General features: G+C 38.2%; 1 protein-coding gene across 1 annotated transcript; it reads left to right on the top strand.

Moving 5' to 3' along the window:
• The first annotated feature begins 43787 nt into the window (after positions 1-43787).
• LOC149235354 (uncharacterized) lies at positions 43788-46073 on the top strand. Its single transcript, XM_089368527.1, has one exon. The coding sequence runs from the start codon at positions 43788-43790 to the stop codon at positions 46071-46073; it is 2286 nt and encodes a 761-aa protein (XP_089224653.1).
• The last annotated feature ends 26016 nt before the right edge of the window (positions 46074-72089 follow it).

Here is a 72089-nt window from a genome sequence, read left to right as displayed (position 1 = left end):
AAGTTTTTCAACTTCTGCCTTGATGGCAGCGGCTTTCTTGGGGTGCACCTGCCGTAGTCGTTGTCGTACCGGTTTGACATCTGGATACATCTTAATTTCGTGTTCAACTATGCTCAAGTCAATTCCTGGCATTTCATCATACGAACAAGCAAATACATCTCTGAATTCGCGAAAAAGAACGTTATATATTTCCAGTTCTAAAAGAGAACAAGATTTACCAACATGAATATTTTCTACAACATCTATTTTGGTCGAGATATTTATGGCAATAGTCTCTTCAATATTAGACAAGTTTCGCTCGGAATCCACCGTGTTTACAGTATTTGATAGAAAATCAAAAACTGAGGGATGATGAAGGTCACTAGGAGTATCTTCTTTGTAATTCAGAAGATGGGAACGATGGTGGTAATCTTCCTATGGTGCCCCGTCAATCATCATTGACTGAACAATTCCTTCATCTGTATAATGTACTTGCGACCAAGGATCTTGAGGGGTACCATATTCCTTAGACCTATCTATCCAAATGCTTGATGAGCATTGATTTGGGTTTGCCTCCCATGCCGAAAACATTGATTGCTACAAGATTTCTATTGGGCTTGGAGGCAATACCTGCAGATGATCCATTTTAATATCGTTTTCAGAGATCTTTTGAATAGAAGATATCATATTGCAAGTTCCCACTATTGCCACTTCCGCCAGATTGATTGGAGGCGGTAGGGCAAAAGTCCCCATCAATATAGGGTCTTTTAGTAGGCCTACTATGATATTTTGAAGCGAGTGAGGGCTTCCGTGGAGCATCAAAATGCTTCCTGTAACTTGTGAACTGTTGGGGAGAAATTTATGTTGGTCGACGATTGTAATTCTTCCTTGAAAGGGGAACACAATCTTCTTGAAATAGGTTGACACAACAGCTTCCATAGCATATATCCAGGGCCTTCCCAGTAGGATGTTGTAATCGAGGTTTCTGTCAATTACTTCAAGATCTATTTCTACTGTTTTGCCCCCCAGTTCGACTTGCAAGTTACTTAAAATCCCGTATGGGGTGTATGTTCGTCCATCAAATGCTTTTAATGTTGTCGAAGATCGCGACAAGGGTGGAGATCCTAAATTTTTCTAGCAACTCATCGACATAATACATGTAGATGCCCCCTCATCAATAATTGTTCGATGAACAATTTTGTTGAGGGCTTTCACTTGAATAAGGAAAGCTAGTTGAGCTGGTAACTGAGGGTCATATCCTTTGTGATTAAAGGACACAAGATTGGAATCCGTTGGGTCAATCCCACCTATCGCTGATAATAAAGCCTACTTTTGAGAGGGGCAATTTTACAGTACCTCAAGTGTCGACATAGCGGATGGCAATTGGGCCAGATCCTCCACTATATTATAATGTTGTGCTGCTCTGGCACGAGGATTAAATGTCGATTTGTGTACTACTCCCTTTGGCGGCTTTATCATTAGTTCAGGAATGATGGGTGGCACAACTTCGGTCGAAGTTGTTGTCGAACTACTGGGTTGATCATTGTCCTTGTTGTCTGACAGCTTTGGATTCCCATAATCTTTATTCCTTGTTGATATCAAAGCATCGTTTTGCTGCTTTGAAACTGACAACATTAGCACTTGGGACGGGGAAGCATTGTCACTAGCAACCAGATTTGTTCCTGGATTTGGAAACGGATCAGTCAATACTGCCGAGGTTTTTGAATTCTTGAAGAATTTTCTAAGCTCAGCTTTATATGGACACTCTCTTGTCCAATGATCCTCATCACATATTAGGCATGGACGATTTGGTTTCCTATCTCCAGAAGGGTTTGCAGAAGATTTTTTAGGGGACGACTCCTCTTGTTTCTTCTTCTTCCCTTTCTTTTTCTTCTTACCTCTTGGTTGCTTGGTTTCTTTACCTTTGTCAGTCGATACGGCATTTACTTCCAAGGCGAGAATTTCTTCATTTGCATTTTGACCTGAAACCGTACGAGCTTTCTTCGACTTAGCCTTTACGGTTTTCGTGCTAGTCATTCCTATCATGCCGTCCCCGACATGAGAGTCTTTGTTTGATTTAGGAGATGGAGGAAGGGAAAATTCCGGTCTAGGAGCATCAAGGATTTTATCATAGAGCGTGCCAGACTAAGTATAGATTAAGTCTAAATATTACACACGAGCAATTACTTGCTCTTCAGTGATGACTCCTCCCTTTGCCACATCTTCCGTAATATAAGGTAACAATGACTTAATAAACCATTTAGCCAACAGCTGATCAGTAACATATGTTTTTACCATTCTACGACGATGTCGCCACTCATGAATATGATCGGATATGTGAGTGGCCGTCGTTTTCTTGAAATTGGTAAGAAGCTCTGTTCCCGTTTCGTACCTTATGGGTAGCTGAAAATGGGTTAAAAAGGTTGTGGCTAGGGTGCTGAAGTTATCAAACGAAGCTCTAGGCAATTCGATATACCAATTTGTTGCCGGACCAGTTAACATTCGCTGAAAAAGGAAAAGCCTGATCGAATCATCATTTAGAGTGTTAAATGAACACCACAGGTGAAAGGTCATCACATGATTCAATAGGTCTTCACCCGAATTTTAATTAAATTTAGGAATATCTGACGGAAGTTTATGAGGAATCGCTGGCCACCAAGGGGCGTAAGCGATTGGATCATTTGTTAGCCAGTTTAGATCTAGTAACTCTAAAGTTGCCACGAAGGGCAACTGTTGATTCAGGTTCGGCGAAGCGTACCCAGGATAAGATGGGATTGCCTGAGCAGTGGGTCTTTGCATACCAGCATAGTGCATTTGATGTTGATAACTTTGATAAGGTTGATGGGCATAACCATTATGAAATGGTTGATGCTGTCCGTTTTGAATATACGGTTGCCCATTACTTGCAAGACTTGGTGCTCAGATCCTTGGTAAACTTGTTGGAATTGTGGTTGTTGATATTGCACTAGCCATGGTTGTGAGACCATGTGTTGTTGCCCAATACTGGCTGTTTGACCGAGATGAGGGGTAATGGTACCCATTTGAGCCTGGGTCATTCCAGTTAAGGAGCCACTAACCGATGATTGTGGTGGCGTTGCAGGGACAAGGGGTTGTTAGATTGCAGCCTGAGAGACTTGAGGTTGGCATACAATAGGTAACACGTGTACTTACGACACTGTCACAATAGCCGGTGTAGTGGGGATATTTGACATAGGCATACTTTGTTGCATTGAGTATACAACTCTTGGTTGTTGAGGCAGTATTGGTATCCAACCACTAGATGTAATTCCAGCATAACCTAAATTCTGTTGCAAACTCTCGTATGTTTGACCTCCCGGAGGCGACAATGAAAAGGCATATTGCCCTCCATACGGCGGTAATTCGGTGCTTAAGGGAATTATTTACCTTTGAGGACCGGACTGCCCAAATTGACATTGCGAAGGATCAATTTGCTGACTCAACATAAGAGATTCCAGATATTATTCCGGATGAACAAACGGGAACAGACCATACTATTGAAATAGCCCCTAGATGGATCCCATCCAGTGATTGAGAGCTAGTTGCGACAGATGGTACACCGACGAACATTGTCAGAGTAGCAGCAGGAAGTTCTTCCGCTACTGTGTTAGATGACATAGTCCTAGATGTCGACGGTTGTTCAGACATATCTAGTCTATCCAAAAGGTTTCCTAACGATTCTACAGGAACTTCCGATAACGGGAGACTAATTTCTAACGAAGAAGGATATAGAGTGACCCCTACTCCAAATTGCAATGGAGTACTAGATGGTGGATCCTCCACAATCTCTTCTATAGCAATCAAACAAGGTGGAAGAGGTAGACCATCAGGTCCATAAAATATTTCCAGTGCCGAAGAAGGTATAGATTCTACAGCGACTGATGTTTGGGGAACAACACCTTTCGAATCAGCTATGGATGGAGCCGGTTTAGGTATAGAAGTGTTTACCCTCACACTAGGATCAGTTCTACTGTCCTCTTGTGGCTGCGGAACTTCTTCTGTAAAGGCAGGGGTACCAGAAATGTTTGGAGTAACCGGAGTCTCCGAGGGTGTCGGAACACTTGTTCCAACCCGACCAGGGGACTTTGAGCCGGTTAAACGAGTTCGCTTTGTCCGGAATAGTTTTGATTCTGGGGACAAAGATGGTTGACTCGTAAGTCTCTGCGAACGACGGGGTTTTAATTAACTTTCTTCCACGATTGTGGATTACTCAATCAATTAAAAATAAAGGGGAAAATGTTTTCAAATTAAATGAATTTTAGAAGCTTTGACACAACTTGTTTTTTCAATTTTTAAGAGTCGAGAAAAAACAAAAGATGACTCTAGTTGCCTTCGATTTTTAATGAGCCTAAAGTGACAAGTGCTCAGATGGACGTTTTCCTTTGAGTCTGAAAAGGAGCAAAAGAGACTACTCTGGAAATCTAGACAGAAGGATTACCAAACCAATCGCAAAACTGCAGAATACTTTTTACGGTACGGCAGTCAATCTTCCCGAATGCTGTGTTCAGTGCATTACGATAGATAGGGCGGCAGACATGGCTTCCTATGGATAAAGGATATAGCCTATTGTGGTCTCCCAATATATACTCGACGGTACATGGGAGCTCAAGTTCGTACTGGCACTTGTCGTCTCAAAGAGGAGGAATCACCCAACCAACAATGAAAGCGACAGTTACCAGGCTTTACGACGCCAGAATACGTCTCTAGCCTAGACTTCTAGATGTTGTGCGTTAGGTTCCAAAGAATTTTTAGGTTCATTAAATTTATTTTACAGTTGATCTTTCTTAAGAAATTTTCCTTTCAGGTTCACTGCGTGATGTAGATGTACAATTCCTAAAATGCAATCTAAGATGATAAACAATCGTTTAATATTCTTTTTACAATGAAAATCCTAGCTACTAAAGAAAGAGAGATGATATTCTTTCAACATAGAGCAGAGAGCACAAGATACACTATCCTAAATCAAACCAACAAGCAGTCTAAATGCAAATTCACATGCAAGTATTTGTTTTCAGCTTTCTTAATGTGTGAATGACAAGAAGAATGCTAAGTACAAATCTAAATTATCTTTTCAAAGCGACAGTACTAACAAATTTCTCTTCAAAAACGAAAGGAAGATAATGACGACACTTTACTATTTTGAATTGAAAACTACTTTCGACACTTGAAAAACTACTAATTCAAATTAAATACAAGAGTAACTGTATAATTGACCATCAGGAACAATATAATTCTTTTCTTTGACTAAAAACGACACTTGCGACACTTTCAAATCAAAAGACGACAGTTCGACTATGCTACTACTTTGTAAAAGAGAACTGAAAATGGCGGAAAATACATAAAAAATTCACAGTTCTTTGCACAATGGAGGTGGAAAGATGGAAAGAAAGGGGGTTTCGACAGTGGTATACTGATCACAGACAGAAAAACTCCTGAATAGAGCTGAAGAGAGTGAACATAGAAACCAAAATCTAAGAGCAGAAGAGGTCTTGTCTGATCAGCGCACCTGTAACATAGGGAAAGTGCGATGCAGCGCACCTACTGTACACGGGAAGTGCGATGCATCCAGATTCCCAGGAGTAAAAGGTGCGATGGTCTAGGGATGAGACTTCAACTGGGGTCTAGGTCACCGTTTGTAGTTCAGTTCAAGGATTTAGGCCGGGCAAGTGATGTACAGTAAATAGAAATCACAGGGGCTGATCTAATGAGGTTACTAGAGCCACCATTAGGGAAATTAGAAAGTTTTCAAATCGATTGTTCAGTTTATAAACAAAACCTGGAGATAGACTGAAGCAGCATTGATCTACTTTGCACTTACATAGCAAATGCAGTTCGAAGGCTAGCTGGCTTGACTTCAAGCTCCTTCTGTAAGTTTATAAAACAAACAAATATAGACAAGCAAACAATCTATTCGCTCCCCAGTGGAGTCACCATTTTTTTATCAGGAAATCTAGTGTCCACTCGGAGCTTCTAGTCCCACTAAGATTGGTAGTTATCTTAGAAACAAACAAACTAAAACTACTTTCGTTTTCCTTTATGAGAAGTAGATAAGAGTGGAATGAAGGACACCAACCTCAGTCTTGTGCTTGGTTCCTTGCTCGATTCCTCTCCCTTCTGACAGATCCTTGCCGCTTCTCCTTCGTCTACCCAACTTCAAAGAGCACCTGTGGAATCAAAGTAGCATAATACTATCGAAGAACAGAGATCTACAATCATAAACAATATAGGACCAGATATATATTGAACACACAACTGCATATATCATCAAACATACAAGAATGTGGAGGAAAACTTGAATAGCTTTATTAATATCAAGAATAGCAAAGAGGATTACAACCAATTGTTCTGACCCAGCTTCATCCTCCAGCATGAAAGCCCTTCTTTCACCTCATGAAAAGCTTAGATCACCCAACACTATGATGTTCCAACAATAAACCAATAGTACTTCCTTACAAGATACAAAATTCCAGCCTCTGGATCTCTAGGATGAGGGATCCATATATAGATGATTGCAGGGGGGTGAGTCAGCTTCTAGGATTTTGATTAGTGTGCTCTCTCTGATAGTTCTTGATTCCACTTGGAGATTGATGATCTCTTACTCATCCCTGGGTGAATTCAGAGAGGCAAGTGTCACAGGAGAAGTTGGTGGAAGATTCCATGATCATCCACCTCGCAAACTATCTCTGCCATTTGTCCACTCTTGCCCATCGCACCCCATAGAAGGGCTTTTCAGTATGCATCGCACCTCCCGTGTGCATTAGGTGGGATGCATCGCACTTTGACCATGGAGCAGGTGAGATGGTCTAGTTTTGACCAGTTTTGAGCAATTTTTCATGGAGAACTTCTGGAGATGATGTAATCAGCTGACCTTATTCTTTTAGGGTATGGAACAACACTTTTAGGGACTTAGGAGCCCTTGGTTTATGGACATGTTTGATTGGGGTTGCAGTGCCCAAAAATGTCTATAACAGACATGATGAGCGCACCTATAAAAGCTATGAACTGATGATGGATAGGATTCCCACCTATAGAGTTCAGGTCAAAACGCAGCCCCTTGACCAGACTGCAGGAGTAGCGCGAATCGGATTTCAAGGGTGCGGATGAGGCCGAGGTGGAGGAGGACCTAGAAGAGGTCACAGAAAACTGATATGTTACAATTGCGGAGGGCCAGGACATTATTCCCGTGATTGTACGAATCTAACGCATCCATCACGCTTGTACTATACATTATTTGATCATGAGACGGAGGATTGTCCCACACTGATCGCGAGACTATGCGACAAGGGAGCGCTCCAACCTCCCCCGACTTAGAACCTACAAATGATGAGGTCTAAGCCACGCGAGGAGGACCCTAACATCAACATTGTGCTCCAAAGTGGGATAATGACTAGGGATGATAAAGGAAAGCAGCCTAAAGATTGTACATAGGTTCGCAAGGCTCCGACGAAAGAACCAGAGTTTGATTTGGAGTGCACTAAGGAAACCTTCATGGAATCTAGGAAGAGCTTCGTTGATGCCTCCACTTCAGGAAGAAAAGACAGATCGGAGCTGGAAATGGACCCATCAATGCTCACGAAATTCCTAGAAACATGCATGAAGCTACTGCACGACAGCAAGGCTGTAAAGGGATTGCAAGAACTCATAAATAGATGCACTAGGACTACGCCAAGAGAACCCCGCGTATACTGGAAGATTGGAAAGCATGCGACAAGGACGGGAAGAGAAATGAGACTAACCACATAGATTGGGGAATATGAGATGGACCAAGTGATTCTGGATTTAGGATCTGACATGAACGTTCTACTGAAGCAGACATGGGAGCACATGGGAAGGCCTACGCTACAATGGTCTCCTATCCAACTACGAATGGTGAACCAAAAAAATATCCAACCTATGGGAAGATTGCAGGGAATCATCGTGGATATTGAAGGAGAAAGCGCGCTAGCATATTTTGAAGTGATAAATATTGTGGATGACAGTAATCCCTACCCTGCGCTATTAGGAATAGATTGAGCCACTGACATGAACAGGGTGATAAATCTGAAGAAGCACAAGATGATTTTTGAGAAAAAAGCTCTACGCATAATCGTACCTTTGGACCCTGCAGAAGGATCGCACTACATGGAGCCATTACGCAACTATGAAATTGACGATGGCTTAGACTACATCTACATGATAACTACGTGAGAGCAAGACTGGGTAAATCCTACCGCAGATGAATGGATCTCATGCGAGCGCGGAAGCTCCTATACATCATATTCTAATGAAGAGATAGAGCGATGATAGAACTAGTTACACAAGGTAATCACGCTGAACTACAACATGATGACAAGATCGATGCACTGCGTATCAATGAAAGTAAGGGATCTGCCTACATATGATGGGTTAAGCGAGGTAGATGCCTTCTTGAATGGATTTGAAAGAGATGTTTTAGAACAACAACATTTCAAAGCTTTGAAATGGGTACTACACACTATGCCTACGAGGTGGTGGGGTACGCACCAAGGAAGCTTTGAGGATTGACACAAATGCAGGAGAATGATGTGCATGTGTTTTGGGAAACCTCAGATGCGTCTAAAAAATAAGTATGACAGACAGAATGATCCGTGTGCGCATCTGTCCAGATGGGTACAGGCATATGCTAAACAACCTGCTCAAATGCACATGGACTTCACGTTCAGAAACACGGTCAATAAGCAGGTGTTGGCAAGGCAATTGTGTGAACGGTCCTGCCAGTTAGGATGACAAAGTGTGGAAATAATGAGTGCGCAGAAGGCTACCCACGCAGAAGCCTTTACCGAAGTATGCGAAGCACTGAACAGGGTATATAATGCGCAACAGAGTGATTGGGACCTACGCTTACCAGTAGTTATATGGGCTTATAGGACAACGTGTAAGAAATTGGAAGGTCAGACACTTTCTGGGTTGGCCTATGGAGCAAACGTTGTAGTTCCAATCAAGTACAGTATTCCTAGTTTGCGCATAGCAGCACCGGTGGATATGATGGTTTGCGAAGCCTTGGAAGAAGGAATAGCATAGCTGAATGAAGACTAACACTTGGGACCTGAGGACGAAATCCGACAAGGTGATCTTAGGCTCCAAGAACTCATGAAGGAAATGGTACAGTTAAGGGAGAAAAGTGCTCTGGTGGAAGTGGAAGTCAAGAAGCTTGAGGAAGAAATAAAGAAGGATTTTCTCGATAAGGAAACCGGGATGATAAAATAGGGTGCACACGATTACGTTGACGAATTTGGAGGCTACCGCCGATAGTTGATAGGCCTGATGCCTTGGATTGGACCACATATTACTAAAGGAATCACCCATGGTGGCGCAATGCCGATGGTAAAGTACGCGACGCAGATAGTAAAAATAAAAGGAGATTTTCTCTAGGAAAAGTGATGGATGACCCGTTGGAACCCTATACAAGTGGCGCGGCCACTTGACTAGCCATGGGAAGTACAGTCTTAGCACTTTCGACAGTTGAAAGGAGGCGCGAGACTATAAACTACTCTTCCTAAGAGTTGTGTGATGTCGAGGGTGCGCGTAGAAGCAAAGTGTCACAAGGTCCACGACAACGCAAGGGGGGATGCGCTGCCGCGTGGGTTCGCTGGAAAGTGACTGTTGTAGTCACTATTCACGATGTGATGCTTGACTTGAGACCAAATGGAGCGGGCGGTAGGCATTTAAGATGAGATTTATGGGCATAATTTGGGAAAATCTGCCGCCAAGGGACCATTAATGGATTCGATTTGGGGGGAATGGTCAAATTCAAATTCAAAAGGTGCTATAAAATACAAAGGGCTTCCCAGCAAACAACACTTGGTCATTTTCGAATTAAGCTGTCGAGTGCCCTGAGTATTCCAAGCCGAGATCTGTTTGTCCTGTGCAAGCGTTATTTGAGCCCCTGAGTGAGCGGTTGAGAGATTTTGGGATGAACAAGATGGCAACACCTGTAGAAGCCAGGGAAATCATAGAGATGACTGCCGAAGAAGACGTGCATGCCATGACTATAGAAGATGCCCCTGAGAGCGATGAGATTATGGCTGAAATCCCTAAATCACCGCGCACACCATGACTGAAGAAAGATAAACAGCCAATGATTCTGGTACATGTGTCTCCCTGAAACCCGTTGCGAACTAGATTAACTATGGAGGAAAAAGGTAAAGCAGTTAACCTGGAAACCAATGAGGAGGAAGAAGACCTTGAGGACCTCATAATTGAAGAATATGAGGATGAGGGTATGGAGGAATAAACTGAGGGCACGGTCCCTTTAACTAAGCTTCCCACATATGTCCCTCCATAGAAGGGGAAGGCAAAGGTGCCCAAAGACATCGATGAGAGCAAGAGCTCTCTGCAGACTCCGCTCCTCCCGGACGATATCATCTTTGAAGGAATGCACTTGGGAAGGGTGCCAAGCTTAAAATTCGAAGACTGGGATCTCGCTGACCATGAGAAATTCCCTCACCTAGCAACCGAACACCTCATGAAGCCAAAGAAACACATTGCGATGGGATTCATAGAGTTGGAGCCCCCCAAGTGGTTACGCGGAGTCGAAAAGGTAGGGTTGTTGAACCTGCTCTGGGTGCCGCATTACCATCGCACCCCAGTGACTATCTTCCTCATCAGGCAATTGCTCTGCCTGGTGCATGGTGGGTGTTTGTGGTTGGAGGAACCCATCCCTATCACAGACCACCTAATCAACTGAGTTACTCGACTCCCGTGTAAAGGTGAAAACCCCGCAAACATTTCGGAGGGGAAGAGCAATGATTTGGCCATCGCAGAGGCCATGAGAAAGAAATACAAGCCGGAAAAGAAGAAGAGGGGATATGTGATCTCCAGTATCAACAACAAAGCAGTCAGAGTGGCGACTCAGATACTGGCGGGTAAGGTCATGCAAAGTGCCACGCAGACGAGGTACCTGCGCTAATGGTGGCACTTGCTGAACAATGCGTAGAAGGGGTCCAATTTAACTAGTCCGAATTATTGTGCAAGGAGTTCCTGGAAAATTTCTGTGAGGCATGAGGAACAAGGCAAAGCTTTCAACTATGCATGGTTTCTACTGTCCATAGTGCTGGTGGCTGGGGAATTGTCGGAGGATAGCCAGTTCCCCACAATTGCAAGGGATCTCCCGGAGGCCACGAAGTACACTTCGATGTGGGCCACTAAGGACGTGAACAGGATCTGCGATAGCAAAATATTCTAGGTGTTCATGGAGATGAACATCAGAATGGGGATTAACCGCAAGCCGCGGTTATCACTCACTGTCTACAATAGCCTACAAAGTTTTGCAAAATTTAAAGCGGACTTTCATCACATCTACCTCAGGGCGCACAAGGACCCTGCAAAGAAGTGGAACAAACTGCCTTATATAGCCATAGATGATGTGATCTTCAATGTGCTTAAGACATGGCTGCTAGAGTGGCGCGCTCCGGACATCTCTACACTAGAAAATATGCTGTGTAGAAGAATAAGGAGGAAGCAAAACTGCATTTGGCGTAGTTGGCGGAAAAGAGAAGGAAAGAAGCAGCAATAGTAAAAGCGCAAGAGGGATGGGACACTGCATAGACAGTAGCAGAACAGAAAAAGGCCACAATAGCAGCAGCATAGAAGGCATCAAAGACGACACGCGAGGGCCAGAAGTCACCTTCACCTGAGCAGGAGAAAGAGATGGAAACAGAGAAAGAGGAGGGCGGCACGGACCCACAAACAACGTCAACACAATTGAAGTGCCAACACCCGAGCGAGCGGACAGGGCCGCATAAGAAGGTAAAAGTGTCCAAGTTGTCTATCAACCTGATCACCCTTACTGAGGGGGATCTGCATGATATAGGAGAGACGGTGCACGACATCAGCACAGAGGCCCTCCAGAACTTTGCGAAGGAGAATCAAATTTTGTTGGGGGCCCTCCGAGCACAGATTCAGGAGTTGCAGGTGCGCACTCCTCAGGATGGTACCCTTTCGACCAACCTCGCAATAGGAATAGTCGTAGTCGAGGAAATGTTGTGCGCTTGTACAACCAACACAATAGTGCTACCAGAAGGGGCACTAGTTACAGCAAATGAGGTTAATCGGCCTACAGTTAGTACACTGAAGGGGATAGGGATTAACATGGTTGTGATCCTGTCGGGAGACACTCTATGTTCTGTAGAATGGGATTACTCTAGAACTGCGGGCTAGGGAGATGTCTAGTCAATTTAACGTCTTAAATTGCTCTACATAAATTATCAATCCGGGTATCGTAAATTGATGATGTGTGGTGCACCATATGTGCTTAGTTAACCTTTTTCTTACTTCGTTGTTTTATAGATTTTATTTTGTTTTGGGGTTTTGTTTTTGTTGGTTTTCTAAAGTGTTTAATGCAAATGGAAATCCTATTCTAAGGTCTTAAGAATACTTTTAAAGGACAAGTATGGATAAAGATTTCAAGACAAGGCCTATGTCCCTAATGGTAACTTACAAAACTTAGCACTTCAAAAGAACTTAAAACATGTTATTGATGGAATTAGTATTTAAACAAAAGTGTAAATATACAGCTAGTTCAATCAAAATAAAATGCAATAACCAAACAATGAGCTAGTGACTATGAGACCCAGTATCCTTGCTGCTTCAGCAGAAGGATAAGATGATTCTATCATGTCATTAGTCATTAAAAGGCTATGTGCATCACTAATATACAATCAAAATAGAATGCAACAACCAAACAATGAGCTAGTGACTATGAGACCCAGTATCCTTGCTGCTTCAACAGAAGGACAAGATGATTCTATCATGTCATTAGTCATTAAAATGCTATGTGCATCACTAATATACAATCAACCGGTTGAACACACTTGCATGAATTAAAATTGCATGAATGAAAAATCTAATCTATCAAACTTGAAAGCAATCAAATAACATAATGAAATCAAAGCAAAATTGAACACACTTGCATGAATTAAAATTGCATGAATGAAAAATCTAATCTAGCAAACTTGAAATCAATCAAATAACATAATGAAATCAAAGCAATATTTACAAAATGAAATCTACTCTACCTTACATTCTACAAAGCAATATTTACAAAATGAAATCTACTCTACCTTACATTTTAATATGCTCCATGACATCTACTTCACATCTCCTTCCATGTTGAGAACATCAAAGCTTTATTCAAATTCTTCAAAAATACAAAGTACAACAAAGTTCTCCAAAGCTTTCAAAAGCCATCAAGGAAGAACTACAAACTTAAGAACTAGAGACTAAAAAGCTTAAGCTAAATAGACTAACTAATGAAGGAGAGAGATCTCCTATTTATACAAAAGATGAGAAGCCATCTCATTAATGAGAGTCGATGAATCTCTCCCTCTACCTCTAGAGTCCTAATCAAAATAGGAACTGATAAGACACATGTCTTCTTAGAGTTACAATACAATTAGGAGATGTGACACATATCCTCATGATCCCATGATTCCTTCCAACCAAATTCGAATTTGGCCTTAGAGTGCCACATAAGGGTCTTCTAGAAGTCTCCTTTCAACCTACACATGTCAACAAACTCAACCCATTTGTTAGGTATAAGCATATGCACATTATTTTCTAATTTTTAACCACAAATTCACTTAAAAGACTTAGAATTAATAAAGATTGGAAAAACATAAATGTGGCCCAATGATAATGAAAGTGGGATGAATGTGGTGACATAGTAGTGAAATAGAGGTGAAATGAAGGTGATATAATGGACATAATAGTGAAAGTGTAATGACATTTTCAAGACTCAACATACCCCCCAACTGAAGCAATTGCATGTCCTATGCAATATATATTACATTAACTCTTTGATCCTTGAGCTTTGGCTTAACTTTGCATGATATCATTTGATAACTTCATATTTCTGCAAACTGTTTTACTTGAATTGCAACATGGTTGGTTCTTGTGTTACAACCATTTTTTTTTTTTGTTGCCTTCTACTTTGATCTTTGAACTTTGCATAATGATATTTTGATTATTGTTGCAAAGTATACCTTTATTGGATTGCATGATGGTTGGTTCTTGTGTGACAACCATGATTTTGTTTGTATCCAATTTATCCTTTAAGCACTCTTTCAAAAGCCATTGTATGCTCATAATAGCAATGTAATAATTAATATATGTTGGAAGTATGTGAGCTCCTGAATATGATATGGACATGGCAAGATATGAATATGAATGTATTCCCCCCCCAACTGATGGTATTGGCAATTTTATGAAATGAGGAAGAGAAATGTTTTTCCAACAATTATCATTCTAGCTTTTTATAGAATTCTATGGTTAAAAGTTAGAAAATGACGTACCTTCACTTACCCTTTGGAATGGATGAGTTGTATGTGTAGTGGCTGAAAATTTCTGATCATATTCTTCTTCAAGTGGCTGAACAAGAAGAGTCATGGATAGAGAGATAAGATGACTTTTTATTTCTTCTACTAAATCTTGCTGAATCTGCTCCAAAATGCTGAAAATAATAGTCTTCATGTCTTCAAAACTCATTGGCACAATTCCTACTATGTGAAAAGATGTTCTGATGTCGAACATAGTAGGAAACTGTTGGCTTAGTGGCCATTAATGGATGCCACTAGTCAACACGAGAACTCTCACCATTGATGACAATGAGAGTCAAGATGCCCAAACACATCTTGCTAGGTACGAATGAATTTGCCGAAGTCGAGTCACCTAGAAGATCTTGACGAACAAGGGACATTAATGTATTCCCATTGTTTGTCAGCATGAGGACTTGCCATTAAGGCATGCAAGCCTCAAGGTGTTTTTACAAAGAAATTAGACTCAAAGGACTATGGACTCAATAATTTGCATTGAAGCAGGGCTTATTTGCGGAATGAAAATGACAAGGAATGGAAGATGAAAATGGAAAATGGCAATGGAGAACAGAAATAGTAATGGGCAATAAGCATATGAATGAGCCTCTTGCTTTTATTTGTGGGTTATGAATGGACAAAAAGAGATGGAAAGTGTATGTGAATGTAAATGGAAAATATGGAGGAAAATGAGATGAATGGTTTATTATGAAGTATGGATGTGATGGATGGATGTGATGGAGACAATAGTATCTGAAAGTTTTTCAAGTGTTTGGATCTGATTTTGCATCAGCATATTTCCTCTTTGTTGCTGATCATCCTCTTATGAAACAAATTGGTCTCCTAGAGAGACACCATTCTCTTGTAGTCATTTGTCCTTCCTCCTGGAACCTGCAAAAAAAACTAATACTTCTTCTGCAATGGAATGTAAGATTATCAAATGAGAGAGGTGATCAATCTCTCTAGTTATGATTTTTACACACAAAACAAAGAATTTGTATTAATGAAACAAGTTTTCAAAGGAAAAATCAAAAGAATTTATACCTGCTTTGGAATGGGTGCCCAAGTTGAATGTTGCTTCTTTTCAGCAATTTATTTCATTATTTGCCATTTCAAACTCTAATGATGGATTTCTCATTGTGTAGATCTTGTTGAGATCTTTCCAACGATATTTAAATCATCAAAATCTGATTTTGCATGAGAAAGATAGGCTGATTTGAACAATGAGGTTTTTCTGGCTACGGAATTAGACTTTAGCTGTGAAATGTGCACGGTTCTGTAGCTACAATCTTGGATACAAAGTTAGCCATTCATTTTTCATCATCAATCCAAAATTAATCAATACCTTCAGAAAAGTGAGCAAATAACTTATTCATTTCATTGATTCAAAATTATTATTTTTTCTTGACATGCAGCGACTTAGTGTGGCGACTCAGTGATAACACACAATTTGACTTCCTTTTGACCGGGGTCTTTTTCATCAAATTTGACCAAATGAATAGGACACCATCCATGTACTGACATTCCCCCAGCTACCCATGTGGCTTGTTTTGCTTGATGACACCTGCAACCTAGAGTTTAACAAAACAGCTGCGGAAAGTTAAGCCAGCTGCGGAAAGTTGAGCCAGCTGCGGAAAGTTAAGCTAGCTGCAGAAAGTTGAATCAGCTGCGGAAAGTGGCTGAAACAGTCAACCATTAGACACATATCCCTGACTTCCCCTTTTATCTAGCTAAAGAAAGTTCAAGTCCAAGTGTGTTCAACTGATTTAGCTCTCCCAATGAGCCCCATCAATTTATTTATTTATTTTTTTTTTTTTATTTTTTTTCAGTTAGACTTCAAGATTTCAGGAAAAGCATTGCATATGCAAGAAGCCACAAAGCAAACATAGACAACACTGCTATGTAATGTTAATTGAATTAGTGGTGTTTGCCACTGGGTTTGTGCAACAAGTCATGTCCCTTCAGAATAGTGTGGCATTGCGAAAGGGGCATAGATTCAACATTTACCCTCAAATTAATGAACCTTTTGAGACAACATGGTACAAAAATCTGATACTTGTGAAATATAGGATCAGACTCATTTATAGGGAGTGACTAGTAGTATTCCCTCACCAATCCTTGATACCTTGAAAGAATCAAGGGACATGACTGAGCAGGGTGTGAAGTAAACACAGTCTTAGCTTCTGTTATTTCAAACAGCACTTTAAATTTTCAATTTACATCATATCCAATCGAAACTCGTTTCCTTGGGCAAAAGCAACCCAATAAGACCTTCATTAAGATATGGAGTAATTGCCAGCATTGTGCATGCCTCCACGGAACAAGGAAGAATAAAGAGTATTCGTGACCAAATAGAATTTCCCTCAGATATTTTAACAACTCCAGCGCATTCTCTTTGCTTCAAATATGTGATAAATTCTTGAAATCCTTTACTATTGTCATCTCCCATTGATGGAACCAACCGACAAACTACCCTCTTGCTTGACGGAGTTTTATGGACACGTCATTGTTGTGAAGAGCCGTATGTAATTGGTTCACGAAATGGAGTTAGACAGTGCCGTATTCAATTCAGATTGTTGTTAAACAGGTGTTGGATTGCAAACGGGTGGCATAAGGGCAGAAGACCTAGTGGAAAAGGGTGGAAGACGTGGTAGAGGTAGAGTAGGTGCCAGCACAGAGCCAAATTAAATCACTGTCCGCTCATTTAATTGAAAATTTCGTTTTTTTTCACGCGGCAGTCAAAAATGCGCTCCAAAGAACCGCAAATTTCTCCCAAACCGTCACTAATATCTTCAAACAGTTTCTGGGTTATCTAATTGACCCAGCTGGTGAAAAAACCCATGTTTTAGTTTCTTCAAATTCACCTCCATTTGGTCAAATCGTGCTCTTGAAGTTAGACGTTTTTCTGTGTTTTACGTTTTTCTTGAGTTGCTGCTTTTCGGCTGTGAAATTGATTTCGGAGAGAAAAATTGTTTTGAGACGTACTCATAGCATATGAATTTTGATAAGCTTGTTCCATTATTGAAATTCTATTTTCATGAAGAATTTCAGATGGTTGTGGTTTCAGGAATATCAAAGCTACTCCGAGCTATAAAACTGGCCATGGTTGAAGGACAAGCGCAGGGACGTAATCAACTCTCTGTTTCTGACTGATAATGTAGCTATCCAAGGGTGAAATCAACTTCAGAAATCTACCAGTAAATGATGAATTCCTCCTACATGAATCAACCTCCAAAAATGCACGATTCAGTCCTTAAACAAGGAGCTCAATCCACCTGAAATAAATTTCAGCGTCTAGAAAGAAATGTTGAGGCCCCTTGATGGAGTTAATATGGTTTCTACAAATTTTTATTCACCTCCTCATTATTACCTAATCGTTTAACATTCAATCCCTTGGTTTTTTTTTTTTTTCACATATACAGTGCATTTTTTATGTTGCAGGTTTATTTCAGGCCAAAGCTTGAACAGGGAGGCAGATTTTCTTGTTGAAGCCACAATGAAAAGCTAGGATTGTTTTTCTCTTTTCTTCTTCTCTGAAATTGTAAAATTTTATAAAAAGGATTAATGATTTTTAATTTCAGGCAGCAAATACTTCAAGAAAAACATGTTAAAAACAGGACTTTGACTGAGGTCTTAGGTTGGTTTTTCATTGATCTGAGCTGGGTGACTAGGATAGGATCCATGTCGGGACGATTCTGGAGATGCCTATGTGGTCAGTTTTTTCATTGGACGCTTGTAACCTGCTAAACCTTGAAACAGCTGCGAAATTCTCAACTAGCTGCGGAATCAGGGCAGTTTCCGCAGCTAAGTTGCAAAACCTTATTAGAACAGGATACAGTGTTTTGAAGACCACTACAAACCATAACCAGACAATTTTGGACAATTTGAACCTATCAAAGCAGTTGAGTTTCATTTTTTCATTTTTTTTTTTTTTTGAATCAATTGAAATGATGAAGTTTATTTTGTCTCCTCCTTTTTTTTTTTCTTTTCTTTTTTACATAACAATTCTTTTTCTGATCCTCCAGATCACACAAAGTGCAAGAGGAGAGCATACTCAAGAATTATTAATTTTTTTTTCTTTTTTTTACATAACAATCCTTTTTCTGATCCTCCAGATCACACAAAGTGCAGGAGGAGAGCATACTAGAGAATTGTTAATTTTTTTTTTAGATGTAAGAAATAAGGTCTCCTAATTACACTTCCCCGGCAACTGCGCCAAAATGTCTAGTCAATTTAACGTCTTAAATTGCTCTACATAAATTATCAATCCGGGTATCGTAAACTGATGAAGTGTGGTGCACCATATGTGCTTAGTTAACCTTTTTCTTACTTCGTTGTTTTATAGATTTTATTTTGTTTTGGGGTTTTGTTTTTGTTGGTTTTCTAAAGTGTTTAATGCAAATGGAAATCCTATTCTAAGGTCTTAAGAATACTTTTAAAGGACAAGTATGGATAAAGATTTCAAGACAAGGCCTATGTCCCTAATGGTAACTTCCAAAACTTAGCACTTCAAAATAACTTAAAACATGTTATTGATGGAATTAGTATTTAAACAAAAGTGTAAATATACAGCTAGTTCAATCAAAATAAAATGCAATAACCAAACAATGAGCTAGTGACTATGAGACCCAGTATCCTTGCTGCTTCAGCAGAAGGATAAGATGATTCTATCATGTCATTAGTCATTAAAAGGCTATGTGCATCACTAATATACAATCAAAATAGAATGCAACAACCAAACAATGAGCTAGTGACTATGAGACCCAGTATCCTTGCTGCTTCAGCAGAAGGACAAGATGATTCTATCATGTCATTAGTCATTAAAAGGCTATGTGCATCACTAATCTACAATCAACCGGTTGAACACACTTGCATGAATTAAAATTGCATGAATGAAAAATTTAATCTATCAAACTTGAAAGCAATCAAATAACATAATGAAATCAAAGCAAAATTGAACACACTTGCATGAATTAAAATTGCATGAATGAAAAATCTAATCTAGCAAACTTGAAATCAATCAAATAACATAATGAAATCAAAGCAATATTTACAAAATGAAATCTACTCTACCTTACATTCTACAAAGCAATATTTACAAAATGAAATCTACTCTACCTTACATTCTAATATGCTCCATGACATCTACTTCACATCTCCTTCCATGTTGAGAACATCAAAGCTTTATTCAAATTCTTCAAAAGTACAAGGTACAACAAAGTTCTCCAAAGCTTTCAAAAGCCATCAAGGAAGAACTACAAACTTAAGAACTAGGGACTAAAAAGCTTAAGCTAAATAGACTAACTAATGAAGGAGAGAGATCTCCTATTTATACAAAAGATGAGAAGCCATCTCATTAATGAAAGTCCATGAATCTCTCCCTCTACCTCTAGAGTCCTAATCAAAATAGGAACTGATAAGACACATGTCTTCTTAGAGTTACAATACAATTAGGAGATGTGACACATATCCTCATGATCCCATGATTCTTTCCAACCAAATTCGAATTTGGCCTTAGAGTGCCACATAAGGGTCTTCTAGAAGTCTCCTTTCAACCTACACATGTCAACAAACTCAACCCATTTGTTAGGTATAAGCATATGCACATTATTTTCTAATTTTTAACCACAAATTCACTTAAAAGACTTAGAATTAATAAAGATTGGAAAAACATAAATGTGGCCCAATGATAATGAAAGTGGGATGAATGTGGTGACATAGTAGTGAAATAGAGGTGAAATGGAGGTGATATAATGGACATAATAGTGAAAGTGTAATGACATTTTCAAGACTCAACAGGAGAGCCGTGCGTTGCAAGTGCTGAGTGAGTAGAAGATCAACATGGAGAAGTTGAGCTTGCAGGGCGACGAGGTCGTGTCTCAGAACAAGCAGATGGTGCACGTACTGGAAGAAGCCTACCATATGGTCCCTGAGATGGCCATCCCAGCAGAAGCACCAACAGAGGTGCACATCCAAATATTAGCAGCAGGGGTGCATGAGGCGCGAGAAGAAATGACTAAAGTTCAGCTAGAGTTTAACCTTCAGATCGCAGAGCTACGGTTGAAGGTGAAACCTTCAACTCCTCCAAAGGTAAGGGAACAGCATGCCAATTCCATTACATCAGGGCTGGAGGAGGTCAGCATTGTAGTAAGAGACTGCACCAGAACATTAGAAGAATCATTTGAGGTCCTCACAAATCTGCAGGAGGACCTGAACATACAGCACTTGGAAATAGAGGCACGTGAGCTACAGTAGCAGTATGACAACATCAAAGGGATCGTACAGACGATAGCCCTCACTCAGAGGCTCGCGCGAATGCAATAGGCCAAATCTCTTAAAGAGAAAGTAGACATAGCGCGACACAAAGAAGCAGTTTTGAAGGCGTGTGTTCAGCCTTGGATTGATGAGGCCTTTGTAATCACAGCAACAATTGAAGCCAAACTCACACAGATGCAGGAACAGATGCAGGGGAGCCGTTTCGACACCGCGGTCTCAGAACAACGAGTACAAGAGATTCAACAGGTAGCCGCTTAGTGCACTGCCGACCTTGCAGTAGTTCGAGTAGAGTTGGGAGGTCTCCGCACGAAGATCTCCGCACCGACAGAGTTTGTCACGCCCCCAAGCTGGCGGTAGTCTTTCAACCGCTCTTAGCGAGGTGCGGCACCACCGAACACTTTCTTTTCACCAATACTTATGTTCGTGGACTACGCCTAACCACTTACTCCTACTTAGTTTGTGTATCACAACCAAGTATTATTATGTTTATCCTTTATACCAATGAACACCCATACACATTCATTATCATCAGCAATTATAAATGAAGAACACAATTGCACAGTATAAAGGGAGGGGCAACTCCCTGAACAATGAGTCTACCTGATAATATATTATACAATCTTTTACAACAGTTACAAAGCTTTACAAGTATACTTGGAAACCCCAAGTTTCATACTTAGCCAAATTTACAATCTTCGGCAAACTCGGTTGCCCAGCTCGTCGACGCCTCCACACGGTCGTCGCACGACTCACCAACCCTTCGTTCACCTCGTTGCACGATCGTGTTGTTTGCCCAACTTGGGCGCGCCTCCAAGTCGCCACACACGGGCGCCTCTAACCGAGACACACCTCCGTTCACAATCTCAACACTTCACCAAGTCACCGTGCACACTTGCACGACGGGCGGGCGCTCACCCGAGTCACCCAAGAACCTCTGGCAAGTCATCGCGCAAATTGGGTGCCACACCCACCGTGCATGCCCTCACCCAACCGTTGAGCGCTCCTGCCCACGCCCTTCAGCCACAACCGAGTCAAGCGAGTCTTCTTCATGCAGCCCTGCCCAAGAACAGGCGCATCTCTAACCTGCGCCTCTTCTCCTTAGTTCTGTGCACTAGACATGTACCTTACTCCCTTTTGAGCGAAGATGTTGAGTGATGATTGCTTGCCAAATGAGCTCCACACTTCACTTGTATATACGGGTGGCAGGGCGAGTTGGCTCACCCAGCTGACTCATCCTCCACGCCTTACGCACCCCCACTTTCCACAACTATGTCGTCGGCTTTGTGTCTAAGTATGGGTCGACCTCCATAATGTTTATCCCATGCTCCCACGTGTATAAGTCCATCTCGCCCTCCTCATATGCGTAACACATCTCCATCGCATAACCAAGGGAGCTCGCACTTCAACCGAACGTTGTTCGTTCAGCTCTGCCCGCACGCGCACTGTTCCACCCACGCGCCCTCCATCGGTCGCGGTCGCACATCACCTGGTGGGCGGGTCAAGGACTGCAGGTCCTTATAGAGTGACTCGAGGGTGAGTCACAATGTTTGTGTTGGGGGCCTATTGGGCATGAGATCCCCCCAAGGCAAGTTTTTGGATTAAAGCCCAAGTTTTGACTAAGTCCATTGTAAAGACTCCGCGATTTGAGGGCGCGGAGCGCGAAGCTATAATAGAGTCATAGGGTTGTCCGCCCTTACTTTTGTAAATGTAGTGTCGGTTTGAGAGATCTACCCATGGTCTGCGGACCATGGGATTGTATAAATAGAGCGAGGTTCTAAGTGTAAAACATAATCTAATGGATTGATGATCATGGAATAGGAGCATAGTAGAGGATCTGAAGTGTAAAGTCTAGTTTTGGGTCGTAAAGTAGGAGAAGGCTCTGCGACTGAATGCGCAGAGGCCTAGTAGTCCACAGCTGAGTGTGTGGACCCCTGCAGCTGAGTGTGCACGGCAGGTCAAGTCTGTAATCGTGGGAAGCATTAATAAAGAGAAGTTTTACCATATTTCTGTGTATCTTTTCCTGTTTTATGCATTGAAGTATATCGGATATGAATTTCAAGTTCAGTGTTTATTTACTGCGCGAACTTACATAAATGTGCTGAATAAATATAATATAAGGTATCTGTTTATGCGAAGATAACTAATTGTTATAAGAAGATAAGTAAGATTCGCGGTGTGACTTGGGGAAAGAGTGCAGATCGCTGCTCCAGCAGCGCGAAAGCCCCATAGCCCCTGGTTAGGGCTGCACAAAGGTGAATATAATAGGGCGCGAAGACCTCGCAGGCTAGGGAAGTGCGCAGAGTAACCTGCACAAAGGTATTCATAGTTGGAATAAATCAACCCCTCAGACATATCAAGGGTGCGAAAACCTGGTTCCAGCATCCCCCCATACTGCTTCGGGTGAGACCTCAGTCCGCGCTCCGTGGACTGTTGCCGAAAGGGCCAATAGTACAGGGATATTTTTGTCTAATTAACTCTGAACCTAGGTCAGGCCCCAACAATCCAACAAGCAGGCTACCTTGATGCCCTGTGTAATTCTGGAGAGAAAGGCTGGTTGCCCTCCAGTTCTTCTCAATTATTCAAGTGAGCACAACAACCAAATAATGACCAAGTCACAGGATGTCAAATTGTGGGTGGAAGGAAAACAAGCTAGCAAACACAAGCTGATAAGCCACAAAACTCAACTGAAGCATAAGTACTTGTCAGTGCAAGACATGCTGTTAAGGATGGTTGGTAGGGAGGCTCCAAAATGAAGCTAAAGCAAAATTTTGGAGGGTGGTTGTAGTCGCTACAACACAACATTAGTAAAACACCATTTTTTTAAGTTACACAAATTTTGCATAAATAAATATCATATATTCAAGAAGACAATTGATATTCATCATTTTACATGATGTCCTAAAAAATTGTGTAAGTACCTCTAATAATTATATAAAGTTGTGTAAGTAGCTCTAATAATTATGTTTAGTGATCATATTTTTTCTAGATTTTCATTCCAACTAATGTGTCATAATTGGGTAACATTACACACACAGGTTAATCATAGATAGAACATAATGAATTTCAATTTATAAGAGGGTTGTCTCTTCAGCAAGGTAAATTTTAAAGTCTAATATTTGCAGTTGTGCTGATTTTCCATGCTTATTCCAAAAAAAACATTAATTTTATTTTTTTTCTAAAAATAATTAACCCAAATATTATATTATAAAATTATGTTACCACAAAAATTGCTAAAATTTTATAAATACTATATCAAATTAGTACAAAATTAAATTTTTTACAAGAATATATTAATCAAAAATTTTAAACTTTATGATAAATTTTCATCTTAAATTTTCCTCTCTTTAAAAGAATAAAGCAACATATTCCTTGTTAATTCTTCTTAAATAAAAAGGAACCATAGTAATGTGTGTTGATTGAACTAATGATATGTATAGATAACTATAAGATTTGGCACAAAATCCACTGATATCTTTTATAAGAAACCTGAATTACAAAATATATATTTTATGAAAACATTGAAATCATAAATTGTGTTTAGATTAACATATCATCTCTAAAATTCATTGATTCCATTAATATTTAAGTATTTATTTTTAGACTTTATCAATAGTTTAGTTTAAAGTATGAAGGTAAGGCACAAGTTAATTAATAGATAAAATGGTTTTTTTCTCTATAATTATATATACAATTTTGAGTGAGGTTGTGATTTCTTATTGTTTAAAATGTGTTTATGAATACATAAATGGATTGTGGACATTGAAATACTTATGAAACACTTTAATTTTACAAATTAAATATCTTAAATTTATGATTCTTAAAAATCTCTACCATATTTTGGCAAAATTGACTAGAAAACTATGATGTGAAAATAACATCATATAAAAAGATGAATATATATATATATATATATGAGAGTGAAATAGAAATAGTAAAGTAAAAATTAATACAATATTAATCCTTGAATTATAAATAAATAGTTTTTTTAATTAATTTATACATAGAATTCTAGAAAAAAAGGAAAAATTGTTAAATATTAAGAATATGTTAATTAATCTAGCTATATAAATTCAATAGTCGATAAATGTGGATAAACATCAAAACATTTACCTCATGATGCATTTTACATTTTCAATATTAAGAATATATATCATAATTAATTAAAATATATTTTTTCTTCTAAATTAATATTTACATGGATAGGCGTGTCTATTTTCGAATGCATAGTCTATCTGTTCTACGTTTTGGAGGGGCTTCCAACATATTTTTCCATATAATTTCTTGGAATCACAAGATTGAGTTGTAAACTCTCCACTATCCAAGTGCCCATGGGTTTGACATGTTTACACAACATTTTGGAATAGGGTTCCAAAACTTTAATTTAATTATCAATAATTGTTAGGTGGATTCAATGTAATTTTCTAGAATATTCTTGGTAATAATCACATAGCAAAGGTTGAGATTCATTATGTCTTTTTTACTCTTGACTTATTATTATTATTATTATTATTATTATTATTATTATTATTATTATTATTATTATCAAATGAGACATATACATTTAAAAAACATGTAACAAAATGCTTAATGATGGAGAGTGGACCCACTTTATCATGGAGATTGTTAACTTGTAAATAGAATTTGTTATAATACCTTGAGCCAATAACATGACTTACTAATAGCACATATGATTTTTTTCAATTAGTCAATTTAATTAAAATAAGAGAAACGGCATAACTACTTTTGAGATAAATCTCAACCTTTGATCAGTGACTACTACTATAATTATTCTAGAACATTGTATGTAGTTTAAATACCTGTCATCCAACTAATAATTATTGATAATTAAAATCTTAGAAGCCCTATTCCAACATAGACATTCTTATGGGCATAACTACCTTTGAGATAAATCTCAACCTTTGATTTATGACTACTATAGCGCCAAGGGTTAGCTTAGCTGGGTTAGCTCAATTGGAGGTCCCATTGCTAAAAAGAACCTCGCCATTAGGAGGTCATGGGGTCAATTATCCTTACGTTCTCAGGGTCTGGCTATGTTAGTAATGCAATGGAAGTTATCCCTTTGGATGGACCCCCTTCAACATTGGGAGGTCATGGGGTCAATTCCCCTTGACTCTCTCAAGGTTAGGCTATGCTAATAATCCAATGGAAGTTATCCCTTTGGATGGACCCCCTTCAACATTGGGAGGTCATGGGGTCAATTCTCCTTGACTCTCTTAGTGTTAGGCTATGCTAATAATCCAATGGAATTTATCCCTTTGGATGGATCCCCTTCACCATTGGGAGGTCATGGGGTCAATTCCCCTTGACTCTCTCAGGGTTAGGCTATGCTAATAATCCAATGGAAGTTATCCCTTTGGATGGACCCCTTGTGGTTCTGCACATTAGCGACAAGAACAAAAATCAACTCAACATTTTATACTCTTCATTTACTTTGCAAGCTTCCCAACATCATGCCAAACAGAGTCATGACAAACATCGCACACCCTTGTCATTTCAAATAGCTCAACATTTTATAAACTCCATTTGCTTTGCAAGCTGCCCAGGATCATGCCAAACATATGCATGATAAACATCTGACACCCTTGTCATTTCAACTAGTGTATGGCTCTTGTTGTACAAGCAAAACTTCAAGGGCCAACACTATAAGCTACATTCTCTAAGATATGGTCCCTATAGTGTTCTAGAACGCATTGGAGAAAATGCATATCGCTTGGACTTGCCTTCCCAAGTAGGCATCCACGATGTGCTTAATGTTAACAATTTGAAGCTCTTTGAACCACCTCTCCTTGAGGAATCAGTCATAGTTCACCATCTTGTGGATGATATTCCTGATTTTCAACCTCCCCTGCTAAATGATACAATTTACAAGTTAATCTTAACCTTGAGAGATTCAATTAAGGTTAAGATTTATTTCCAAAGTAGGTGTGTCATTTTTTCCCTTTTAATTAAATTGAATAATTAAAAAAAAAATCATATAAGCAACTCCCATATAAAATGACTTACGGTTTCTTGGGCATGTAGTATTGATAAGTCATGGTATTGTCCCATGGTATTGTAACAAAGCTTATTTACAAATTAAAAATGTCTTTAGTAAAATGAGAATAAATCTTCATAGACAAAAATCTTGTCCCATATTTTTAAAATCTATATATATTTAAATTATATATTATTTTTTTAATAATAATTTAAAATAAAATCACTCATATATAATAACATTAATATATAGTTTATTTTACTATTTTAAAAAATCTTTTTCCAAATAAAAAATTAATAAAATAACTTTTCACTTAATTATAATGACTTAAGATATTTTTAAAGAGTTTTATGCCGTAAACCAAACCTTACATCCATATGGTAAAGTGAATGACACAAATACATAGAAAAGATAGCTCATATTGAATTTAAACTTATTAGAAGATTATATCTTCGAAAGGGATAAAGCAACACATTCCTTATTAATCTTCTTAGAGGAACTATAGTAACAAGTGTTACATCGAATTAATGATATGTATAGATAAGTATAAGATGTGTACAAAATTCGCTAATATATTTTATAACAAATAGAAATATTAAAATATATTTTTTACAAAAGCTTTCAAAGCATATTATTAACAGTTTTTAGATTAAATTTAATTTATAAAATTTATTGGAATTATTAATAGTTCATTTTGGACTATGACGATGGTATAAGATAGGAAAATAATATTATAAGTTAAAAGTGAAATAATAATATTAAAATACAAAACAAAATATTAAAATATAAAGATAAATATCTGGCTTAATAGTAATATTAAAGTAAAAATTAATACAACATTAAATCTCAAACTATAAATAAACCATTTTTCTAATTAATCTATACATATAAGCTAAAAAGGGAAAATGGAAAAACTCTCGTTAAAGATCAAAAATATGATAAACATGAAAATGAAAATCATGTTAAAATAATGACAATTCCCTGGGAAGCTGATGTCATCTAAGATATCTCTAAAGAGATGAAAATTAGTGTAAACTGAATATCTAACCAACTCCATGTATGCAACTTATAAAAATCAGAAGCCAAAGGCCACTATCGTATCATCGTTTAGACAATGTAACTAGAGAACCCCATATATACTGGAATTTTTTATATCAAATACTTTAATAGAATATAATTTCCCATAATGGTGATCTTATTTTACAAATCATCAACTTAGATCAGCAAATAATGTCCCATAATGCTGAGCTTAATTTTCAAATCATTAATCTAGATTAGAAAATAATGTCCCATAATTCTGAGCTTAATTTACAAATCATCAACCTAGATTAGCAAATAATGTCCCATAATGCTGAGCTTAATTTTCAAATCATGAATCTAGATTAGAAAATAATGTCCCATAATGCTGAGCTTAATTTACAAATCATCAACCTAGATTAGCAAACGATCAGAATAGTTTCATTCCCAGGCTGATCCAGATCTCTGGATGAATTTTTCGAAGCTTTCATGTCCTCGTTTCCTATTTTTTACTTTCAATTCCCAAGTAATCAAATGTTTTGCTTTGGGCATATTGATTTCCTTGGCTGGATTTATTTCTGTCAAATCTTCACCATTAGAATTCACTGGTTGCCCAGAAGCCATAGTACTGACCTCTGAAATCCCTTCTTCCCCATGTGACCAAGCGACCTTGTCCAAATATTCTGGGTCTCCAAACAGCACTTCTGTGATTGAATCTAACATGTTATTTGCATCTAATTTCTCTAACTCAGAGCCTGTGGATAAGCTTCCCCATTCTGCAAATCTTGTCTCAATATTGACATTCAATGGCACGTTGAGAAGCACTGTAAATAGTAGGGCTGTTGAAAGCAGCAAGGGTGAAAAAAAAATGAAAACCCTCAGAACATTGGGGATCAAAAGAAGCAAACCTGAGCAGGGAAGACCTAAATAGAGCCAGGGACGATTCCGAACACAACCCAAGTTTTGAAAAATCACAATTGCCATAGCTGCTGGACGAGAAAATCTCTAAAACCCTAAAGCAAATGAAATGTACTCCAGGTCTAGGGTTACAGAAAACTAGAAACCTAGGACTATAAATCGGGCTGAAAAAGCAGGGAAAAGCAATGGGTAGAGAGGCATTTGATGACCCTTCCCGTGAGATTTCAGAAAGTCCACCAACATCTGTCGTGGTTAGGGTTTAAAGGGGTGGATTCTCGTGTTTGTGGGATCAAAAGGACCTCAACCCCTCCATCAATGCGGGCGAGAATTATGTGAATGAGAAAGCGAAATATAGTGGGAATAGACCCATGGATGAGCGTACAAACATTTGCTTTTTAAACGGCGGTGCCTGTTGCATCTGACTGTGCGTGACCATGCGTCGATACCCAAAGCCATCAAGAATGTACCACGAATTTCAATTTGATAGTAGGTGGATTTTTTTCAGAGATCTCGCAGATAACAAGAAACTGGCAGAGAAGCCATGATCGGTGCCCGCAAACTTGGCAGGATCCTCCAAAAGCTATGCTCATTTCACGTGCATGTAGTAAATATTAAGAGGATAGTCGTGGAATTTTATATGAGACTCTATTTAAAAATAATAGTTTTGTTTATTTATTTTTGGATTACTTACTATTAAAAAAATTAATATTGTTTATGTTTCGAGTTAGCAAGTGTGGTTCATTTTATGATGAAATCTTGAGAAATAAATAAGTGAAAGATGCTAGATAAATAGGTGAGAGATGGGGAGATAAATAGGTGAGAAATGGAGATTAGATGAGATAAGATAATTTTATTTATGTCTAACTGTTGACTACAAAGTAAGTCAAAAACACTGTTGAATATAATAATGTACATAACATACTGGAGAGTCAAACGGTCTCCTATAAAAAAAAATACAATGCATAAATATAGAAAATACAATGCATGAATATAGAAGAGACTATAAGAACATCTCTCTAACCAATAAATAAGTGAAAAATGCTGGGTTAGAGAAGAGCTTTTTGGAACTTCTTTTCTCTAACCAATAATAGACATCTCTCCTCTAACTCAGCATCTCTTACCTATTTATCTCTCAATACCTGATCAGATTTAGTATCTCTGGATAATCCACACTTACTGACTCTAAATGTGTACAATAATAAAAATATTTTTATGATGAGTGATCCCGAAATATCTAAACAAAATTACTCTTGTCGCCAAAGCCTTCATTCTAAAAAATAATGATGTTTATGATATTTCTATATTATTATTTGTATTATCGCATATGGATTCTAATGTTTCTGTATGGATTCTTGTGTTACTATCTCAGACACGGGAAATTCAGTAAAGTGTTTCTTATATGGATTGCAGATTAGTCAGAATTTGACTAATAAACCAGAGTAAACCTATTATTTTACTTAGTTTTTATTCTTCAAACCATCTAACTAAACTAAAGTGAAAAAAAAAAATTAGCAAAACCTACTTCAAACTAACTAACCTCCACAAACACCCTAGGAATGAAAACACGGCCTGATAATATGGAGAGTTGCTTATTGCCAATGTCTTAGAACTCAATACGTATCGGCGATATAAATGGAACTTAGAAACTTCAACCACGTCTCATTATGACGTGCCATGAATCATATGCATCTCCTGTATGGAAATGGACAGCACTACCAGTCCCTGTGAGTAAGGCGTTTGTACAGGGAAGTATAAATCAGGAACATAAACATAAAAATGAAACCACATTGGTGTAACGTTCTTACTTGATTTTATACCTTATAATGTGATAATAATCTAATGATTGTTTTCTATGTTTGATTTAGATGGATTATTATTAATATGGGTATAAGATATGTGGATGCTAGTTACATATATTCGTAACCCATAATTTATACGCATACCTCATATATTAATAATATTCATCAGAAACAAGTACTGAGAACAATAATTCAACTAATAAATTATTGTGGCATTGATTGTAAATTAGTATAACATCGTAAACTATAGGATCAGGTAAGTGCATTACACTGAATCCACTATGCACACATTTGAGTGAAAATTTCTCTATGTACCCTGTAACCATGGTAAGCGTAAGGTAAGGTGGTGTAACAACTTCTGAGCCTAACGCGTTGCACCAAACTTAGATCAGAGGTTGATTAAGCTGATTCTGAGACAAAGGTGATCTAATGCCAACTGTGTGTGATTGGAAGAATAACACAATTTAATCTCCCGCGCTTAATCGTTGTGAGATAAAAGGCAATTTCACTTATCTTAATTTTTAAGATTTAACTATTACAAAACAAAGGTAATTTAACTTAAGTTTTCTGAGATTCTAAGATTCTAAGATTTTTGTATGGTGGGATAAATGGTTTTGTGTTCATTTTACTATATTATGGTGGGATAAATGGTTTTGTGTTCATTTTATTATATTGCATGAGTATTTAGAATGTGGGAATATTGGAAACTTGGGTAACGATTAGAAATTTCTCTTGAATCAAAATAGTAATATTATATAATAATAAAAATTAAATATAAAAATAAAAAATATTGTTTTAAAAATTAAATATAAAAATAAAAAATATTGTTTTAATTATATAATTTATATAATAATCAAAATTAATGTTAATCAAAATATTAAAATCAATTTAAATATATAATATATAATCTCTCTTATATATAAATATATTTTATGAGTGTTTTTCTCCTTGAGTCTCTCCCTTATATATATATAAAATGTCAAGTTCATTATCAGTTCTCTCACATGTTTCTTTAGTTATTTTTAAGAGAAAAAACAACTCTAATGTTTAAGCATTGATTGCCACATACAATATGCACACACAATCTTGTGCGATATGCAAAAGAAATACTCACTAGCATGACATCCCAGATATGGCCCTTATGTGGAGCTATCACACACTTCCTTAACCCATCAAGAGATTGCTCCAGTTTCTCAATTAAGGATATCGGTGGTAAGGATGTCTTTGGTCTTTCTTCCTGCTAAGGTTTCAATATGGGCTCATGTTTTGTGGGTAGTTCACCATATTTCTCTACAAGCTTTGTATTCCCCAACCCCAGAGAATGTGGGAACTGCAAAAAATAGTCTTCAAAGCTACCGGAACATTCCCAGCTCCCATTACAACTCTCACTTCTCTAAAATTGTTTCGATATAACAGAGGTATTTTACCATTTTTATAATAATATAGCATAATTATATACTTATTTATAATTTTAAATATTTAATAATTATAAATTAAATTAAATATATAAAAGATGTTTGGTTTTTAATATAGTAATATCCTGTAATATTTAAACAAAATATTAATGGGCAAAAACAAAAATTTTAATATTAGTTAAATAAATATTTTAATATTTATTTTATATAAAATAATTTTATATAATATATAAATAGAGAAATTTCTTATTCTATAAATAAGTGTTTTTTCTTTTTTTCAATAAATAAAAATGTGTAATTTCATCGATATTTAACATTCAATTTACAATAGCATTTAAAAAAATCTTAATAAAAATAAAATATTTCAAGGTTAATGTTAAATTATAATTATAATTATTTATATAAATATAAAAAGTGAAAAAAATCTTATAATACTACAAGACACTATTTACATGAGTAGATGTGACACTTTCTATATTCAACATAGAAAAAATAACATTTAAAAATTAATATAAATTTATTTATATCAAATCTTTTAAAATAAAAATATTTTAAAATTTTAAATTTAAATAAATTTAAATTTTTTCAACTTATCTATATAATATTTAATAAATATGTGTAATATTGAATCATTATAAAATAAAATAAAAAATTCTATCTATATTTTAAAAGTTAATAAATATATGTAATATTCCATGATTATAAAATAAAAATAACTATATTTATAAATACATTTTACTGTGTAATATAAATGGAATGATGTAATCATAGATGACATAATAATGTGGTCATATATCAATTTATATAATATTAAAAAAATTCAATTATAATATTAAAATTATATATAATAGAATATATATTACCAATTAAATTAACACTTTCAATAGTCTATATTAAATAGCACATCTTATATAATTAATAAACATTTTTCTCAATAATATTATTTGCTTTTGTTTTTTTTTAAATTAAAACATATATATATATAAGAGATCAAATTACTCAAAATGCTTATTTTTAAATAATTTAAAAAAATATTATAAATCAATTAGTATCGTCTTTTATATTTTATATTAAGGGCTAGTTATAGAGATCATAAATTAAACATGAATTATTTTTCTAAAGTTAAAAAGGTCACATATTTGATATGCTTATTTTCTTGCATTAGATTTTATCATTTATAAATCATTTAACCATTATCAATTCAACATATCTGAAATAATAAAAGATATTTAAATTTATAATATTTTTTATAAATTTGATAACTTACTATTTAAAATATGTAAAATTAAAAAGGAATTTTAAGAGATCTTCTATACTTTAGTATGGGAAATGTTTAGGTGTTTAGTGTAATGTAAGAAAGATTATATGTCAACAACATTTTATAAATATTTTATTTTTATTTCTTAAATAAATCCAAAATCAAGAAAGTATGGGAAGATGTAGTGTTGTACAATAATGATCCTGTAAGCATATTTAAATTTAATTAATAAGTACTAAAAACCTCATACCTACATTAAACTTATAAGATTCTTAATCATGGATCGTGGATATTATTAATTTGTAAATAGGATTTAATACATTACCACGAGCCAATACCATGGCTTATCAATAAGACATGTCCAACAACCATAGTCATTTCAAAATAGTATTTTATAAATATTTATTTGAATCTTATTTTATATCATGTATGGTAGAGATGTTGTAACATAATATTTAACATTGTGAATAAATCAAATTACATAAAAATAAATAAATAAATAGAAATTAAATTAAATAAAAAAAATTAATGTAATGTAATCCTTTTAAAAAACAAAATTAAAAAAAAAAAATAACAAATGAAAATAACCCTTTAAAAATAAAATAATATAATAAAAATAAAAAATGACTCATGATATTGAGAACCTATAGTATTCATGTGGAATATAGTCTATTTAAAGAGGGAAATTAGACCAACCTAAATCCATCTTAACTCAAGATCTACCAAGTGCCAAGAGGGATCAAATCTAACCTCTTTTAGAGTGAAAAGAGATTTGATCCCTCTCAGGCTTATTTTGAACTTAACACTAATCATTGTAATACATTTTGAATGACATAAGATAAGATGATTTATATCTATTCATAATGATTTAGAATGTCGGTGTGATTTATATCCATTGATAATGTTATTAAATGTAGTAGATATTGCTAAAGAGGAAGGATGATGTTTTTTAGGAGTAATAATGAATAATTTAGTTGAATAAATACATCATTTATATATATATATTTTTCTCAGTAAGACTACTCTTGGAAATTATATTATATACAGAGAGAAATTACATGCAGTGAAACAAGTTTTCCAAGGCCAGCGATGGCACTGTGGTATTGCAGCTGACAGTTGCTTGCATTGTGCGCTGGAAGCCCCAAAACCTTATCAAAAAGTCATTGTTTAACTTTGACATCGCCCACGCAGGGGCTGAGACTCAAAAACACTACCCACGCAGGGGCGACCCTGTATATTAGCAGACTTCCATAATAAACTAGGTGACATAATTGAAAGCAGAGCAGGACCTATATAAAGATTACCAGACCCATTCATAATGAGCGACCAAGACAGAGGACCGCAAAACATGACCAAGCGACCAAGACAGAAGACTACAAAACAGGACCTGAAAGGAGGGAGGATGATGGTGCTATTCTTCTGGCTCCAATTCTTCCGGGTCCATCTCCACGACCGGGTACCCAAAGCCTTCGAGGGGGTCTTCCTGGACCTCTTTCGCTCCCGCTCTGGACGACGACGCCTCCTGCGTCTGAGTTTGGATGGGCGCCTTCCCTTTTGCATCAACTGCTTGATCCTCGACCTTGTCCAACGGATTCGCAGAGGGTAATTCTCTGCTGCTTGCTCCATCGAGGTCCTCCTCTGCGTCTCTGGCAAAGAGGATTGAAATATGGGCATTAAGATTGCCCAGCTTAAATACTGCTGTGCCAAATGCCGGAAGCGCAGGCTGCCCCGGCGGTCCCTTATTCGGGTCGGAGGTGTCCATGAACTGAGATACTTGCAGGTGGGGAATTCCAACTCTACGAAAACAGTAGCAACAACAACAGTGGTGATGCCCTTCTGCCGCTGCGGGAGGGCGAGAAGGTGCCCCACGACCAGACCCTCTTCGACATGGTTGTCTTTCTCTTGTTCTCGCCATATGAACAGAGAAACTGCCCAGAATGTCCGCTTCACGGATCCAATTCCCAATCTCCAGAGTCTCCAGAGGGCAGAGAATGTTCCGGCTCGTCTGCACCTGAAACTGGTCTTGCCAAGAATGTCGCTGCAACATCTTTGCTCCTGCCTTAAAATCCCTGGCCCTCTCTTGGAACCTGAGCGCCATGAATGCGCTCTTCTCTCACCTTCTGCCAGCATTAATTTTCATTAAGAACTGGAGCAGGGGCTCCCTCATTTATTCCCCCGGCATGATGTGCCTCGTCCCTCCACGGGCTGGCTCGTGGCAACTCTCGCTGGCCATGTGGCCTTGCCATGCTTTCAGTACTTTCACCCGCATCCGGGTCATCATTTATATATTTTATTGGTTCTTTACAAAAAAAATAATTTTAATAACTTGATGTTTTTTAAGGAGTAATAATAAATAATTTAGATAAATAAATGCATAATTTATATAGTTTTTTAGATCTTTATGAAAAAATATTTTAATAACTAGATGTATAGTTAAAATTGGCTTTATTAATATAGAAAGAGAGGTCCTTTTGTATTTTTTATAATAAAAAATTCATTGTAAGTAATGAAGTATAAGAACTCTTTCTTTGTTCCTATTGTTGTTTGTGTTTTATCATGTTAAGTAACTTTTCTCTATACACTTGAATTATGTGCTTCCTAGTTCCATATCAACCTTTTTCCTTAATAAGAGCCACCTTTTATGACTCCCTGCTCACAAATTTCAAGTCAATATATCAATTTCATACATTTTAATCTCATGTTCGATGAGGTTGGGGTCAATTCTTGGCATTTCTTCAAATGACTAATGAAAAATGTCATAAAATTCCTTTGAGAGAGTTATACAAATTTCTACTTCTTAAGGAGAACCACAACTCAAATCAAGATATCTTCCACAACACTGACTTAAGAGGATATATTAATTGGCATCATCGTATATATATTCACCATATTACTCTCTACATACACATCATGCATATGAATTGGGCTCCAATACAATCAAATTCTATAGGCATAATCAAACTTCTTGTTGAACCTTTAATTAATGTAATTTAGAGAGAAAATATGAGTAATAAATCATATCACCTATAGCATTTCCATACTAATCAACCTTCAGAATAGCCTTGTCATAATAAAATAGAATATCCATAAAGTCATTCAATTTGGGAGGGATGACATCCCATGTGGATGATGTAAAGTGGCATACTCCTCGTGAGAGCAGAGAACCTAATTAGAGTTTGAGGTGATGATATAAATATCTTGGTAGTTATCCTTGACATCATAAAGGTAATTACAGAGCCTATATATTGATTCTTTAACATAGAAGTTGAAGATCCTAATCGTAATCCCCGACCTCCCCAAAAAAATAAAGTTGGGAGGAAATTAAATCCATATGCATACAACTCTCGTAAAAATATGAGGTTTAGAATGGAATGAAAACCCATTTTTAATCAATAAAATCACATATACTAACAACAAGGCTACATAATTCACAAGTGAATGGAGAATAAAGGTTCTCGTCATAAATGAGTCCTTAAATATCCTAGCACCTGACTCTCAAATGACACAAAGGAACCATCCATGAATGGCATGTTCATCTAAGATTTAGCATTAGAATCAAGCTCATAACAAGACAATTTTTTTGTGGTTGCAATATTTCCAATATGATGTAACTTGACCACTCAAAAGATAGAATAAATGAATTCCTTCATCTCATACACCCAAATCCATCTAAACATAAGAATATTATTAGTTGATAATAATGTTATCTACACAACTTCTATTGGAATAGCTTTACCTCCAAACCTTATGTTGTAGTCGCTACAACACCACCCAGATTTTTGGGCATATTCAAAACTTTGGGTACCCCGCCACTCGCTCCTAGCTTAGATGGTTTTTATAGGAACCCCCAACTAGTCGCTTTCCATGCAAGCTTGCCTATCCACCCCCTTTGGTGCGTCCATTCATGCATCACACATTGAATCCCCACATCATGTGTTGTCTCAGATACTAACCTCATGAGACTTTAGGGTTTCGAGGTTTGATGCTTCAAAGATGCATTGAAAGTTCCCCTACGACCTCAAAACTCATCTTTCTATAGTTGAAAACACAGATTGGTGAAGGCCCTGTGCATGGGCATATATGTCTTCAAGTTGGCTTTCATTACGTGCCCATATTAGGGTTTGGAAGAAACCCAAAATTGCTAAAAGAGAAGGCACATTCTCATCAGCATTATTAGACATCATGGGGTGAATTATTCCATATTGTATCCCCCTAGATTCATGGTTATTTTTTCCCCATCTCAACATGTTCATTTGGGTCGTAATAATGTTGTTTTCCCCTGGCACCTTTGAAACCCTAGGTTGACATAATTTCTCACCCCTCTAAACCCATGTTCGCTAGTACTTCAAGCCACTTACTCTGTAAATACATCATCCCCAGGGGAAACACAGATATCAAAGTCAGCATCAATTGGCTTTTCTATTAATTCCTAGTTTTGAATTCGTCTAAAAAGGAGAATTTGAAGCACGAATTTATAAAATCATGCCATCAATATCATTTTAATGTCGGCTGCCTATGGTTCATGATCCTTGACTAGAATTATTTTCATTATTATTTGTTTGATTTCTCATGAAACTAGTTGGATTCTACGCTCTCACATGAAAAATAATGATGTTATGAACTAACTTTTTTTCATTCCACCTCCTTTTCAGGAAAGTGGTTGAATATGTCATATATTTTGCAAACAAGAACATTGAATAATCCTTTAACATAAGCAAGTGGCTTGTATCACGATGAAGGGAATTAAATGGGGGCAATAAATGAAGTAAGCATGGATACGCATCAAATCCATGCATCCTAGCTCGTCCCAAAGGGCATGGGGAGGCACCCATCGACGCCATTTTAGAATGGATGCTCGTTATGCGGGCATATCCAATGAAATCTAAAGCACCAGAATGACTTGACATTTTTTCTAGTACTGAACATTCATAAAGACCTATTTCATTCTTATTGGAAATAGTATCCTGGAATAAGAATGGATCACCAATTTCTTCATTAAACTTCACAGATGTGAACTCCAAGTGGTTTGTATCACCTGGAATCATATCTGCAAACCATTCTAATGTTGTTTTTGGACCTAAAGAATTCTTTTGATGGCAAGTATCTACATCCAAATGTTTTGAGTTTTTCTCTAACAAAATTCTCAGAAGCATCTCTGCTACAATATGTGTAGAGTTGGACACATCCACTACCCCATATTTGACTGCATCTACCAACTCTAGAAGTTGTGCGCTACACAAGGAATGTCCTTCGAAATTCAAAGCACTTTTATTGTCTTCTTCCATCTCGTTTTTATTGTTGTTAGCTAACAGCTGAACACACTTTGTTAGTTTTAAGTCAGCTTCCTCAATGCATATAACATTTTCAATTTCTTCTTTTCGTGCCATCTCCATTTCCACTGGGCTTGAATAGGACAAAGCCTCATCTGAGCACAACTTTAGGTTCTTCTCGTTACAAATTGAAAGATTACATGTTTTGACACAATGCCCCTTTGATGGTTTGACATAATCACTTATATCAAAAATAGAACCCTAAATAAAAGTATCAACAGAGCTATTCCCATTCCTGATTAATTTATCAGTGTTCTCCTGATGAAAATTAAAAATGACAGAGGATAGTGTGAGTAAACCTGCATTTAGGACCTCACATACATTTGCACCGCATTAAAGTGGCACTCCTAAAAGAACATGCATGGTTGTGGACACATCGATAAGCAACCTCAAAGACACCCTCAACGATTCTGGGTAGGGACTACATTACCCAAGGAAGAGTTTATGGTCATATTTTCATCGAAAGAGTCACACTAGGGTTTACAGTAATCGCCATTCTCGTGCAAGAGGATGGGAGGCCTTGGCACTAAGGTGATATCTTACACCCACAACAAAACATGGTAATGAAGTATTGAATGGCTTAAAACCTATGGTGGGTGTTGAGCATTAATCACCCATGGGAGTAGCGTTGGACAGAGTGCATACACCTCACATAGGTTGTACCACACATCGGCATGAGTTAGAGGAGGACAGCAGTGCAGGGGTTTCAACAGAAAACTACAAACCACAAACCTGCAAATGTGATGTTGTGCAACAAATAGGAAGAAACGCAGGGGCACCCACCCATACCACGCATGGTTTCAAAAGGTTTACACATTCCACCGATCACCTGGAAGTCGCAATATCACACTCGAAGAGGGTCAATTACTATGCGCCCAGTCTTGCCGTGTTGTTGTGTGATTTTCTTTGGAAGTCGCTCAGTCGCAGATCACCGTTGCAAAACACAATGATCAATGCGACTTGTCCGATGTTACGATTGTGCAACCCTTGCCCAGATTATTAAGTCACATAGCCACAGCCATAGCATCTCCAGAAAATGCACCCCCCTTTGAATGCAACTCTGCGACCTCTCCCAAGTCGCCAAGTGGAAAAATCACCCCGAAACAAGCAGAGATAAGTGCGACCTCCCTTGTCCTATGACTTCTGTGACTATGAAGCCGATTTTCAAGGATCCCTTCTAGGAAGTCGCAAGGTTGCAGACGTGCCTAGCCATCCAAGTGCGACTTCCAGCAAAATGTGACTATGCGACTTAGCGATTCCACCCAATTTATTTAAGTCCCACTTCTAGATGAGATGGGTTTGAATACCCCATTCCAATTTGTATTTTCTAGCTTTGTAACAGGGTTGGTTTGAGGGGACTGGCGAAAAAGACTGAGAAAGATGGGTTAGGGTTTCGATCCCTGGGCAGTGGGCGGAACCGCGCTCTGGCCTCGGTTAGGTGAACGAGGTCAGAAGCCCTGCACAGCTGCCGTCGCGGGGAACTTCCTTGCAGCTTCGTTAAACTGGCAGGTGGAGGTTTCACGAGGTTTTGGCATTTGTTTACGTCTTGTAAGTTAAACACTGTTCTGTTACTTTCATTCGCCATTTTGTCCGTTTCCTACAACAATTTTACCGTGAAGGTTACCTGGGCTGACTGTCGGTTGCATTGAAACGGGTCCAACCATGGTAAACCCCGCCGAGTTTTTAGCCCTGGACCCCGAGGTAGAAGACCTCCTCTCCATGTGGGGGAAGGATGTCACTGAACACAACGTGGAACATTATTTCGGTCCCTTTGAACTTCCTAGTCTGGAGGCGTTATCTCAGGTGGAAATTCATCAGTTATTGCCTCTTGGGAAGGAGACGGGTCATGGGTCTCTTATTTCTGGTTCAGAGGGAGCATCCACACCAGTCGCGAAAGCAATAGTGCCGGGAGGAACGAATGTGGGTGGTCTGTTTGCTGACCCAAAAGGAAAATCTCAGTTTGGGCGGTTTATAGCCCACAAGGGTTTGGGAAACATTTCCCATTTAGGGCTTTCAGCTGGGGGGTTGGCAGTCTCTGAAGGGCAGGGGCCGGATTTCTTCCACAATGGGGAGGACGAACTGGGGTCTTTGGGCCAGATCCCGGCTCAGCCGGAGACAGATTCCCTCTTGGGCACAGCACAGCTAACACCTGCGAGGAACGAGGGTCGAAAGGGCTTAAGAACGCCGGAGGAAGAGTGTCGATTCAAAGGAGAGAAAAGGAAGCCGCAAAGACCCATAGGATCCCAGGCGATTGCTGACAATTTAATCCTTGGGATGGAGGTGTCCATGATAGAAGCCATAGCTGTAGCAGAATGCACCCTGGTTGGCAGGGCCAGAGGTAAGAAATTCACATCTGATTTTTTACAAGAATGGGGTGAGAAATGCTTTGTATCAGATAACTCATTACAGTTTGAAGCATTAGTACTTGCTAAGGGATGGTTTAAGCTTCGATTCGAAGATAGAGAAGCGGCAGATTGGGTTCTTCAGCGGAATTGGCACATAGGGAACATTCCAGTTCTGCTAAAGAAATGGACCCCTCTCTTTGATGCAATTAAGGAGCGCATGGACGAGTTTCCAGTCTGGGTGCGTGCTCCGGGTTTACCTTCCTTCCTATGGACAGAGGAAGTATTCAAATCTATTGGTAACAGATTGGGGGTTTATATGGAAGCGGATATGACATTTTTGACAACAAAGAACAGGGCAAAAGCTCGCATACTTGTAATGCTCAACCCGAGTGGAGGATTGGCGCAAAAAATCAACCTACAATTCGGTGACTATGTATACGAGCAGATACTAGATTATGAGTACCTGCCATTCCGATGCCATCAGTGCCATGAGTATGGGCACTTGGCAAAAGACTGCCCACAAATGAGAAGAAGGCGACATTTCCGTAGGACTACAGCCAATAGAGATAATGCTCAAGCAGAGGTTCAAAGGCCGTTGGAGCACGAAGGGCCGGAAACACAAGTAACAAGGAATATGGAGTCGGAGGAGAATGTAAAGGAGTCAGCGGACGAAGGATATCAATCTCAGGAGGCTGCTGAGGTAAATGACATGATTCCGGAGGTAGATGCGGAGGAGAACAATACAGAAGCGGAAGCGGTGGAAGGGCTCGATGAGGAAGAAAATGCAAATCCTGATCAAAACAACGAACCGGAAAAGGGTATGTCTCCCGGGACTTCTATTCCTTCTCTTATTCCTTCTGAACAAAAAATTGTTAATGTAAATAATGCTCCTCTATCAAATCAAGAGCAAGTAAATTTCAATGATGATATTATGGACCATACAATAACATGTCCGAGTGTGGAAACCATAGTCGAAGCTTTACCGTCTTTGGATATAAATTGTGAAGATAAATGGCCTCCTCTTTCCCTCCCTGTAACCCGACCACTCTGCCCTTATAACCTGAGATCATCGGGAGGGAACCTTGAGGATCGGGGGTCTGTAGGGGGCCTGGGACCAATACATTTACATAACAGTTCCAAAAACAAACGAGGAAGGAAATCAGACATGTCAAAGGCAAAACTTAAAGCCAAATTGGATGTGGCAGATGGAAAACAACATTCGATCACGGGGGTTCTTAGAGCAGTTCTTCCCCCAGAGGGTGTTATTAAATGATCCTAACATCTTGGAATTGCAGGGGTTTGGCTAGTAAACCGAAAAAACTGGCCTTGAAAGATTGGATAACTAATTCTAATCTAGATGTTATTTTTCTGCAAGAAACTCTGGGGAAGGCTTCTGAGATTGAACCGATGCTTAAAACCCTACTCCCAGGGTGGGTTTTCATTGCTATGGATGCCTCTGGCCATTCGGGGGGCATTGCAATTGGGTATAGAGAAGGGAGGGTTAAAGCCATCAACCGCTGGGGGATGAAAAATGTTTTGGGTATGGAGATTATTTCCCCAGACTTCTCTTTTCCCATCACCATTGTAAATATCTATGGGCCATGTCAAGAAAGGGAATCTTTCTGGGAAGAATTGATGACCAAACCCATTATGAATTCACAGCTGATGATCATGGGAGGTGACTTAAATTTTTCTATGGGTCGAGCTGAAGCTTGGGGCCCTTCTGCCAGAGAAGACCCCCTCTCCGATTTTTTCTTTAACCTCATCATGGAGCAGAAACTAATTGATCCCTCCCCAACTAAGCTGAAGCCTACATGGAGAAATCGCAGAGTAGGAGAAGGACGGATTGCCAAAAGGATAGACCGATTTCTTATAACGGAGTCTTTATCTTCTAAAGCTCCTCTGATCAGACAGTGGGTGGAGGAAATAGGGAATTCAGATCATTTCCCAATTTTCTTAGACATTGCTATTCCTCCTCACAAACCTCCGGCTCCTTTTAAATTCAATCCTGCTTGGCTTCAAGACCCCTCATATGGCAACCTGTTTAATGAAACTTGGGATCACCCTGACCCCAATGCTGGAGAGGATAAATGTTTTTTATTCATGGAGAATTTAAAAAGATTGAAGAAAGCTACAATTTCCTGGGCTAAAGACAGAAAATTAAAACAAAATGAGGAGCTGATCAGTATAAGGGAGGAGCTGAAGCAGTTGGAGAGTATGGACACAGATGGATACTCATCACAGATTTCAAAGGACAGAATCTTTCAATTGGAAAAACAACAAAACAAAATTCTGTTGGATAGGGAGGAAGAGTGGAGGATTAAAAGTAGGGCAATTTGGTTAAAAGCTGGAGATGAGAACACTAGGTTTTTCCATAATTATGCAAAAGGAAGGAAATCTTCAAATACTATCTGGCACCTTAAAGATGATGAAGGGAGAGAAGTCAGTTCCTTCCCAGAGCTTTCTGGTTTAGGAAAAATACATTTTCAAAATATCTTTGCAGATCCGGGAGAGGCTACCATCGCAGAAGTCTTCAAAACTGTGCAATGTTTTCCTAGATTCATTAAGGAAGATGAAGCAGAAGACCTCACTGTTCCGGTCACTAAGGAGGAGATTGAAACAGCTATGAAGCTTATGGGCAAAGACAAAAGCCCAGGCCCTGATGGCTGGACTATAGAATTGTTTCTCCATTTTTTTGAACAGATTGGAACAGAGATAACTGATGTAGTAGAAGAGTCCAGATTGAAAGGAGTTGTCTACAGGCCCTTTAACTCTACTTTTATCGCCCTAATTCCCAAGAAGGATGAGCCGGACAGTTTTGAAGACTTTAGACCTATCTCTTTATGTAATTGTATTTACAAGATTATTTCGAAGGTTATAGCACTCAGAATCGCACCAATCCTGTCAAGGAATATATCAATGGAACAATTTGGGTTCCTGGATGGCAGGCAGATCCACGAAGCCATTGGGGTTGCCCAGGAGGTTATCCACAGTATCAAAACGCAGAAAAAGAAGGGAGCTGTTCTTAAAATTGACCTTTCCAAAGCATATGATAGAATCAGCTGGCTTTATCTGTGATTCTATCATATGCTAGAATCATCAGTTGGATCATGGGGTGCATCACAGATGTTAGTTTTGCTGTTTTGGTCAACGGAGCAGCCTCCCCCTTCTTCAACAGCCAAAGAGGCCTCAGACAAGGGTGCCCATTGTCCCCCCTCCTGTTCCTCCTTGTGGCAGAAGGGCTCAGCAGACTGATCCACAAAGCCAGAAGTGAGGGAAAGGTAAAAGGTATCGAGGTTGCAATTAATCTCTTCATTACCCACCTTCTTTTTGTTGATGATATTCTGATTTTCACTAATGGTACTGGTAGTGAATTAAAGGAGTTAAAATGCATCTTTGATCTTTTTCTAAAAGCAACAGGAATGCAGATAAATTCTGGGAAATCACAAGTTTGTATGGCCGATTTTGAAAGAAGGAGAAGAAATCAAATGGCTGAACTTTTTCCTTTCCCAAGTCAACCTCTAGAAGTTCCATTCAAATATCTGGGCTTTTGGTTAAAGCCTGTTGCCTACAAAAAAGATGATTGGAACTGGCTTATAGCAAAGATAGAAACTCGAATATCTCACTGGAGCTTTAGATGGCTGTCCAGAGCCGGTAGATTGACCCTTATTAAATCAGTCCTATTAGCTATACCAGTGTATTGGACAGCCCTAACTTGGATCCCCAAAGGAGTAATGGAGAAAATTAGAAGAATTTGTTGCCGATTCCTTTGGGCAGGCAATAAGGATTCATCGGGATTACCATGGGTGGCTTGGGACAAAATCGCCAGACCTAAACAATGGGGAGGTTGGGGGATAAAGAGACTCCCAGAGTTCAGCATCTCATTAGCAGCAAAATCAGGGTGGAGGCTCATCACCAAGGAAAATCTGTGGACCAGGGTGGTGAAAAGGAAGTATATAGACCCAATGCCTTTGGAAGATTGGATCCGGAGTCAAAACAAGAAGGTAAAAAATCCCTCAGCAGTCTGGAAGGCCACGGTGGAAGCCTTTTCAGTGATTGAGCAAGGACTAGCTTGGAAAGTGGGAGATGGGAGACAGGTCAGGATTGGCAGGGATCCTTGGATAGGATGCAATGAAGATTATGCCCTATCCCCAGGCTTTCTTCGACACCTTGATTCAAAAGGTATTTCAACACTAAATCAGGTGGAAAAAGTGGGTCAGTCCACGATCTGGGGACAGGCCTGGAAGGACGATGAAGAACTTGGGTTAAACATTAGATGGAAGAATGAATGGGCGGTTTTCATTAAAGAACTGCAAAGATCCAATATCAGGATTAAGGACGAACCTGACTGCTTGTTATGGGCACATAGCAATTCTGGGGAGTATTCTCCTAAAGATGGTTATTCTTTTCTTATGGGAAAGAAAGGCTGGGGAGTTCCGGATTGGTGGGCAAAAGATATATGGAAATTAAAATGCCCTGCTAAGTCACGGCTCTTTCTTTGGTGTATACTAAAAAGGAAGGTTCCAACATGGGAAACATTACAGAAAAGGTTTTTATTTGGGCCAGGGCGATGCCCCTTATGTAAATCTGAAGAGGAAACCACCAATCATCTCTTCACCACCTGTGCTCTCTCAAGGAAGATCTGGGAGGAGGTCACTGCTCTTCTTATGGTAAAAGGTCAGTGGGGGCAAGATCCTTTGGATGATGCTTGGAGGAAATGGTGGAAATCCTATCCGGAAGGGAATATGAGGAACCTGCCACTTCTTTTCTGTTGGGGAGTTTGGCTCGCTAGAAACAAGAGTCTGTTTCATGATAAGGATACTCCTTCCTCTGTTATAGCTTCTAATATCTCAGCCATTTATTCAACTTTGCCTCCGCCCGAGGACAAAAAGTCCAAAGCAAAACAAAAACATATCAATATTCAGGAGGGTATTCCGTGTGGTTATTTTGATGGGGCTTCCCAAAATAATAGAGCTGGAGCTGGTTTGTATATCCTCATCAATCCCGAACATTCTTTAAAAGCTTCTGTTGGTTTGGGTACTGGCACCAACAACTTCGCTGAACTTTCGGCCTTGAGATACCTCTTATGCTGGCTACATTCCAGAAACATCAACACCATACAGATTTTTGGAGACTCACAAAATGTCATAAATTGGGTCAATGGAAATGCAAATTGTCAAAACCAGATTCTGAAAACTATTGTTGAAGAAATTACTTATCTGAAGACTTTTTTTAACAGGTTGTCAATTTGCCATATATACAGGGACAGGAACGAGGAGGCAGATCAGCTATCTAAGGCTGGTCTACAACAGGATCCGGGCAACTGGGCGATAGAAGAGACCAGACAGGGGCAGTCTTTCAGAACAGATCAGCCCCCTTATGCACAGGATCTTTGATCTCAGGATAGATCTTCATTTTTGACAGCTTTTTTCTCAGTTTTTGTATAGTGGTTTTGGTCTTTGTATATTTGTTTTCCTTTTCAGCTTTCTGTTACCGGCTTATAGCATGTAGTTTGTCAGACTATTCACAAAACTCTTTGTTTATATTAGTTTTGGATGACAGATATTTACAGTTTTTGGTTTTTTCTGGGGTTGTTTATCCTTCTATGAAGGTGACCCCAGGTTTACTTATGTACATGCTCTTATACTGTTTTTTACATCCTCTGGGAGGAGACTCCAACAGCTTTACAAATGATAGTAGAATAGCTCCCTTTGGGTTGAGCAGAATGTGTTCTTATTAAGCCTCCTCATGGCTTTTGAACTATATGTACAAAAACTTTTTACAGTATTAATAAAAAGTTGTGCTTTTTTCCTCGGAAAAAAAAAAAAACAGGGTTGGTTTGAGCCAAAGACCAAAACAAATCTTGGAGCTATCTACGAGGAAACTCTAGAAGATCATGCAAACATGTTGCATAAGGTCCTTTGCCTAAGCTCATAGGTTTTGAGGGCTTATTTTGGCTTTCAACTTGTTCCAAATCCCTCAACCCAAGTTTGTTGGCTTATATTCATGCTTCATCTCTATATACTTTGAAGGATATTAGGGTTTTCTTATGATGTGAGACAAATTTGAGCACATTTGTGTCAAGGTTTCTGAAAGTGGGGTACTGTATTAATTTATGTTGAGACGTTACTATACCTCTCTTAAGACATTGTTAAAACAAGTTGTGAAGCAACAGAATCAAGGCTTGATGCATTGGAGTTCTAGTTCATAATTAAAAAAGTGTTGGGCTACAAGAGCATTGATTAGGTTCAGAACCAAATCAAATATAAGGACTACGATGTAGAGGAGGAAGATGTGTCTGACAGATAGCGGCCCGTTGTCAGTAGCAAACTCTTGGAACTTCCTTAGACTCTGCCATGACACAATTTGCAGTATTGGAGGAACAGGTTCAAAGAAGGGCTCATCTTTGTTCCAATTGAAGAGTTTACAATAGCATCAGGAAAAGATTGTAATATACTAGGCCGAGAACCAATACCAATTCAAAAGGAACAACATTGTGAGTTAAGGGCATGGACAAAGTTTGCTCTTTTTTTTTTTCTCAATATGACTACTGCTATTATTGATACAAAAAGTTACAGCAAGGCCTTGGCCTTGAAAGTTCAGCCTGTTGATGGCATTTTACAAAAAAACACATAAGATCAGTGCAGTTGGAATCTTCAGCTGTGTGTAAACTTCTTCTACGACACATTACAGTTTTGAACAGTAACAAAACCATTACAGGACAAAGTTTGCTCTTGCATAACTAGCCAACATGACAATGTCTAACCTTGGTGAACACTAGTGACCTCGATTAGACAGTGATACCAAGACAGTATGTGCAGTGAAGCGATAATGAGAGTAAATGAGAATGCGGTTGAGGAAGCCCAAGAGGACCCCCCAAGGCCACAGCATTGATAATATTGTGGCATAGTAATTGACCACATAGGGGTCTAAATTAATTATTTAATAATGTCATTCTTTCATATTAGCTAGTTGTAATTCCATTATCATTCTTTGTTCGAAATTATGTGTGATTAATGTTATTTGCATGCAGGTAGAAGGAACATAATAGATATTGGTCTACGCAAAAGGATTAGGGTTTCTCATGGAGCTTGCACAACTAGGTTTTCCTTCAGTAAGCCAGATGGTCCCTTCCAAGTTCTAGTAACTTTTCAATAAACTCAAAGGCACGTCACTAGAAGATAGATGAAGGTAAGTGAGGCATAGTGGCAAGAAAATGAATCGATCTCAAGACCAAGCATCTACAGCGTGGCAAGATTTGGGCACCCAACATTCTAGGGTTTCCAATAACCCTCAACATCTTTCTCTCTATCCTTTTCATCATGATGTAAATATCACCCACCATTATGTCGGCCACTATGTTAGGTCTGAATTGGGCAAGTAATAATCATTGTGGCCTGAGGAAGAAGTGGGTAATCTCAAGAGTTATGAAGGTAGCCGAAAGGTCATAAGGGAGGCCAAGGGTCATGGTAGGTGAGCAGTCACCTCACCTCTATAAATGTTCCCTTAGGCTTCATTCACCAGGAGTTTTAGCAGTCGAGTTGAGGCCAAGATAGATAGTTGATTGATGCTTGAGAGCTAGGGTCACTCAGCTCTTGGTAGCTAGGAGAGTGGGTTTGCAGTAGGGCTAGGGTTTTGACACCGGGAAATGGTATGAACAGTCTGTGTTCCACTACTGGGTATTGACCAGTTGCATGATATGTATTTGAAGTTGCAGCAATATTAATAAGATGTTTTCTTTTTCCTTTTGCACTAATTCCCATGCTGACTCATGGTGATTGTATTAGCTTTCTGGTACCTCACCATATCTATATGAGTGCTTTCATATACACGAGATGTTATGTACTGATACATAGTGGTTGCATGTATGTTTCGCTTTAGAATCTGTCTTTATTCGTTCCTTGCCATGTCGGTGACCTACTCTGAACTACTTCGCAATTGATCTCCGACATGTTCCTGTTTATTATGTCTGATGGGGTTTTAGCTCACTAATCACCCTCATTGTTTATCTCTTCTTATTATTGTTGTGACTTGTTTAAACCTCTTTCTGCAATTTTACAATCTTGTTCTAATTTTGTTTCGTTGTCTAAACACTTCATTCTCACCCCACTCTGGCACCTTCTCATTTGATAACCAAGATCAGAAAACATTCATGGTGGCAGTCGGGCCCACATACCGAATGGGGCTCCTATCCCAAACGATGTGAAGTCTAATTAGGACTTTAAACCGGGGAGACCCCCTTCGACGTTGGCGATACATTTTGGCCCGTCAACAAATTAGCGCTAGAAGGAGAGCTAGATGATAAGCTGATCCCTTGAGCGTGCAGTTTAGTCTCATATCTATTCATGGCTCCAACCAAAATCTTGCTCCTGGGGTGTTTATCCATTTTGTCTATTTTACATCCCCCAGGAGCATCTCCATCACTTGACTCAGTTAAAGTTTGATGGTGAGGATGGAACACCTTTAATCGAGCTCATTTCTAACTTCCTAGAGTTCTGTGAATCTTTTGAGATTGACGATGAAAAATTTTCTTGTGTGTTTTTCTCCCTCACCCTTGAAGGTCGTGCCAAGCAATGGTGCCACATGTTTCCAGTGGTGTCCATTCATTCATTCGAGCAACTCGTCGGTAAGCTCCAACAAGCGTTTGACAAGTACGATTTTCAAGATGTGTTAAAGAGGATAAATGAGCTTATGATGAAACCTGAAGAATCTTTAGAGGACTTTTCTTTCATATATGTGCATCTTTGTTTTGAATTTCCTGAAAGTGATGCCGACTATGTGTATTTGAATATAAATTTTCAATGATTGGTTCTCATTTCTTTACAAAATTTTCAATTAGAAACAAGTCCTGTTTCACATGAGTATCATCATAATTTGCAGATTACAAAATGTCCAGATTCTACCCATAATTTTGTTTTGCCTATCTCTCTAAATCTGGAACAACTCCAACCCCCCAGGGAAGAGATTATTGTTTGTGGGATTTCTCATCATCCTCTTGACTTGTTACATAATAATATTGTGGTTGTAAGTGGTTCAAACAATGAACAGTGCTTTCTGGGAAACAAATCTGATGGTCTCGCCTCTAAATCCCCCATGCATTCTTTTGGTCTTGAATCTAAAAATTACATAACATCTCTTCCTCCTGGTGGAACCCCGATTGGGTCCTTTCAACATGCATCTCATTATATCCTGGGATATCATTCACCTACGCATGATGGCTTTGGCATTTTCTCAAGTAAAGTTGATCGTCCTATCAAATCCATAGACCACATTAGGCTTGCAAATCCGTCTTTCACTTTGGTGAACATAAATGGGTAGGATGTGAGTTCGGGTCCGACCGGTGCTCCTTCATATGACCTTGTGCATCCATTCTACCTTGATTTATTCCATGGGTCTATTGCACCGGTGGTCCCTTCAGATCATTCATATCTTTATCTTGCTCGCATTGATTACAATCATGTGCATGAGGGTGAGGTTTCACAGTTAAGGGATGCGGAGTCTGAATCCCTTATGCCTAATCTTTGCCACTCGTAGCCTTTAGTGGATGAAGAAGAGGGCCTTGCATCTCATCCAGATCAATTTGGTTTCCTCATTAGTCCCTCTTCACCCCTAAGCCAAGAGGAGCCTTATGTATCGGATACCCAACTTGATCAAATTGGTGGTTTTATCAATTCTCATTTTACCATAAATATCTTTGCTCATGCCTCTAGTGATTATCCTATGTATCCGTCTGTTGATCCTATGAAGCCAACAGAATTTGTTGACCCACCTTTCAAACGTTTAGGGACTCATAAGGAAGTTGAGGCAATTCAGCTTCCACTGATGGTTATGTCAGGTTCTCATGTTCCTGATGAGACTCCTGAAACAAGTCAAATTAAGGTTTCTAAAATTAGGGTTTCTACACATCACGCTCCTCACAACATTTTCTCACCAGATGCGAGCTCATCTTGGAAACCCCCTAATTTGAGCAATATCTCTATGAGCAAATATTCCAATCAAATTTCAACTGATGTGCATCAACCTCTATATCCTAATTTGTTTACTGAAGGGAGTTCTCTAGCCATTGTCTCGAATCTTTTTTATTGTCTCCTAGCCAATATAGTCTGTCAACATACACAATCAAATGATACCTTACAATCTCCTAGATGGGAGGATGCCAATTTCCTGATCTCCCCTTTTCCTAACACTTTTGCGGTTGATTCAGTTCATTCTCTGGAATATAAAGAATCTCATTGTCAGGCTACCAATCTGTCAACATTCAGACAATGGATCCAATCCACAATATTTTCACTGATAGTTGTCTAGTCACAACCAACAATAATCATATACACCGATCTACAAATCTTGCAAAGCTACCAATATGGTATGGCATGTCGTTTGAAGGTTCAGAGGTTGGCCATGAGGCACTTCAGCTTGCACTAATGGTTATGTCAGGTCCTCACATCCTTGACGAAGTCCATGAACAATTTCAAACTAGGGTTTCTGGAATTGGGTTTCTGTGTTTGAATCCTCAGGGATCTCAGTTACACCCAACAAAGGCCCCTCTTTTCAGGGCTATCAACTTGATCATCCTCTACATCATGATAGGGTCACAGATTGGATTAATCTGGTAGATTCCTCTACTAGCTGGCAATGTCTTGCCTTACTTGCATTCAATTTAAGGTTAAGCATAAACGAATGTATGTTATGGCTAGATGACTATAAATTTCATGTTTATGGTTCAATTTACCAGGATTGGGTTGCAATTTTCCTTGAAAGGTCTTCTTTGACATGTTTCCCTGTAGGTGGATGAGATATTATTGTTGTTGTGCATGATTTACAGGTAAGCATGTTAGTTTTTGCACAACTCTTTCAACAAATTCTAATTTTCATCATCTTTGTTTTTGTGGGTTCGGAACTGCTACATTGGAAGTTTGATTTCACATAACCGGACCTATGCTTTGGTTAAATTAGAATTTAGGGTTTATACTAGTTAGGTTTTAGTTTTACTTATTAGTTGGATGATTAGAATTTGTTTTATGATTTAAATTTGTCATGCTTCATTTTCTTTACTGCGGGTAGTTAGTTCCCTATTTGTTTATTTTGCACTCATGTCCTTGCATTTGTTTGTTGTTGAATTGCATTCGTGAAATATCTACGTACGCATTGCATTGGTACTTTAGTGGCAATTAGTTGATCTCTTATGCACATAGCATTACATTGGGTCATTAATCGTGGTTGCTGCATTGCATCATACACTCAGCTTTGACCTAACTTGGAATTTTCACCTATGTTGCATGTCGCTGCATGAGCCTTCATGAACCTGAAGATTCCAAACATGTGGTGCCATGAATAGATTTCTCACACCTTTTGCTCTTACTCCAAGTACATTGCTTCAACCTCTTCACATCGGTTTGTAAACCCTAGGAGAGTTTCTTGGTCACCTAGCCCTAGAACTAAAAGCCTAGTCCTAGAACTAAAAACCTAGCCCTATGATTGTGTGAAGTTGTGATGGTTACACCAATGGGTAGCCTCTCTTAGAGCCAGTCATCAAATTTGCATCCTGGATATATCTCCTACGAGTCTAATTAGTTAACAGGGAGAATAAGAACAGATTGCTCATGGGGAACCCTAATCAGTTTAAATGACCTATACCCATAACCTGAAGCTCGTGCTCAGCGTGGTCTTTATTGTTTCGATGACTTGTGTTTTGTTCACTTGCTGACAGGAAATGAGACGTGGAAGCTTGGTATAAGGGCAAACCTAAATCAAGATATCTCTTAGTTTTTGTCTGACAAGAAAAAACCTATTTTGCTCGTAAAATAAGTCGGGATCCTTCATCCGCCCTGGTGCAATGAACGCCCAAAAATAAGTGCAAATGCACACGTAAAATAAAATGAAACCAAATAAAGGGTAAAGGTTCGACAAAGGCTTCCCAGAGAGGTAATGCAATGACTTCGTCAGGGTACTGACCAAGCTTGTTGGCAGCAGATCAACGTTTATAATTTCTTGAAGTGTCTCCACCGGGGTACTATCCAGGCCCACTGGCAGTGGAGCAACACCAGAAACTTATTTTTAAAATTCTAAATACAATAAACCCCCTGCCTTGTTCTTTGCATCACCATCAACTATCGGCATGTGTGAACTGTCAATTGGGTGTTTACTGACTGGCAAGACCCAGTTGAGGCACGAGGGAAGGCATATCTGCAAAGGTCGTGATAATGCAGGAGGTGACCATAGCATCTGTTCAATATTCCCTTGCATCAGTATTCGCACTCGGAATACTACAGGGATGTTGACAGAGATACTAGATTCTACCAGTGGTTCGCCAATTGTTGTAGCCGCTACAACACCACCAAAATTTTTGGGCATATTCAAAACATTGGGTACCCCGCCACTCACTCCTAGCTTATAGGTTTTTATAGGACCCCCCAACTAGTTTCTCTTCGTACGACATTTCCTATCCACCCCCTTTGGTGCGTTCATTCATGCGTCACACGTTGAATCCCCACATCATGTTTTGTCTTATATACTAACCTCATGATGACTTTAGGGTTTCAAGGTTTGATGCTTCAAAGATGCATTGAAAGTTCCCCTACGACCTCAAAACTCATCTTTCTATAGTTGACAACACAGATTGGTGAAGGACCTGCGCATGGGCATATATTTCTTCAAGTTGGCTTTCATTACGTGCCCATATTAGGGTTTGGAAGAAACCCAAAATTTCTAAAAGAGAAGGCACATTCTCATCAGCATTGTTAGACATCATGGGGTGAATTATTCTGTATTGTATCCCTCTAGATTCATGGTTATTTTTCCCCATCTCAGCATGTTCATTTGGGTCGTAATAACGTTGTTTTCCCCTAGCACCCTTGAAGCCCTAGGTTGACATAGCTGAAATTTCTCACCCCTCTGAACCCATGTTTGCTAGTACTTCAAGCCACTTGCTCCATAAATACATCATCCCCAGGGGAAACACAGATATCAAAGTCAGCATCAATTGGCTTTTCTATTAATTCCTAGTTTGGAATTCGTCTCAAAAGGAGAATTTGAAGCACGAGTTTATAAAATCATGCCATCATATCATTTTAATGTTGGTTGCCTATGGTTTTTGATCCTTGACTAGAATTATTTTCATTATTTTTTGTTTGATTTCTCATGAAACTAGTTGGATTTTATGCTCTCACATGAAAAATACCGATGTTATGAACTAACTTGTTTTCATTCCACCTCCTCTTCAGGAAATTGGTTGAAGATGCCATATATTTTTCAAAGAACATTGAATAATCCCTTAACATAAGCTAGTGGCTTGTATCACGATGAAAGGAATTAAACGAGGGCAATAAATGAAGTAAGCATGGTCACACATCGAATCCATGCATCCCGGCTCGTCCCAAAACGCATGGGGATGCACCCATCTATGCAATTTTAGAATGGATGCTCGTTATGCAAGCATATCCAATGAAATCTAGAGCACCAGAATTACTTGACATTTTTTCTGGTATTGAACATTGATAAAGACCTGTTTCATTCTTATTGGAAGCAGTATCCTGGGATAAGAATGGATCACCAATTTCTTCATTAAACCTCACAGATGTGGACTCCAAGTGGTTTGTATCACCTAGAATCATATCTGCAAACCATTCTAATGTTGTTTTTGACCAGAAGAATTATTTTGATGGCAAGTATCTACATCCAAATGTTTTGAGTTTTTCTCTGACAAAATTCTGAGAAGCATCTCTGCTGCAATATGTGTAGAGTTCGACACATCCCCTGCCCCATATTTGACTGCATCTACCAATTCTAGAAGTTGTGTGCTACACAAGGAATGTCCTCTGAAATTCAAAGCACTTTTATTATCTTCTTTCATCTAGTTTTTATCACTGTTAGCTAACATCTCAACACACTTTGTCAGTTTTGAATTGGCTTCCTCAATGCATATAACATTTTCAATTTCTTCTTTTCGTGCCATCTCCATTTCCACTGGGCTTAAATAGAACAAAGCCTCATCTGAGCACAACTTTAGGTTCTTCTCGTTACAAATTGAAAGATTACATGTTTTGACACAATGTCCCTTTGATGGTTTGACATAATCACTTATATCATAAATAGAAGCCTGAAGAAAAGTATCAGCAGAGCTATTCCCATTCCTGATTAATTTATCAGTGTTCTCTCGGTGAAAATGAGAAATGATAGAGGATAGCGTGAGGAACCCACATTTAGGACCTCACATACAGTTGCATTGCATTAAACTGGCACTCCTAAAAGAACATGCATGGTTGCGGACACATCAATAAGCAACCTCAAAGACACTCTCGACGATTCTGGGTAGGGATTTCATTACCCAAGGAAGAGCTTATGGTCATATTTTCATTGAAAGAGTCACCCTGGGGTTTGCGGTAATCACCATACTCATGCAGCAGAATGGGAGGCCTTGGCACTAAGGTGATATCTTACACCCATGACAAAACATGGTAATGACATATTGAATGGATTAAAAACTATGGTGGGTGATGAGAATTAATTGCCCATGGGAGTAGCATTGGACAAAGTGCATACACCTCACACAAGTTGTACCACACATCGGCATGAGTTAGAGGAGGACAACAGTGCAGGGGTTTTGTCAAAAAACTACAAACTACAAACCTACAAATGTGATGTTGTGCAACAAATAGGAAGAAACGCAAGGGTGCCCACCCATACCATGCATGGTTTTAGAAGGATTACACATTCCACCGATCTCCTAAAAGTCGCAATATCACACTTGAAGAGGGTCGATGACTATGCAACTAGTCTTTCCATGTTGTTGTGCGATTTTCTTTGGAGGTCGCCCAGTCACAGATCACCATTGCAAAACACAATGATCAATGCGACTTGTCCGATGTTGCAATCATGCAACCCTTGCCCAGATTGCTAAGTCGCATAGCTGCAGCCAGATCATCTCCAGAAAGTGCGCCCCTTCGAATGTGACTCTGCGACCTCTCCCAAGTTGCCAGGTCACAAAATCGCTCCAAAACAATTAGAGATAGGTGCGACCTCCCCTGTCCTGTGACTATGCAGCCGATTTTTAAGAATCCCTTCCAGCAAGTCACGAGTTCGCAGGCATGCCCAGCCATACAAGTGTGACTTCCAGCAAAACATGACTATGTGACTTAGAGATTCCACCCACTTTATTTAAGTCCCACTTCCAAATGAGATAGGTTCAAATACCTCATTCCAATTCATATTTGTCGGTTCTGTAACAGGGCTAGTTTGAGCCAAAGACCAAAACAAATCTTGGAGCTATCTATGAGGAAACTCTAGAAGATCATGCAAGCACATTACATAAGGTCCTTTGCCTAAGCTCATAGGTTCTGAGGCCTTATTTTTGCTTTCAACTTGTTCCAGATCCCTCAACCCAAGTTTGTTGGCTTATATTCATGCTTCAGCTCTCTATACTTTGAAGGAGCTTAGGGTTTTCTTATGACATATTTTGGATTGTTGCTGAGCTTAATTATGTGAGATAGATTTGAGCACATTTGTGTCAAGGTTTCTGAAAATGGGGTACTGTATTAATTTATGTTGAGACGTTACTATACCTCCCTTAAGACATTGTTAAAACAAGTTGTGAAGCAGCAGAAGCAAGGCTCGATGCATTGGAGTTCTAGTTCATAATTAAAAAAGTGTTGGGCTACAAGAGCATTGATCAAGTTCAAAACCAAATCAAAGATAAGGACTGCAATGTAGAGGAGGAAGACATGTCCAACAAATAGCGACCTGTTGTCAATAGAAAACTCTTGGAACTTCCTCAGACTCTATCATGACACAATTTGTAGTATTGGAGGAACAGGTTCAAAGAATGGATCATCTTTGTTTCAATTGAAGTGTTTGCAATAGCATCAGGAAAAGATTGGAATGTACTAGGCTAAGAACCAATACCGATTCAAAAGAACAACATTGTGAGTTAAGGGCGCGGACATAGTTTTCTCTTGCATAACTAGTCAACATGACAATGTCTAACCTTGGTGAACACTAGTGACCTCAATTAGACGGCGATGCCAGGACAATATGTGCAATGAAGCGATAATGAGAGTAAATGAGAATATAGCTGAGGAAGCCCAAGAGGACCCCCCAAGGCCACAGCATTGATAATATTGTGGCACAGTGATTGACCACACAGGGGACTAGATTAATTATTTATTAATGTCATTCTTTCAAATTAGCTGGTTGTAATTCCATTATCATTATTTTTCCAAAATTATGTCTGAGTAATGTTATTTGCATGCAGGTAGAAGGAACAGAATAGATATTGATCTACGCAAAAGGATTAGGGTTTCTCATGGAGCTTGCACAACTAAGTTTTCCTTCAGTAAGCCAGATGGTCCCTTCCAATTTCTAGTAACTTTTCAATAAACTCAAAGGCACATCACTAGAGGATAGATGAAGGCAAGTGAGTCATAGTGGTAAGAAAATGAATCAATCTCAAGACTAAGCATCTGCAGCATGGAAAGATTTGGGCACCCAGCATTATAGGGTTTCCAATAACCCTCAGCATCTTTCTCTCTATCTCTTTCATCATGATGTAAATATCACCCACTATTATGTCAGCCACTATGTTAGGTCTGATTTGGGCATGTAATAATCATTTTGGCCTGAGGAAGAAGTGGGTAATCTCAAGAGTCATGAAGGTAGCCGAAAGGTCATAAGGGAGGCCAAGGGTCATGGTAGGTGAGCAGACACCTCACCTCTATAAATGTTCCCTTAGGCCTCATTCACCAGGACTTTTAGCAATCGAGTTGAGGCCAAGATAGATAGTTGATTGATGCTTGAGAGCTAGGGTCACTCAGATCTTGGTAGCTAGGAGAGTGGGTTTACAATAGGGATAGGGTTTTGACATTAGGTGATGGTATGAACAGTCCAAGTTCCACTACTGGGTATTGACTAGTTGCATGATATGTATTTGAAGTTGCCACAATATTAATAAGATGTTTTCTTTTTCGTTTTGCACTAATTCCCATGTTGACTCATGGTGATTGTATTAGCTGTCTGGTACCTCACCATATCTGTATGAGTGCTTTCATATACGCGAGATGTTATGTACTGATACATAGTGGTTGCATGTATGTTTTGCTTTAGAATATGTGTTTACTTGTTCCTTGCCATGTTGGTGACCTATTGTGAACTAATTCGCAATTGACCTATGGCATGTTCTTGTTTATTATGTCCGATGGGGTTTTAGCTCACTAATCAGCCTCATCGTTTATCTCTTCTTGTCATTGTTGTGACTTGTTTAAACCTCTTTCTATAATTTGTCAATCTTGGTCTAATTTTGTTTTATTTTCCGAACACTTCATTCTCACCCCACTTTGGCACCTTCTCATTTGATAACCAAGAGTAGAAAACATTCATGGTGGCAGTCAAGCCCACATACTAGATGGGGCTCCTATTCCAAATGGTGTGAAGTCTAATTGGGACTTTACACTGGGGAGACCCCCTTAGACGTTGGCAGTACATTTTGGCCTGTCAACACCCTGTTGAAAGAGTCAAAATAATTATGTGTCGCTAGTGAAATATCAACCATCAATAGCCATCAAAAAGATAACCAACAATGTGATTTCAAGAGAACCTAAAGCTCTCCAAACTCGTAATGACATAACAAATTGCACACCACTTCATCAGTAATGCATCTAAATGCATTCATGTCATGACAATCTATTTTGATCTGGAATGCGCAAAGACTAGGGAGCTTGGATAAAACCTAGTAAATATCAAATGTAATTAATCTAATGTCCAAAGCATCAATCCCAAAAATAGCATTTAATAATACCTTTTGTTGTGGTGGAAACTTGTGAAGGGCCTCTATGGTATACATGGAACATGGGGCATGAGATAAATCTACTACTATAGTATAGATTTAATAGAGCATTCAAGTTATCCATGGACCTTCATGATATTCCTTTTGGAGGGTGAGACATTACTTCCACAAATGGATTTTGTATCTACAAAGGGCCATTTGATGGTGGTAGTGGAGCTTCCTTCTCTGATAAATAGCCTCAAGAGAATCATAACTATGATTTAAAGTTTGAACATTAACATGTTTGGTTATAAATGTATGTGTTAACCTTTGATGTATTTCCCTCCTATAAAGGGGCACCTTAATTTCTACCTTATCAAGGTGCAAAATTAATAGCAACTAGCTATATGATATTCTATGTAAAAGATGTAAATGGGTAAACCCTAGTTGGTGGAACCATTATATATATATATATATATATATATATATATATATATATATATATATATATATATATATATATATATATATATATATATATATATATATATATATATATATATATATATATATATATATATAATGGGAATCTAAATTATGTTTAAAGAAGCCATGTTTAGACCACATGGTTTGTAAAAGTATGTAAAAGTATTCACGTATTTATTCCAAAAAAATTTGAATAGACATAATTAAAAAAAATATTTTGGAGGTAGAGTATATATGTAGAAAATAATGGCCAATGTGCCAAATACCAAATTTGAGATTGAGCAATTTAATGACAAAATTAGTTTCGAATTATGGAAACTTAAAATGTAAGATTTTTTAGAACAACAAGGGTTGCATAATGCATTAGAAGTTAGAAGAAAGAAACCTAGAGTCCTGAACATTATTCAGTTATGTCTTGCAAATGATATTTTGTTTAACATTATCGGTGAAGTAATCTCAGCAATCTTATGGAGCAAGATGGAAGGCCTTTATATGAAAAGTTCTTTGAAATCAAAACCACTTAAAGAGAGCCATATAGTCTAACAATAAAAGAAGGTATGAAAATTGTAGATCATTTGAATGCGTTTAATACACTTATTTGTTAGTTGAGTAGTATGGATATTGAATTTGATAATGAAGATAAGGAAATTACAGTGTTATGTTCATTTCTTCAATCGTGGGATCATTTTGTAACCTCTATTAGCTTTAAGTGCAATTGAGACTATTGAATTTGATTATCTTGTTGGAGTGTTGTTATCAAAGGAGACAAGGAGGGAATAAAGTATTGAAAAATCCACTCCAAAAGCAATGGTGGTTAGAGGTCAGTCCAAAGAAAGAGGAAAATATTTGAGAGGTACATCCATATTAAAATCAAATGGAAAAAAATAGAACTTAGATGGTAGTACTGTAACAAGACATGGAATCTCAAGAAGGATAATGTTGGAAGAGACAAGAATATAAGGAAGAGTCCAAAAATGAGGCAAATCTAGCTGAATCAAGATCAGGTATGATTAATCAAGTATTATCTATCATAAATTTTACTAAATACTATGAAGAATGGTTGTTAGATTTTGGCACTTCTCATCATATATGTCTACATAGAAAATGGTTTTATTTATATAAAGCTATTGATGGTGGAATTGTCCTTATGGGAAATAACATTTCTTGTAAGATTGTTGAGGTTAGGAGTGTCAAAATTAAAATGTTTGATGGTGTTAGAAGGATATTAAATAATGTTAGACAATTGCCTAAACTAAAAAACAATTCAATTTCTTGAGAGCTTTGGATTTTAGAAATCATAATTTTATTGGTGAAGGTCGAGCTCTAAAGGTGTCCAAGGGTGCTTTAGTGGTTACGAAGGCTACTAAGACAAGGAACCTTTACAAATTGGATGGAAGTAATTAGATAAATGAAACAACTGTGGTATCTGAGGAAGCAATCGAATCCACTCATTTATGACATCAATGACTAGGCCATATGAGTGAGAAAGGGCTACAAATAATGACATATCACAAATTACTTCCAAATTTAAAATCTCTAAATTTGAATTTCTGAAAACATGTATATTTGAAAAGTAGTGTAGACAAAAGTTTTAAAGATATAGATATAGATATCATGAAGCGTACACACTTACTCCTAAGAATCAGCATTCTAAGTTAGACCCTAGATCGAAAAAATATATCTTTGATGGTTATGATGATGTAGCTAAGGGATGTAGAAAGAGGGATCCTAGCACCTACAAAATCATCATTAGAAGAGACATGACATTTGATGAATTTTCTCTCGCTAACCCAAACAATGTAGTTGTTGATTTGAAACATGAATAGGTACCATTAAACCAACAAATTTTGTTGGACACCCAATCATCTATAGAGATAAGGAAGTAAGAAAAAGTTTCTAATGCTAAAAAAATCATAAATATTGAATATATTTAGGAAAATGTGGAAATTCTACAACGAACATTGTGAATATCTACGTGGGAGATAAATCCTCCTAAAACGTACACCGATTTTACTTCATCTATTACTTTGGTTATTGACAATGGGGAGCCTTCTTTTCCTTCGGAAGTTGTTGATGGTGTTGGAAACCACCAACATACAGGGGGTCTCCCTGATATGAATTCCCACCTAGACCTCACATCGTTTGGAGTAGGAGCCCCATTCGGGAAATAGGCTCATCTACCATATTCTTAATGATTTGCCTAGGCTACAATAAACAACATAAGAGAGTATGCATATACTTTCAAGATGATAAATTAAGTTATCCTTGTGAAGTATTCAATTGCAAAGTGTATAAAGGTTATTTCACAAAAGGGGAGAGAAACTAAGTCTTTAAAAGAAAAGTAATAGTACTATCCTAATAAAGACACATTCATATATCTAAAAGAATCATTAATTATCCCATAAAATAATTTACAAAGGAAAAACGATCATAAAATAAAGATACGCATGATTCGAATATGCATACGAAAGCCAACGAAATAGTTCATTTTCATTAGTATGTATAAACACAAGCATGCATTGCAAACAATGAAAGAACAGTCTTACAACATTCATGATATATGCATGAAAGTGCGTGGACTCCAAAAGATTCAAATCATTAAGTGAAAGTTCCAAAATACACCATTACAATAATACACCACTAGCTCCAATAGTGGAACATTAAGCCACCACTTACTCCTCAAAAGGATGATCTTCTCTCCTATGCCTAGAAAGTGTTGTCGTTGCAATAACAACCTCCAAATTTTTCCTACATTCAAATTTTGGAGCCTCCCTTTGATCATGTGAACAATCGTTTTGGGTTGTTTAGTGATCTAATACTTTTTCTCTAAGTTTTCAAGTCCCTTTCTAAAGAAATCCAAAGTGTCATCTTTTTCTAGGGAAAGTGTCGTTCTTTGTGAAAGGCAGCCTTGACATACCTTTGAGAGGAAGCTCCATTGCATTCTCTTGCATTCGTAGGTCTTATCTATCATAGGGACATGCATTAGAATCATTCCTAAGTTATTTTTGCACTTTCTCTTCATAGTCAATGGTTGTGTCGTAAAGGTATATCTTAAGTGTTGCACTTGGAGGTAAGTATCGCTTTGTTATTGTTTCAATGAATATACATTGATTTTGGGTACTATGTATCTCCTTGTCATATGGTTGATGATTTATGTATGTGATAACGTTCAATACTTGTTATATGCTCATACTCTTACCTTCTTGTTTCACTGATCTCACACTTAGTCATTTTCAGAGTTTTCATTGTCCTTGTAACTTGCTCAATCAATGACCAATTTTTCCATCCCTAGCAAATGCGCACTACATATTCCAAGGATAAATGATGATGCCTCTACCTCCTAGAACTGTGCACTACACAATTATAGAGGATAGTATCCCTCAACTATTCATTGAGAAATTGCAGTGCTCAGTCACTCAATTTTGATGGTTGCACTTGCCCAATGTGCAATTTTGATCATCCATTCATTTCCCTACGTATAGTGTAATCACAGTGGATAGTGGAGACTCTTCTAGACCCTTGTAGTGCTCAATTGCAAGTCCCTTGAGCCTCTTCCATAGCCACTATGCATTGCACAGTCACAGTGCCTAGTCATGCTTCCCTACTTCCTGAACTTGCCCAATGAGTAAATCTTGACTTGTCTCTCCTCAGCCAAAATGCACTGTGCAGCCACAGTGCTCAGTCCCTCACTTCTTGCCTCTTGATCTTGTGCAATGCGCCAAGAAGATCTCTCTCTTCAACCTTGTGAATTGTCCCATCATAGTCATCATGTTGCATGAGAATCAAGGTAGACCAGGTGATTTCGGGACTGATATTGTCTTTTCATGAGTGAACTTTATTTTTCAGGTGTTATCATCCTAACATGGCAAGATGATGTTCAAGGAGGAAATCCAGGAGATCTACAAAGACACTTGTGGAGGTGAAGCACAAAGAGACTATCAAATAAAAAGATAAAGGGACTTTTAACTACGAAAGATGGACGAAGATCAAGATGACATGGAAGACTCTAATACCATAACCAACCCCTTTGGAGGATGAAGAAGAAGTACAAGTAAAACCAATCATGAACAACTGAAGACATAGCAGAAAAGAGAAGAACTTGACATTGATACACTACTATGAAGTCTTATGTCACCATCGCCAAATCATGGCTTATCAAAGTGTCACCATAAAAGTCTATGTTGTCATTGTATTTTGCCATAGTTTTTGGAATGTAATATTTTATTTATTAAAAATAATAATAATAATAAAATAAAAAAGAGAAAATGTAAAATGTGTGGAAGCCCAGGGTTACACATGGAATGTGAAAAGTCACTAGAAATTCCTAGAGTCGTTTGTAAGTTCAAATGGTCGCACATGGAACGTGAAAATTCGCTTGGGAGATCAAGAGTCATGAGGGAGGCAAAGAGTCACATGGGAGGTGGAGAATCACCTCATTTGTTATAAATAAACCCTCATAGCTCAAAAAAAAGACTTTTCACCTTGGCTTCTCAAGCTAGGCATAGGAGAGGAGATCATCCTTTTGAGGAGAAAGTGGTGGCTTAATGTTCCACTATTGGAGTTGGTGGTGTACCATTTTAATGGTGTATCTTGGAACTTTCACTTAATAATTTGAAGCTCTTAGAGCCACTTTCATGCATATATGGTGAATGTTGTAAGACTATTCTTTCATTCTTTCTGGTGTATGTTTTTATTTTTACATACTAATGAAAATGAACTATTTCGTTGGCTTTAGTATGCATCTTTGTGTTGGAAATAATACTGAGAGGGGGGGGGGCTGAATCAATATTAGCAACTTAACAATATTTCATTTCCATAAACAGATTTGTATACGCTACTTCTGTTAATGCAACTTGCGTATATACGCAACTGTGTTTAGAGCAATCAGCGTATACCTTGTAAACTTATTATTTAGTCAGTTGATCTTTAATCTGTGTATTAGAACCATATAAGTAGTAACAGGTATAGTAAAAACAGAGCAGACAATCACACATAAGAACACAAGATATGAGGTGGAAACCCCATGTGGGTGAAAACCACCTACTGCAATTTGTCTCTATCTTCTTTTAATAAGAAACTTATTTTTACAATATTTCTGTACCTGCGCAATCTGATATCAGCATGCAAGCTTCTACCTGCAGAAGGCTACAACCTTCTCTCGTTCTCCTACTTCTCCTGGAAGGGAGCTACAACCCCCTTAGCTCCTGTACTAGTCGATGTACTAGTATGTAGGTGCTGACCTACAAAAGGCTACAACCTTCTCTTTTCTTCCAAGGACCACGTTTCATAAATTTTTAGACTGGATCCATCAATCAAACATCAAATATATCTGCATCAATCAATCTCCTTTGCACCAACCAAAACTGAATCAAACAATCACTTTTCTAAAAGTTGTAACCAGAACACAGTAACAGTAACCAGAACCCAATGCAAAACCCAGAACACTGCAACAGCACACAGAAGTAGCTAAAACATATTTTATGAGATGTACACTACTTCAATGCATTGAACCTACGTTCATACATTGTTATCTGAAGGTCGACCTGCGTATATGCTGTTTTGAAATTCTGAACCAGCGTGTATACGTGCCTTTTCTATACTGAACCTGCGTACAGATCTGTAAAAGAGGATTTAACCTTTACAACTATTCAGACATCAGTTATACCCAGATCATCAGATTTACAAATTCTCCAATAAAAGATCAAAACCACACAAAGATACTTCTCTTCAAGCCTAAAGATATTGACCCATCAATAGAACTTTATCCTTCTTCAAGCGCTCAGGTTCCTCCTTGATTCAGATCCAGCTATGCACCATAACCCAATGACTAGTAGTCTAGATCTTGCTCTTCATTAGATATTCAATGCTTGAGTGCCTTTGCCTAATGATCTCCTTCTCCTTTTATAGTCTTAGGCCTTACTCAATACCATGGTCCAAAACCACTTAGAAGCAATACCTAGGACCAAATACCTGGGGTCAACACTTTGGTCAAGATACCTTGGATCAATACCACGGGTCAAAATACCAGGGACCAAATACCATGGACCAAAACCAAGTTTTCCAACATGTACGCGCTTTTCCTTGCGTGAAAGTGTGTGTATACGCATATGTGCCTTTTGGTCTGCTAGCCCGCGTGTATACGCAGTTTGGTCAAGGGGAACCTGCATATACTTCTTTTTCTTTCATTCTGTGAGCCTGAACTGTGATCTGTCATCTGAGTGAGTTGCTATCAAGGATAACACCTGTGTCATAGTGCCAAACCTTTGTCATAATGCCAACAATCTCTCCCTTTGGACTTGATGGGAACCACAAGTCATTCTCCCCCTTTGTCATCAAGGGCAAAGGGTTATGCTCCCCCTAAGTACATGCTGAATTCTTAGATATGCTGAAGTGTGTTGATCATGCTCCCCCTGACTATAAGCAAGGTCTACAAAAAGATGTTCTACAAGAAGAACATGACTCTATACATCATAAATGACCTTCCTATCACCAAAGACTCATACATACATCCATCTCCCAACCAAGTGGGGATATACCAAGATTGACTCATCCATCCAACCAAGTAGGGATATACCAAAAGTTTATACATGATAAAACAAGAACATTACATCATCCATCCCAGGCATAGTGGGGAAACAAAATAGGTCATTACATGACCTTGATAATAAAATATATACATGACATAGAGACAAAATATCTAAAACAAGACTATGATAGTCATCAGCAACTATCATCAGTAGCATCTGTCAATCACCATCTAGACCAGCAACCATGATGCCCCTCTGTGCTTGAACCAAAAACAACTGTAAAATTGTACCAAGATCTTCTAAGATAATGCCAACAATGCATTATTAGAAGTATATGCTCCCCCTAAACCTGTTCCAGATGATCATTGTCAGACCCATATAAGACTCTTTTCATCCTGAGTCTGGCCCACTGATATTCTTCAAACCAACATATACGTGGCTATATCTACAGCAACCGGCGTATGTACACAGATACGCTTCAAGAAACTCGCGTACAACCATTGTTCTCTGAAACAGACAAGTGTCAACAGCAAGATGATGCATCAACTACTCCCAACTTCTGTTTGAGGTATTCAAATGTCTCTCTGGGCAGTGGTTTGGTGAATATATCAGCAACTTGTTCCTTGGAGGGAACATATTCCAATTTGACCTTTTGTTCAAGTACTTGTTCCGGGAGAAAATGATATTTGATAGGTATGTGCTTGGTCTTGGAATGCATGATTGGATTCTTTGAAATACTGATAGCACTTGTATTATCACATAGAATAGAGATGGGTGGAGTACATGTGATCTGAATGTCTTGAAATGTTTGCATCATCCAAAGGAGTTGTGTGCAACAAGATGCAGCAGCCACATATTCTGCTTTAGCTGTAGATAATGCAATTGAACTTTGTTTCTTGCTGAACCAAGACACCAATCTGGAACCCATATAGAATGCACCACCACTAGTGCTTTTTCTATCATCCACGCTTCCTGCCCAATCTGCATATGTATATGCATGAAGTGTGAGATCTGTATCTCTGGGATACCATAAACCAAAGTTTTGTGTCCCTTGAAGATATTTAAAAATCCTTTTGATTGCTTGAAGGTGTGCTTCCTTTGGATTTGCTTGGAATATTCCAACTATTCCCACTGCATGCATGATGTCTGGTCGGGTACCTGTTAGATAGAGAAAACTACCAATCATGGATATGTAGGTTGGTTGATGTACTGCTGATGATTCGTCATTTGCGCTGAGGCTGCATCCTGTTACCATAGGAGTACATACTGGTTTAGAATCTTCCATTCCATATTTCTTCAAGATCTACTTGAGGTACTTGATTTGTGATAGAAAAATACCATCTTTGTTGAACTCGTAAACCAAGAAAATATGTGAGCTCACCAAGAAGGGACATTTCAAATTCTTTTTGCATTACCAAAGAAAGTTTTGACTCATGGCTTCTTCATTACTCCCAAAATTGATATCATCAACATACACAACAAGTATTAGCAATTTATCATTGTCAACTTTTATATATAGATTGCTATCAGCTGATCCGTTGGAAAAACCTTGTTGATGAAGGTATTTGTCAAGACGATAATACCATGCCCTTGGAGCTTGTTTTAGACCATAGAGAGCCTTTCTGAGTCTACATACAAGTTTTGGATCATTTCCAAGGATGAATCTATCTGGTTGCTCAATATATACTTCTTCTTCTAGGTCTCCATTAAGAAAGGCAGATTTCACATCCATTTGATATACTTTGAACTTTTGAAAGCTAGAAAGAGCAAGGAACATTCTTATGGCTTCAAGTCTAGCGACAGGTGCAAAAGTTTCTTCAAAGTCTATAGCTTCTTGTTGAGCATACCCTTTACAAACAAGTCTAGCCTTGTTTCTAATAACTTCTCCATTTTCATTCAACTTGTTTTTGAATATCCATTTGGTTCCTATGACATTCTTATCATGAGGTCTAGGAACTAATTCCCAAGTATTATTCTTTTCAATTTGCTCAAGCTCTTCATTCATGGCCTTGACCCAACATTCATCTTTGCATGCTTCATGTACATTTTGCGGTTCTATGGAAGAGAGAAATGCTAGATAGCTTGAAGTTTTTGTAATAGTTCTTCTTGTCTGCATACCTGCCTCTTTCTGTCCCAAAATTTGAGTCTCTGGATGATTTTTCTGAACATATCTGGATGGAGTCTTTTCTTCTGTCATTATCTGCTCTTCTGGTGCTTCATTGGTTTCTTCTTCATCATCATTTGTCTGATTTGATGTGGAAGGATAATCCTCATCATCTTCCCACTCTTCAGTTTTTACCTGCTTTGGATTTTCGCCTGCTTCATCAACTACAACATCAATACTTTCAACAATTTTTCCTAGTCTTTTATTATAGCAATTGTATCCTTTACTTCGAGAAGAGTAACCAAGGATAATACCTTCATCTACTCTAGGTTCAAACTTGCCAAGTTTTTCATCAGTCCTTTTGATGTAACATTTGCTTCCGAAAACTTTGAAGTATTTTATAGTAGGAGTCTTACCATACCAAAGTTCATGAGGAGTTTGAGTGTTGTTTACTCGAACATTCATTTTGTTGAGAATAGTGGCGGCAGCAAATGCAGCTTCACCCCAGAAGGTTGCAGGAGTTCTAGACTCATCTAGCATAGCACGAGCCATTTGTTGAATTGTTCTATTCATCCTTTCTACCACTCCATTTTGCTGAGGAGTCCTTGCGGTAGAGAATTCCCTTCTTATTCCATGTTCTTCACAGAAGTCGAAGGATTCATCCAAGGTAAATTCCCCTCCTCAATCAGATCTGAGACATTTGATTTTGCAATCTGATTCATTTTCAACCAAAGCTTTGAAGGCTTTGAAATTTTCAAATGCTTCATCTTTATGCTTTAGAAGTCCTATCCAGCACATTTTGGAAAATTCATCAATGAACAATATAAAGTATTCTTCTCCACGAGGTGACTTTCTCCTTGATGGACCACATAAATCAGTATGGACAAGTTCAAGCGACTTACTAGCTGATCCTTCTTTCTCAGGGAATTGTGTTCTGGTTTGCTTACCAAATTGACATGATTTGCATATTGTATTTTCTAGAATTCTGATGTCAGGAAGATTGCAAACAACCTGGAATTTGCATGCTTTCCTTATCTGAGGGAAGCTTAGATGCCCCAATCTTCTGTGCCATAGCTAGTGTTCATCATTTTTGGTTAGAGAGCATTGTTCCTGTCCTTCCTTGAGTATGTATAAATTATTTGGAGTTCTTATGCCTTTGATCATTATTTCTCCTGTATCAAGCTCACGAACAACACATCCATTTGATCGAAATACTACTTCATTTCCTTGATCACACATTTGACTAACACTCAACAGATTATGCTTTAAACCATCAACATACATAACATTCCTAGATTTGACCTTTTCTTTTAAGAGAACAGAGCCTTTACCTTTTATGACTGTGGAGCTGTCATTTCCAAATGAGACCTTCCTTTCCTTTTATAAGGCACTATATGACTGAAGTTTTTCTTTATCACTTGTCATGTGTTTTGAACATCCACTGTCGATGTAACATTGATTTTCTTGTCCTTCTGCATATAAGGGTATACCACATCCTTCGGTTTGCAGTTCTTTCTTTTTCCATGTTTTGGGACCCAATGAAGCTTGCTCCTTCTGAGATGTTTGCCGAAATTTACCTCTGCATTCAGAGTCTTCGTGACCAAAGTGGTTACAGATAGAGCATTATATTTCATTTTCAAGAGAGAAGAAAGTTATTGTAGGTCCTTTTCATGATCCCAGCCACATTCCTTTGATTTCGTACTTCTCTAGTCATGATGGTCTTGTAAGCAACACATTGAGCAGCTTTGTGTCCAAAGTTATGACATGAAAAACATTGGCCATTAAAGAAAAACATTGTCCATTAAAGAAATTTCTGCAGTTATCGAATCTACTGACGTGATGATTGTAGTTTCCATTGACATTCATTCTTGGAGCAAATTGAGAATGATTTACCTATGGTTGGTTATAGCTTTTGTTCATCCTTGAAGTAGATTGAACTTGATTTACCTCGTGATCTGCTTTAAGCCTCTACTGACGATTGTTAACCTATTCATTTCTCCTTGCTGCATCAAGATAGCTTTTGGAGGTTGATGGCTTCTATGCTTGAGATGGTTCTTCAGTATATCCAAGACATGTCTTTATCAGAGGAGAACACTGCAATTTGATAATTTCATCTAAAGTTTCTGATCCTTTAGCAAACTTAAGATTGAGAGCTTTTGTTTTCTCAATTTCTTTTCTTAGACCCACAATTTCACATTCTAACTTTTCATTGTGTTTTTTCCTTTTAGCAAGTTGGAATGTAAGAGTATCTATAATCATACTCTTTTCTTCTAAACAGACTTTAAGTTTAGAAATTTCTTCATAGAGACCATCTTCATCTAAAGCATCCAAGAAATCATCATCTTCAAAATCCATCAGAATTCTATAATCATTATTATTTTCATCTTCATCACTATTTGATAAACCATCACTATCTTCATGCATATAGTAGTTCTTCTTATTTACACTTTGTTTTCTATTCCATTTTGCTGATTCCTTACCTTTATCAAGCTTATCTTTGTGAGGACATTTGGCAGCATAATGACCTACTCTTCCACAAGAAAAACATTTGAAAGGTAGTTTACCTCTGAATCTTCTAGAACCTCATTGAAGGTTCTTGACAAAGTTTGATTCTTCCTCTCCTTCTGACGTATGTCCTGACTCATTGAGTTCTCCTTTTCCTGAAGCTTTGAATGTAGCTTCTCTCATATTTGATGGACCCCCTTTTCTCATTTCGAAAGCAGTTAGGATTCCGTGCAGCTATGACATAGTAATACTCTAAAGATCCTGCTTTTCTTCTATGGCAGAAACTTTTGATTCAAACTTAGAAGACAAGGATCTTAGAACCTTTTCAACTAAAGTAACTTCTTTTATCTCTTCACCCAAGTTTTTCATGCGATTAACAATCTCATATATACGTAAGAAATAATTAGCTACACTTTCATCATTGTGCATTCTGAGAGTTTCATATTGAATTTTGAGAGATTGTAGTTTTGCACATTTTACCTGATCGCCTCTTTCATAGATTAGAATGATCTTGTCCCATATTTCTTTGGCAGTTTTGAGCTGCATAACCTTGACGAATTCTGATTGTGACAGACTCCCAAATAGAGTATTGACAACCTTTTTATTTGTTTCATACTGCCTTTTACCTATCGTATCTGTAGGAGTTGCTGATGGAAATGTGTATCCTTCTTCCACGATATCCCAAACTTCTGTTCCAAGAGATTGAAGATAGGTTGTGGTTCTTACCTTCCAATAGACAAAGTTTCTCCCATCAAAGATTGGTGGCCTGATGGATGCCTCTCTTTCGTAGTTGCTCATGATGATAGATCTTCCTTCAAGCGATCAAGCTTCTTCTAAAGGACCTGCTCTGATACCAATTGTTGGAAATAATACTGAGAGGGTGCGAGGGGGGTGAATCAGTATTAGCAACCCAACAATATTTCATTTCCATAAATAGATTTGTATACGGTACTTCTATTAATGCAACTTGCGTATATACACAACTGTGTTTAGAGCAACCAGCGTATACCTTGTAAACTTATTATTTAGTCCTTTGATCTTTAATCTATGTATTAGAACCATATAAGCAGTAACAGGTATAGTAAAAATAGAGTAGATAATCACACACAAGAACACAAGATATAAGGTGGAAACCCAATGTGGGTGAAAACCACCTGCTGCAATTTGTCTCTATCTTCTTTTAATAAGAAACTTCTTTTTACAATATTTCTGTACTGGTGCAGTCTTATACCAGCACGTAGGCTTCTACCTGCAGAAGGCTACAACCTTCTCTCATTCTCCGGCTTCTCCTGGAAGGGAGCTACAACCCCTTAGCTCTTGTACTAGTTGATGTACTAGTACGTAGGTGCTGACCTACAAAAGGCTACAACCTTCTCTTTTCTTCCAGGGACCACGTTTCATAAATTTTCAAACTAGATCCATCAATAACATCAATCAAACATCAAATATATCTGTATCAATCAATCTCCTTTGCACCAACCAAAACTGAATCAAACAATCACTTTTCTGAAAGCTGTAACCAGAACACAATAACAGTAACCAGAACCCAATGCAGAACCTATAACACTGCAACAATAAACAGAAGTAGCTAAAACATATTTTATGAGACGTATGCTACTTCAATGTGTCGAACCTGTGTTCATACGTTGTTATCTGAAGGTCGACCTGGGTATACGCTGTTTTGAAATACTTAACCAGCATGTATACACGCCTTTTCTATACTGAACCTACATACAGATCTGTAAAAGAGGATTTAACCTTTACAACTATTCAGACATCAGTTATACCCAGATCATCAGATTTACATATGCGCCAATAAAAGATCAAAACCACACAAAGATACTTCTCTTCAAGCCTAAATATCTTGACCCATCAATAGAACTTTATCCTTCTTCACGCACTGAGATTCCTCCTTGATTCAGATCCAGCTATGCACCATAACCCAATGACCAATAGTCTAGATCTTGCTCTTCATTAGATATTCAATGCTTGAGTGCCTTTGCCTAATGATCTCCTTCTCCTTTTATAGTCTTAGGCC

The sequence above is a fragment of the Pinus tabuliformis genome, chromosome 8 (genome assembly GCF_031772625.1).
Source record: "Pinus tabuliformis cultivar Carrire ecotype Pingquan chromosome 8, CPIR1, whole genome shotgun sequence".
In the NCBI taxonomy this organism is placed as follows: Eukaryota; Viridiplantae; Streptophyta; class Pinopsida; order Pinales; family Pinaceae; genus Pinus; species Pinus tabuliformis.
This window is presented reverse-complemented; position numbering and strand designations above follow the sequence as displayed.

What these genes read in the sequence shown, in the direction of transcription:
- LOC149235354 (XM_089368527.1), top strand. Translation starts at nt 43,788, where the DNA reads ATGGGGTGCATCACAGATGTTAGTTTTGCTGTTTTGGTCAACGGAGCA.